General features: G+C 42.9%; 4 protein-coding genes across 8 annotated transcripts in view; 3 read left to right on the top strand and 1 right to left on the bottom strand.

The window, feature by feature from the left end:
* Positions 1-5,306, top strand: part of FGF19 (fibroblast growth factor 19) — an 8,723-nt gene extending 3,417 nt beyond the window's left edge. The window contains exon 3 of the mRNA XM_083616412.1: positions 4,860-5,306. Coding sequence (XP_083472538.1) covers positions 4,860-5,186 — 327 coding nt within the window. The 3' untranslated portion in view covers positions 5,187-5,306. The remainder of the gene's footprint in view (positions 1-4,859) is intronic.
* A 5,778-nt stretch (positions 5,307-11,084) lies between these two features.
* On the top strand, positions 11,085-18,333 carry LTO1 (LTO1 maturation factor of ABCE1). The gene is made up of 5 exons (XM_083603254.1): positions 11,085-11,236; positions 14,503-14,608; positions 14,929-14,999; positions 17,431-17,548; positions 18,157-18,333. Exons 1-5 carry the CDS (start codon positions 11,178-11,180, stop codon positions 18,223-18,225), a joined length of 423 nt encoding a protein of 140 aa, XP_083459380.1. The 5' UTR covers positions 11,085-11,177; the 3' UTR covers positions 18,226-18,333.
* A 12,507-nt stretch (positions 18,334-30,840) lies between these two features.
* Positions 30,841-53,876, bottom strand: CCND1 (cyclin D1). The gene is made up of 5 exons (XM_083602750.1): positions 53,371-53,876; positions 51,577-51,792; positions 50,462-50,621; positions 44,162-44,310; positions 30,841-34,327 (listed from the first exon to the last, which is right to left on the bottom strand). Exons 1-5 carry the CDS (start codon positions 53,566-53,568, stop codon positions 34,172-34,174), a joined length of 879 nt encoding a protein of 292 aa, XP_083458876.1. The 5' UTR covers positions 53,569-53,876; the 3' UTR covers positions 30,841-34,171.
* A 1,693-nt stretch (positions 53,877-55,569) lies between these two features.
* Positions 55,570-70,316, top strand: LOC310757694 (uncharacterized protein). Of its 5 annotated transcripts, XM_083603177.1 has the most exons (6): positions 57,695-57,825; positions 67,666-67,751; positions 67,991-68,078; positions 68,642-68,786; positions 69,137-69,258; positions 69,833-70,316. In XM_083603177.1, exons 1-5 carry the CDS (start codon positions 57,791-57,793, stop codon positions 69,233-69,235), a joined length of 453 nt encoding a protein of 150 aa, XP_083459303.1. In that variant the 5' UTR covers positions 57,695-57,790; the 3' UTR covers positions 69,236-69,258; positions 69,833-70,316. The 5 variants fall into 5 exon arrangements, 1 of the variants encoding a protein (XP_083459303.1); XR_014545419.1 differs by lacking the exons at positions 57,695-57,825; positions 68,642-68,786; positions 69,137-69,258 and adding an exon at positions 57,257-57,404; XR_014545420.1 differs by lacking the exons at positions 57,695-57,825; positions 69,833-70,316 and adding an exon at positions 55,570-55,663 and having other exon boundaries at positions 67,991-69,768.
* The last annotated feature ends 746 nt before the right edge of the window (positions 70,317-71,062 follow it).

Below are 71,062 nucleotides of genomic sequence, written 5' to 3'. Positions count from 1 at the left end.
ACAGAAGTTGCAGTCCTGCCATGGCCTTCAGTGGAGCACGGACTGCATGCCAAAAGCTACACACATCTAGCCCAAAGTAATTCCCATTGAGTTCAATGAGGCGTACAGGGAAATGGGTGCAGGATTGAAGCCTAGATTTCCAAAAATCAATTACGGTACCTTTAGTTTTAATGTCTCTAACAGTGCAATCCTGGGCATGTTTTCTCAGAAGAAAATCCCCATGGGGCTTACTCCGAGGTGTGTATGTGCCCAGGATAACAGATAACAGAGCAATCCAACCCCCTCTTGCGCTGGGTGGCAGCGGTGGAAATGTTCCTTCTCTGAGCTCTCCTGTCTCAGTCAGCCTTCTACCAGGCGTGTGGGCAGGAGTGCCACTGGGGGAGGAGATTCCTTCAAGCAGGGCTGAGCCACCCCATGATTTATTGAACCCTGAGCCAGTCTCACTGCTGTAGCATGACGGCACTGGGCCATGTTGCTCCATGAGCAACTTCAAGCTGGCACAGTGATCTTCCTGTCCCTGAGCTTCTGCCTCCGCTACTGTGTGCAGCAGGGCTGCGGATAGGGTGACTGCTCAGTGCCGCCACCAGGAGGGGACAGGCTTGAATTGCAGCCTATATCACTAAGGTCCACAGAGCTCTAATCCCCATTCGGTTTCAAAAGTCTACATAACTGAAAGGTAAAGGTAAAGGGAACCCTGACCATTAGGTCCAGTCGTGACCGATTCTGGGGTTGCGCGCTCATCTCGCTCTATAGGCCGAGGGAGCCGGCGTTTGTCCACAGACAGCTTCCGGGTCATGTGGCCAGCATGACTAAGCCGCTTCTGGCGAGCCAGAGCAGCACATAGAAACGCCGTTTACCTTCCCGCCAGAGCGGTCCCTATTTATCTACTTGCACTTTGATGTGCTTTCAAACTGCTAGGTTGGCAGGAGCAGGGACCGAGCAACGAGAGTTCACCCCGTCGCGGTGATTCGAACCGCCGACCTTCCGATCAGCAAGTCCTAGGCTCTGTGGTTTAACCCACAGCGCCACCCGAGTCCTCTGCATAACCTACTTGGAGGATAATGTATTCTTTCCTACCCTTGTATATCTGAGAACTGAGATGCTGCTGAAAGATCGCCCTAGATATCCAGCATCAGGTCTCAAAGTCTGATATGTGTCATTCTTATTTAGTTAACTTCATAAGGAGACTAATTTAAGACTATATAGCACTCTGCTCTGTAGGAAACCAGATTTGTTGTGAGGTGGATTGCTGTGGTTTTATTGATGTTGAGTCAGTTTTAAGTAGGTCAATCAGCCTAATCTAACCAGGATAGTGGGGGGTCTGGACATCAAGTCCCATGAGTAAGGCATGAAAGTGCTGTGTATGTTTAGCCTGGAGAAGAGACTCTTAAGGGGAGATATGAGAGCTCTCTTCAAATATCTGAAGTGGTGTCAGACAATGGAGCAGACTTGTTTTCTGTTGCTCAAGAGGGAAGGATTAAAAATAATGGGTGGAAATTGCAAGGAAGCAGATTTCTGCTACACGTTAGGAGAGACTTCCTAATGGCCCGAGACGTTAAGACAGCAAAACAGGCTGCCTCGGGGAGTGGTGGTCTCTTCTTCACTGGAGGGTATTAAGCAGAGATGAAAGAGTCATTGGTCATGGGTGTCGCCATTGCATCCTGCAGTTACAGATCCTGCACTAAAGAGGGCTGGATTGGATGACCCCAAGGTCCCTTTCCAGCCCAATAATCATATAACTGCTTACCAGCACAACAGCTCAAATCACACTTATAGATGGTTGTGCCCTATTGAAATCAGTGCATTGAAATGTGAATGCATATTGGGCAGTGCTGCTATTTTCACTTGAGCTTAGCTAATCAACAAATTGTAGAGTTGGAAGGGACCACAAGTACTATCTAGTCCAATCATGCTTTCAAAGTGCTGTTTATGTGGTCTTCCAGCAGATGATGATATAAAAATTTAACAGGGACCTTGGGATATACTAGTATCTCCATCCCCATTCATAACTCTCTAACGTGCATATCTTACATGCCCCAATGTTATTTTTCAACAGTAAACACAGATATAAATAACGGGTTTTAAGTTTGGTCTCATTCAAGCTGCTGTCTGTAAATAGTGACAGAACTTGTTGTAAACCGCCTCTTGGTTAAGAACTAACATTACTTTTTAAACTACAGTGGTACCTCAGTTTTCAAATGTAATCCATTCTGGAAGACCGTTTGAGTTCCAAAACATCTGAAAACCAAGGTGCAAAGGGGGGGCTGCAAATTTAATAGAGAAAATTGAGAAAAATACAATGGTACTTCAGCGGAAGCCATTCGACTTCTGAGGTGCATTTGAAAATGGAAGCATTTACATCCAGGTTTATGGCGTTCAAAAATTGAAATGTTCATCAACAGAGATGTTCAAAAACTGAGGTACTACTGTATAGTTTCTGTATAGATCTGTATCATTCACATTACAAAAAGTAAGGCTACACTTGAAAATAAGCCCCTCTGAACACTTTAGAATTCATTTCTTTGTAAACATGCCTGAGGACTGCCTTGCAAGTCAAACTGTTATTGCCATACTGAATTTTGTTCTGCATTGTGACTGTGTGAAAATTAATGAAATAACTCAACAGTTAAAGGCAGTTACCGTAAGTGACTTGCATGGCAGCAGCCTCACATCTCAAGATGTTTCCCTAATCTAGACAAAAACCAAAAACATGTTTTTCCTGATAGCCCAGTCCACATCTGAAGTGCTGCACTTTAAGCCTATTTAGTCATTAAGAGAATTCTGCTCTAGCCTCTTCTACTTCTTAATGATGATTGTCAGCATAATATGTTACACATGTAGGGGGGAAAAGTATGACACAGGGACTTGGCAGGTAAAGAGTTCATGCACGAACACCATTTCTCTTATCATCGAAGCCCCAGACGCAATCAGCGATACTTCTGAGTTGACAGAGAGTTCAGTCACCTCTAATGACCGAACCAGAATAGTACCAGAGTTTTAAGAAAAACAGCAGTGACACAGAGAACCTGGAACAGACTAAAATCACCATCCTGTTTTGTTTTTTGTTTGTTTTTATTTTATTATGTGCTAATCTTTCTGTGTTAGCTAGCACATTTTTTGGTTCCAATACTCAGAATATATGTTAACACTACATAACCAATTCTTACTCTGTGACATTATAAAATACAAATCCTCATTTTGTCAAAGTCAAAGGGATTTTTTTCAATTAAGTTAGCTTACTAAACATGGTTCATGTCTAATTTTTAAATGCTGGCCACATTGCAGGGACTGTGTGCACACTGCTTAAAAATGCTTATCATTTAAATTTTATATTTTAAAATATCAATGCTTCTCTCACATAATACTGGAAGGGGCACCCTGAAAAATGTTGTCTGGATACCGCTGTGCTGATGCAATGGCGATGGAGATGAAAGTGCTCTGCTGTCACCATAATTATGGAGATGGTCTCAAAATAGTGTTTAGTCTGTGTTTGGCGAACCCATGTTAGATCTTTCTCCATTTGTGTTCTAGTTGTCAACTCTATTGCTTCATTGCCCTAGTATATAAAGAGGCAAATCAAGTTCTGGTAAATGGAAGAGGACACCTAGGACTCCAATAAAACACAGAAATCCCCCTAGAGTCTAACACCACAAACTTGATAGGGCATAGTTGGGATAGGTTGACACAACTTAGGTTATCCAGTCAGGACTTGGCAATGGCAGCCTGTTCAGCAACCTCATCAGAATCAAGACATGTATGACAGTTGCTTTAACTATGCAGCAATCTGTTTTACCATGAACCTTTCCCCTATTATTTGCCTTTAGCTTCTGGTAGCCTGTGGTGTCTCATGAACTCCAGTAAACTTTGGTTCAAGTGCACATTGAGCTGCAATGCTTTTGCTATATTTACATAGCGAAAACAAGCCTTCTCAGCTAGGAACTGTGGGTTGCTGTGATGGGCCATTGTGGCTTCAAAACAGTTCTTGCTTTACAAGCAGTTAGCAGAGTAAGAGAAATCAAATTGAATCTTACTGCATAAATCTATAAAAGCAGAACCACACCTATTCATAACTCCACGGAGCACTTCCATTCTCCATGTTTGGGTTATAAATGACTCCTTGTATCTTCCTGCACTAGTCTGTATCAAATTTAGCTCTATGGAAGAATGGTTCCCAATTAATAATAATAATAATAATAATAATAATAATAATATATTATTTGTACCCCGCCCATCTGACTGGGTTTCCCCAGCCACTCTGGGCGGCTTCCAACAAAGATTAAAAATATATTAAAGTGTCGCACATTAAAAACTCCCCTGAACAGGGCTGCCTTCAGTTGTCTTCTAAATGTTAGGCAGTTGTTTATCTCTTTGACATCTGGTGGGAGGGCGTTCCACAGGGCGGGCACCACTACCGAGAAGGCCCTCTGTCTGGTTCCCTGTAACCTCATTTCTCGCAATGAAGGAACCACCAGAAGGCCCTCGGTGCTGGACCTCAGTGTCCGGGCAGAACGATGGAGGTGGAGACGCTCCCTCAGGTATACTGGGCCGAGGCCATTTAGGGCTTTAAAGGTCAACACCAACACTTTGAATTGTGCTCGGAAACATACTAGGAGCCAATGTAGGTCTTTCAAGACCGGTGTTATATGGTCCCGGCGGCCACTCCTGGTCACCAGTGTAGCTGCCGCATTCTGGATTAGTTGTAGTTTCCGGGTCACCTTCAAAGGTAGCCCCACGTAGAGCACACTGAATAGATTATTCCATAAGACAGGTGATTTGGCTAAACACTGTTGCATCATATGCCATTTAAGAGTGCACAAAATGTATAAAGCCAATGTGTAATATTTTTCACTTCCTCTCAGCTCAGTTATTCTACAGAGGATTGCTCCTTTGAAGAGGAGATGCGCCCAGATGGCTACAACATCTACAAGTCCAAGAAATATGGAGTCTTGGTGTCCTTAAGTACTGCCAGGCAAAGGCAACAAAATAAAGGGAAAGACTTTCCACTGTCTCATTTCTTGCCAGTGATCAACACTGTGCCAGTGGAGTCAACCGATTTTGGAGATTACGGCGACACTGGGCAGCATTTGCAATCCGGAGTTTTCAGTCCCCCTCTTGAAACTGACAGCATGGATCCCTTCGGCATCACCTCAGATGTATCCGTGAAAAGCCTTAGTTTTGGGAAATGAGAACAAGTGCTCCTTACGTGAGTTGTGCTCCATAAAAAAAGCACTGCCAGCAGGATATTATTTCTAGCAGTGATATTTCACACATGGCTACATTCAGATGCGGCACTACCCTTTCTTGTCAAACCGGCAATACGAATACCATGAAGACTACAGACACACAGGCACGGTATTTAGAAAGCTTTCCTCGAAAATATGCCATTTAATTCAGGAATGACAAAAATGCATAGCGTGCAGGTATTTCTTCTGCCTTGGAGGATGCTTGGAGGGATAAGATCGTGAATATTTTGCTTTACTGCTTCCTTCCTTCCTTCACCTCTGAGGCCTGATGACAGATGTAACAAATGCGATTCAGTCAAAGAGGGATAAGTCCTTCTCTTCAAGACCCTTAAACACATCAGTGTCAGAAATTAAAGAGGAGCAGCCAGTTAAAGGAAGCTAAACAAGTAACCACTGACAACACTTGACACACAATCTTTTCACAAACCTCTGCTACTGGTTTTCAGAAGATTAGCTATTGAAATGCAATTTCTGTCCTTGGATATTTGATCCCTACAGGAGGTCACATGAACCACAGGGAATGGGACAAATGAAACTAACAAGCAGTTGTGTTCTAGCAAGCCTCTTCAGGTTTTCTTCTATGGAGTTGACTAAACATACGGGAACACTATGCACGCTAGCTCTGTCCCCTGACACCATTCCAGTTACCATCCATGAATCTGGTTGGGAGTCTGCTGTGCTCATGGAGGCTCCCCCCCCCATTTTAGAACCATGGTTTTCCAGGGTTCTCAAGCACACAGTGGGTGTTCTCTATCAGTAATTGAGGCTCCCCACTTTGGACATTTGCCCTCTAACTTGTAGAGAGTGACCAGAATGGTAATGGGGTGAAACTAGCAACCTCTTTGCTGTGCTGCCCCTTTGAGTGTTTAGTGAACTGAAGTTCAGAGTACCTGAACGATGGTTGCCAAAAGAGTAGGCCAACCTTCAGGTTACACAGAGTTCTTCATCAGGCAGAACACGTGCACAATTCCAAAACGCTATTTGTTGAAAGAGCAAAAGTATGATAAGATTGCAATCTCTGGAGTGAGTAAAAACAATTGAACAGGTAACCAATTCTATAACCAGAGGCTGATTTTGCCTGGCCCAGAATTTTATGTAACTAAAATACATTCATGCTACTTCAGCAAAAAACCAAACCAAACCTTGATAGGTTACTTTTTTGTATCGTCTATCTGCTGGCTGGCTGAATTTGATTAGAAGGTTAGTACTAAGGATTTGTGATGATCAGGCAGGCAGATATCATCATAGCTCACATTCCAACCAGACAAAAACACTCAGTGGGTGAAGCAAGTTCTGTGAGAGATGTGCCCAAGGGAGAGAAGGCGTGGCCTAAGGCGAGTGGCAAGGGCCAGACTGAGGGGCACAGAGGGCGAAATCGTGAGCCTGAGGTTCCACTCCTTGACCTAATGGATAAATCCCACCTATGACTTGTAAGAGATGCTTTGGGTATAATTCAGTTATTTTAAATCTCTATACACTAACATGATGGAATTAAAAAAAATATATAATTGTGAGTATTATTTCATGGATTATTATTTTTTGTAAATAACAGTTTTTACTACCGTTAGATTTTCCTCTAGTGAATAACTAGCTTACTATGGGAGAACATTCTTTCCCAAAGCGTTTTGTATGTATATAGTAGCATGGCTCTGTAAATAATTATTTTCCTGATGTAGCACTTCCTTGTCAACACAATATTTATGATTAATTTATTAAACACATACATCCATTTATTTTGTTACCATATTTATACTTAAATTTCTATTTATGTACTCCAACAGTGTCTTTTTTAAAAACAAAAAACAGTCTGGGCCAAAGGTAGCAAAGCTTTGTAATTTTTATAAGGGTGAGCAGAAATGAAATGTAAAAATGTTTGTGAGTGTAAAATCCGTAGCTTGAGCATGTAACATTTTTAATAAAAACCAATTAGAACGAAAAGTTCAGTTGTCTGTTGGCTGTACTGGTGTCACTCAGATTGTTTATATGTGGCATCAAAGAAAAAAACAACGCTGGAATTTGTGTCCTGGGTGCATTAATCGAAAGGGCGCATATTTGCTAAGTTTGCTCCTGGCAGTGCTCAGGAGAGGCTAAAGAACTATGCAGCACTCTGAAAACATACCCCTTCATTACTGGGATTCTGTGGTATCTCTCCCCTATCCAGTTTCTCAGATTTCTCTGTCTGATATTGCTATTGTTTCAAGGCTATTGTTGCAGCCTTTGAGATAGAAGCTTGGTTGTTTGCAAATGAAAACAGAGATTCTTACAATGTTCTGTGCATTCCAGTTAGATGAGATAAAAAAAACACCTATATGTTCCTGTGGTAACATATCAGGGAAAGCTTAGTAATAGATTCTATTGACTTCATAGACTAAGCTGCCAAGCAGGTGTGCAGTGTGTGTGTGTGTGTGTGTGTGTGTGTGTGTGTGTGTGTGTGTAGGAATGCAGCTATAGATTAACATCATACCAGATCAGTCTAGTCAGTTTAACTCACTGTCACCTGACTGCATTTTAAAGGTAGCCAGGAGCATCCACAATGGATCAGTCACTTGTGCAATACAACACGGAGAAAATTTCTCCTTACCAGTAAGGAATTTTGCAGCAGAAGAGAAGTTTCTTTCTGTCCTTGAGCAACACTCATCACTTAACTTCCTTTGATGTACTAGAAAAATGCACTAGCTGTGTCTTCCTGAGACCCTAGATATAATATATAGGGAGTCTACATTTCCTTAATCCAGGCATAGGCAAACTCGGCCCTCCAGATGTTTTGGGACTACAATTCCCATCATCTCTAGCTAACAGGATCAGTGGTCAGGGATGATGGGAATTGTAGTCTCAAAACATCTGGAGGGCTGAGTTTACCTATGCCTGCCTTAATCAAATAATTGATTCCTTTAAACAGACAGTCTGACTCTTTTTAGCTACCCCTGTTCTCAGGAAAATAGCTGTCCTTTTTATTCTATACCAAAAGTTAGTATTATTTCTTTACACTTCTATCCCACACTTCTTCCATCATAGAAACCAAGGTGGTATCATTACCAGAAAGTCTCCCATCCACATCCATTGAACACTAGGAGGCTTACCTCTGAGTAGACATGCATAGGATTAAATTTTTTGTTGCTGTTTTGCCCATTTGCACTGCAGCAGCTAAAGCAAGGGCAGGAATAGGCTACATAGCTGCCAACACAACAGCTGCTTTTACAGGCGCCTAAGCTCTGTGGAGGGATGCGGGTGGCACTGTGGGTTAAACCGCAGAGCCTAGGACTTGCCGATCAGAAGGTCGGCAGTTCAAATCCCCGCGACGGGGTGAGCTCCCATTGCTCAGTCCTTGCTCCTGCCAACGTAGCAGTTCGAAAGCACATCAAAGTGCAAGTAGATAAATAGGTACCGCTCCGGCGGGAAGGTAAACAGTGTTTCCGTGTACTGCTCTGGTTCTCCAGAAGCAGCTTAGTCATGCTGGCCGCATGACCCGGAAGCTGTACGCCGGCTCCCTCTGCCAATAAAGCGAGATGAGCGCCGCAACCCCAGAGTCGGTCATGACTGGACCTAAAGGTCAGGGGTCCCTTTACCTTTTAAGCTCTGTGGAAATGAACAAGCCTATCTTGTTGATGCATGTTCGTCATAGTGGGTTCAGCAACAAAGTGTTGCAGTAGTTCCTCACCTACTAACGGGAATCCTCCCCATTGAGCGTTCCAAGCAGCCTGGTCCTTCTTAAGCAGGGAATTCCATTGCCCATCCCTTACATTTTATTCTTCCCCACCCTCCATTGCTACTAAATGTTCTGTGACTACTGAGCAATCTCAGTCCTCAGAGGGCTTTTCTCAGGATTTTTTTTTTTTAAATAATTGTATTTCCGCAAACCTCAAGCATGTTATTATCATATTGTTATCATTTATTAAATTTGTATATTGCCCTTCATCTGCAGATCTCAGGGCACTTCACAACATAAAAGTACAAGATGAAAAAACACAAAATACATGAAAAACAAGAACAAGCCAATAACCCTCTCCACATCTCTCACCTTCCACTTGCCTCCAATCCTGTTGACACTTGATTTAGAGGGAGTGACTGCAAGTATTCAAAGATACAAACAACAAACTGTAATAATGATTGTAAACAGAAACACAGAAATACAATAGATGATAAGTTGGAAATCACCGTAAATCACAACAGATGGAATGTACAGTGGTACCTCGGGTTACAGAAGCTTCAGGTTACAGACGCTTCAGGTTACAGACTCTGCTAACCCAGAAATAGGACCTCGGGTTAATAACTTTGTTTCAGGATGAGAACAGAAATCACGTGGCGGCAGTGGGAGGCCCCATTAGCTAAAGTGGTACCTCAGGTTAAGAACAGTTTCAGGTTAAGAACGGACCTCCAGAACAAATTAAGTTCTTAACCCGAGGTACCACTGAATGTGCCACATCAGCTCATGAGCATGGTTTCCTTGGGGCAACATAGAAAATGGCTTTATACAGAGTTAGGTCCATCTTGCTGTCTACACTGATTGGCAATGGCTTTCTGGAATTTCAGACAGAGAATATTCCCAACTCTACCTGGGGCATTCTGCGTGCAAGACAGATGCTGTAGTACTGACCTATGGCCCTTTCCCAATACTCAATGAATACCAACCATTTCATTTTGATTGTTTTTTCTTATGCAAATATAGTTTGTAAGTTTGTTTGTTTACAAAAAAATTGTTAATTAACACTTTCCCATTCAGGCATCAAAGCCAGTATCTTGTACTTCTTGGTACGTGTTGCTTGCATCTAGGTAGGAGGCTGCAAGAGAATCAACTAAATTGGACCTTGCTCTTTGCTCAGTGTCACCCTGTGAAAGTTACTAGTTCTCCCAGTTTCCCCATAAACAATGTGTTTTAGCAGCTGAAATGACTGTTTACAGAAGGAAATTTTGACTGATAACTTTGGATGGAATTGCTCTGTTGTTTCAGCAGGGAAGATTAGATGGATGTCTCAGCGCTGCACTTGAATGACCATGTCTGGGTCTCTCAGTACTTGAAAAACTGCTCAAAAATTGTCCATAATCTTTGTCAATTTTTAACCAGCCAGGAAAAGAAAAAGAACTCATACATTTCACTATAGAATATTTCTAATCCATCACTCTCATATACTTCCAAAGTATTATACTTTAACCACAGCAACCCTGCCAGGGTAGTAGAACACAATAAAAGACACCAATGCAGTTCAAAATGCCGCAATTTGTTTTCGCATTTTGTGCCATTTTTCAAAGAGCAAATGCATGCATGAATATTGGTAGCACAAAATTTTAACCAACCACAGATGAGAAGAGGCTTGCGGTTTTTCTTGTTTTGTTTAGAAAGGGGAATTTGTGCAAAACTCAATTAAACCAAATGCAATATATGAAATTTCTAAAAATAAAAATGTGTCGGATAGTTCTCAATAAACTCAAGCAGTACGATAATTAAATTGCAATGTCTCATATTATATATCAGAGAAAAAGAACTCCGTAAAGCAGAAAGTTTGCCTCCTTCCTTGCGCGTCACGTGTGAAAACGCTCGACGCGTCACACCGAAAGGGGAAGCCCTTATCCTCGTGATAAACAGCAGTCAAAGGCGGCGCGCTCAGATTCAGCTTCTCTAAAGAGACGAGGCGTTTTCGCAAAGAATACCGGTGCCCTCTAGCGGCTGACCTGGGAAGGAGCAAAGAAACGCGGCGCTTGAGGAAAACGGCCCCAAACTACACAATGAGGGCGACGCTCCATCCAGTCGGCATGTGACGTCACGAGGGAAAGCCCGAGTCCCCCCTCCTCCAATCCATCTCCATCTTCGGAGCATGCGCGACGAGGGCGATCGCGTTTGGCCCCGCCGGCTTGCCGTCCGTTGCCCCCTTACGTCACTGCACGGTGAAAGAACCAGTCGGTGGTTGGGAGCCGGTGAGGCAGGATCCGTCGTAGGCCATGGAGGCTGACGCGGGCGGGTCGGACGCCTTCGATACCATCATCATGGCGGAGACGAGGTAGGGCCGGGTTGTGTTCCCGGGTCTGCCTTGGGCGTTCTTCGCGGGGAGCTTTGCCCGCTTCCTTCGCCTCCGCAGCGGGCAGAGAGGCGCGGCGTCCCTGGGGCCTCCCGCTTCCTGGGGCCCGTTGGACTCCTTGATGAGGCTTGTGGCTCTGAGCCTGGCTTTATAGGCCCCTCGGGGAGCGGGATGAACCCGGTGCTGAGGCTGCTGCTTTCGCCTTGAGAGATCTGGGCCCAAACTCGGCCCCATAAAAAGAGCCCTTCTGGATGAGGCCTTCGGTCCATCTCGCCCAGCATCCTGTTCTCGCAGCGGCCAAGCAGCATCCAAGCTCCCCTGCAGTGTTATATGAGAGAGTATAGAATGTCATAAACTTATATTATGCCCCCTGTGGCTGCTGTCATTTTAACACCTGTGTGTTAGAAATGCAGTTTCTCATCCTCCCAGAGATGCAATACGAGAGGAAAGTTTAACATGCTAGATTTCTGCCTGTTGTGTCACTGTTAAAAATATGAGATTGCACAGAGAATGATGGGGTGGCGGTGGTTCTGTCTCTCTCTCTCTCTCTCTCTCACACACACACACACACACACACACAGAGAGAGAGAGAGAGAGAGAGAGCGCTCCAAGCTCATGGGTAGGCCTGGCCAGTTTTTACTTTTCCTCCATTCTCTAGTCTGTAAAATAAGAGTAAATGTGACCTGCCTTAGAAGGGCAGTTCTGTGTGATTGTATTGTTTCTTTTCACTTTAATGTTGTATTTGCTTCCCCTAGAACCCTAATGAGAATAGTAGCGTTTACAAAGTATGTTCATATTCACTAGCGTTAAGAGCACTAGGCTAGTCAGTCAAGTTTCACTGTATGACCATATATCAATAAAATTGTAATGCATATATTCCGGCTCATCGTCATCACTTTATTTATATGGTGCCATTCTATAGTTAAAACAATGCTCAAGGCGGCTTGCAGCATGAAACCAATTATGTGAATGCAAACATAGCAAAAGTAAGTAAATGATACATATAAAACACATTAAAAAGTACACAACCAGATTGAAACAATTTCCACATAAATCATAAGAGCTAAAAGTAGAGATACTCCCCAAACAAATAGCAGCAACAACAAAGACCCCGCCCCTAAATAATACTCCAGCCCAAGAGTCTGTTCCGCAGCCTCATCTTTTGCAGCTTTTTGCAGAGTCAGGGCCCTGTTCTGTCAGGCCAGATGGGAAAATAACTGGAAGGCTGGTCTTCCAGTACTCACAGGCTCATATCTGCCATACCAGTTTATCTGCCTTACAACTTAGAAAATTTAAATCTATAAAACCATTTACAACCTTGGCAGCTTGAATACTTTTTGTGTGACCTGAATCAGTTTGGGCTAAAAGTGCAACCCTGTCGCCTAAAGAGCATCTAACAGCTTTAGAACATAGCATGGTATAAGTTCAACCACCTCTCTGCCCATGGACAAGTACTTTCAAAGTGTGGGAAATTAGTAAAGTGCCTATGCATTACCGTAGACTCAACGCCACCTGTCAGGGCTACCCTAGGTCCCAGCTCACAAAGGACCAACGCTGCTTCGTTGTTAAGTATAAAAGCCTTTATTGAAGTTCAGTTTCACTTCCAGAGCCGCAGCGCGCAGCCCCACGTCTAAAGTGTCAGACCACTGATGCTCCGTCTGAGTCTCCTCCCCCTTGACACCAATTTAAGAGTCTAGCCTTGCTCCACCTTCTCCGCTGCTCCTTCCTCCTCTGGGTCCGCCTGCCCGCCGGGGTTCCGCCCTTTCTAGCCTCTTCTCCCGCTGATTCCCCTGAGCCTTCTCCCTCCCTCCGGCGGGCTTTAGGAGCTGGTTCCCCATCCGGGTCTCCTGCTGTTCCGCGCGCCTGCACATTTGAACTTGGCGCGCGCGCCCAGCCAGCAACTTTCCTCCTGACCGTTCCACTGCTGCTGTCACTGCTTCCCCCATCGGGGGGGCTAGCTGCAACTGACCTCCCCTCCGTTGGAGGCGTGGTCAGCCCTGACTCCCTCTCTGGAGGAGACACTGCTCCTGACACATGTGACTCCTCCCCCCCACTACGCTCTGGTGGGGAAACTGGTCCTGATCCTCCACTGCTGCTTTGGGGTTCCCCTCTGGCTCCTTGTTTCTGGTGCGCCCCCCCTGGGACCCCCCTTGCCCTGACCATCGGCGCCCCCTTCTGGGAATCTTCTGATTCGCTGGAGAAGCTCATGGAATCTCTCGGGCCACTGTCATACTCCCCTACGCTGCCCTCGGATTCTTCCCCTTCGCTCTCCCAATCCTCTCTCCCCAGTGCTCCTGCTCCTGATTCCCTGACACCACCTAAAATAAATACTTGACTTAAACTAAGGGAATTCAGTTGCAATATAATTTGCTTGCTGGGGGAACTGCTTCAAAGAAGCTTAAGATGACTTTCTAAAAGTATGGCTTGCTGCTGGATCGCCTTGAAGCTCTTTTTCCAGAAGTTCTGTCCTGTCCTTAGGTTTTATGAATACAACAGAATATGAGTTCTTGTTGTTGTTTAGTTGTGTCCGACTCTTCGTGACCCCAAGGACCAGAGCATCCCAGACACTCCTGTCTTCCACTGCCTCCCGCAGCTTGGTCAAACTCACGTTTGTAGCTTCGAGAACACTGTCCAACCATCTTGTCCTCTGTCGTCCCCTTCTCCTAGTGCCCTCAATCTTTCCCAACATCAGGGTCTTTTCCAGGGAGTCTTCTCTTCTCATGAGGTGGCCAAAGTATTGGAGCCTCAGCTTCAAGATCTGTCCTTCCAGTGAGCGTTGCCGTGGCGAAGGGGCTTGAATAACTCAGAGAAGCTATGAGCTATGCAGTGCAGGGCCACCCAAGATGGACAGGTCATAGTGGAGAGTTTTGACCAAATGTGATCCACCTGGAGTAGGAACTGGCAAGCCACTCCAGTATCCCTGCCAAGAAAACTCCATGGACAAAGACAATGAGTTCTTACTTTGGGGGGGGGGACCCATATAGCTAGATGGCTTTATTTAACTGTATAACTTTATTTTCTTATTTGTATGCCACCCAATAAAAAGTATGTAGCACTAAGATGATGTAGCAAAATTTGGTCATACTTGAAGAAATCAACTGCACATAGTTAATCCCATTGAAGCCGGTTGACACTCAGTGGGACTCCTTTTGAAGTTAACATGCATAGGATAGGGCTGTTAGCCTCCAAGGTGCAAGCACTCTTTCGCTGCTTCAGCCTAACGGCTCTTTCAAAATCTTTCATTTCAGATTTCATGGTGAAGGCTATCAGGAAGGATATGCCGAAGGAACACGTGCCGGACTCCTTGAAGGAAGGCAATATGGCATACAACAAGGTGCAAAGATTGGTTTAGAAGTATGTGTTAAAAAATAAAATGAGCATTTTGATCAAAAGAAGCAGCATGACAATCTATGTTTCTTGGGGCCTGAATGTATATTCATCTATAAAGTGAGCATCACTGTTTCTGCTGTTCTGTTACTGGACATATCCAAGTTCCATGCAAAATTCATATTGTAGTAACAATCCTAGATTCAAACAGGTTCGTTTAGGCTTCATTCTTAAGTATGTTTACATGGAAGTAAGTCCCGTTAAATATATATCTGAGATTTTCTTAAATGAAAAAGACATAATTGGCATAACAAGGAAAATTAAATGATCTCTTTCCAAATTTGTAGATTGGATCATATCTTGGTTTTGCAATGACATGGCAGAAATTGCTTCATAAAGGCTCTGATGAGAAAAACAGGTAGGTTTAAAAAAATAAAGCCAGCGTATCATGCATTGGTTCTCTTTGTTTCCTTCAGATTAAAAAGAGAAAGAGAGACAGCGAGAGAGCAGATAATATCACAGTAGAAGGAAGAGAGAGAACGTAACACCATAAGACCATAACACCAACAATAAAATAACTGGGGAGGTAGCAGCGCTGGTCACTAAGAGTGACCAGGATTTAAGCATCAAATATCTATTAATTTTATTTCATGAAATTTTTACACTGCTTGGTTGTGTAAAAAAACACACCCTCAAAACATTTTACAAAAAGGTAGAACCATAAAGTGAGGGGAAAATTACAATATATTAAAACATACGAGAAGTTAAAATACTAAAACGGTTTAAAATTCACATCAGCTTTTCTCAGCAACTGGGTAGGCTTGAGTAAACAAGAACATTTTTAGCTGGCACCAAAAATAATACAGTTCCAAAGTGTAGATGCTGCCACACTAAGTGATTGGGTTTTGACAAATGTAGAGCGAGTATTATGTGACACCTATCATATCATATCATACCAATAACTCTTAGCACAGTATCGTACATCGTACCATTTTATTTGTGTTCAGCAACATTACATCTATATCAGGATTCAGAAAACATGATTCTGGCTTTCCAAATTTAGCAATGCTCAAGCATGGTATTCGGTTGACTTTCACTGGGCAGTACAGATGTTTTTACCTTCTGAAACAAAGGGATGTAAGTTAAACCATGTGTCTCTCCTCTCTCTACCACCTCTTTATAACATGCTTTCATGCTGGTCTGGCTGGATTACCTCTGTATTTTTAAGTGTTTTGGCAATGACCACCACTAAATATCATGTGGATGCAGTTTCCATTCCTCCTTCAGATACAGAGGTGACTGTTAACTGGCAGGAATCCACTGCTAGACATTAAGAGATGAGGTCATGTGTAGGATATCAGGGTTTTTTATATATATAGACAAGCATTTCTGGGCTCGCTGCCTGGCAAATGGATGCCTCTCTGACCCAGCAAGTGCCAGATTGCTAAATAGGGATGTTTATTTAAAAGTTTTGATTGCATTGCTAGTTAGTACTCTGAAAAACAACTGAAATGTAGTATTTTTTGTCCAATGCACGGCATACATGATGTAACCTGTGGCCCTAACCCGTGTCATTTGTTCTCCTGCATTTGTTGCTGAATTGCCCTCACTAAGCATGCTGAAAACCTGTGTTTACATGAATTCTTTAAGATGTATATGAAAAAAATTTCTGAGCTAGTGTTGTTCCGCATACAGGTAGAAGATACGGGTGTGGAACATCTTTGTTCAAATTCCATTTGTTCAAGCATCTTTTTTAGTTACTGAATGTTCCCTTCTGTGGAACAGGAAATAATTTAAGGTTGTCATTTGATTTAAGGAATCGGTTGATTAAGCTTCTCTTGGGGGGCCCATGGGCCCATATGCAAACTGGAGAAAATGAACTCTCTTACCTATTCTGTTGGCTACAGTAGAATGCTTACTTCAAACCTATTTTCAGTGGAGAGGAGACCCTATGAATGCTAGGGAAGGCTGCCGTGTATGCTTGTGCGCTCATGGGCACCATGTTGTGAGCACAAAGCAGGAGGGCTTTTTCTGACTTCAGCCAAGATCCTGTGCAAAAAAGACAAAATGGAAATGCAGACATATTTGCAAAGCATTGCACTGGAGGTGAGGAAGGGTACTCTCTTCACACATTCAATTTGAATGTCCAAAGTGTGCTACTGTCTATATATGTTTCGAAGATATTTCAGAAAAACAGGTTTTCAAACAGGTTTTTTTGTCTTTTTGTTTCTGTACTATCGGTCACTCGATGTTTTAAATCCTCTGTTGCTTCTGTTATCTCTCTCTTTTTTTTTTCCCTCTCCCTTTAAGTATTTGCCCAGGATGATATCTACCTTTACCTCCCCACCCCCATTTTATGTTGTTATTTCTATGTATATCATGCTATGGCCACACGGCTAATGCAATAAAAATTTATATTCTAAACAGGTTTTCAAATGAATTACTACGTATAATTCTAGGGTAGCATGGCTGCATCTCATGCTGGTCTAATATGGGGGGCAAAAATAAATTCTGTGGATTGGTCAAATGGCAATGCTCCTCTGTTGCAATCCCTCAGAAAGAGGCAGTGCTAGTCTGGGTATCACAGTCCTGACTTGCGTGATTTGCCTTTCCAGGTATTATTGATGCCAAGGCATAAGGGGCCATTGTCAAAGTGGGTCCCGCATCTCAGTGGTAGATATTTGTGAACATAGCTTTGCTTTTTTTGAGTTGTCCATCTTGGTGGTATGATGCTGAAATGAATAACAGCAGCAGAATACATTTGAAGGGATTGTGTGACCAAAGTCTGCCTTTCAAAACATCAAATTATTAAATACTGTTTGTAAAATAAAATGGTCTTATTTTTTCAGTAAAAAGATAAAAGCTCTAGAGTCATTAATAGAGATGATTCGGACATTTCCTTGTGAGGATCCAGCCTATGAAAAACTTCAGGAAGTCCTGGAGAAAATCAGAGGACGGTTTAAACAGGTTAGAAACTGATTTTAGTGTTGGAATAAAAGGAGTATTCATTTCAGCTGTATTCAAATTGTATGCTATTCCCATGGAATAATAATGTAATCATCATAGCTGATATCCAGTGTTGCATGAGCAGACCCGCCCCCCTGTTTCCCACCCCCCTCCATACCTTCCCATGTCTCCCAAAATCTGCTTTGGAGAATATGGAACAGATTTTGGAGGTGTGCAGGGTGCTGCAGTTCAGAGGGAAAGAGAGGAAAGTCCCACTGCATGTGCAAAAAGCCAGTCGTGAAGCGTACGGACACAGTAAGATTAGTGCTTTTTGTCAAGGGGCACGCAGTACTGGCACATCTTTTGTTGCTGTTAAAAAATGTGGCCCTTACCGTAACAACATGGTGAGTACCGGCACCTATTTTTCTAGGGGGGAAAAGCACTGAGTAAGATGTCACCCAATGTAACTTAACTAACGGGTAATATCCAACTAAATCATACTAAGTAAGCTTAGGTTCATTGGCTTTAATGGATCTGTTCTGAGTGTAACTAATAATGTATATCACTTGAGGATAATGCATAGTATAACTATAAAAACCATTGCTTACAATTTCTGTTTTTCATTTTAGGTTCGTTCATTGCTGCATATTCCTTCTAGTGTTAGACTTGGTGCTGAAGGATCTGCACTTACATTCTGAAAAGGACCACAAATGGAGAAAAGAACTCCCATCAGGCTACTAAAGAAGTGGTGAAATCTTGAGTGGAGAAAATGAGGCTAGAAATTAATATTGGAAATTGGACTACAACACAGTGGCTTGTTAATATACTGCTGTCATTTTATTGAGTAGGTAATTTTGAAATGACTTCAGATACAATTTCATTTGTAAACCTGACATTCTCCTGGCAATGTGTGTAAAGATATATTGCACTATATTAGTGCAAGCAACCTAATCTGTAAAACAGATGTTATCCGTATATGTAGTTGTATCCCCGTCCCCCACATGCTGTGCAGTCTCAGCTGATATTACTATAGTGATATAGTTCACAGATGAAAGCATACTTTTTAATAGATATCTGACCTGCTGGCCCTCAAAGAATGTTTCATTCCAAAACACCACTTTTCCTTTGAAATATCTCACACACTGAGATAAGAAATATCTTCAGTACTGAGATGTGGAAATGACTTCGCCTGGCTTTAATACATATTCTAGAAAATACAATTAGACTCTCATCAAAATAAGGAAACAGAAGTGGGAGCCTTTGCAGAACATTTCAAGTGCCTTTGTGGGCCAGTACACACACCCCTGCCCTGGCTGCGGTTCTTTAAGCTTTTTAAAGGATCCATTTGGGAAGGGAACAAATTGGCCCCGTGTACCCCTTTTCCTCCTACCTGTGTCCTTAACTGGTTGCAGTTAAGGGTAAGTAAAGTAAGTACCAGTTTAACTCTCAGCTCTGGCTAGGAAAATCTATTTCTTCACTCTGTTCTTTGTTGCCACATTACTTGACAACATGAGACCAGCAGTTAAAGGAAGTTGGATGGTTTGCTTTCAAAAGCCAGTGTTTCCTTGCAGTTTTTGGGATTCCCACTGACAGTGTTGTCTCTTTCTGCCCTACCCATTTTTAATCTCAGCATCTCTGCACTTGGAATATTCACTTTTTAAATGGAGGGGGTGATATTCCTGGTGCCTATGAACATGATTATGTAATAACTAACTCAGTTTAGGTGTGATTCCCCCTCCAAAAAAACAACAACAACAAAACCCATGCATGTTTGCTGGGGACAGGGCAAAGAAGAATCTGACCCATAGCTCTGGTTTCCCCCTGTTATCTTGCTCTATATACATGTGCTGCATCCATGCAAGGATCCTTTCTGTTTAAGCTACCAAATAGATCTCCGTAAGCAAGCCGCTAGTTTAGGGCCACCTAGTGGGAAAAGTAAATATATCATCTAGAAAATAAAGATGTAAAACTGCTTTTGTGTTTCACTGGAAATTCCAAAGGCGGTTGATAATTTTTCAAGAGATCCTTTTTTCATATATAGACATGTAATCCTCAAAACCTAACCTCCAAAATGAATGGAACGTTGTATGCTTAAACTGCTTTGGGAAAATAAAATACTGAAATAAAATATTGTTTGTAATGCTGATCGTGGAACTCAAATGTACTGCATGAGATGGTCACATCCACAGCCTGTTTTGTATTGTGTTCCCTGTCTGGTGTTAGATGTTATTTTGGAATATCCTTTTCTTTGTATTAAAACCTTTTTCTTCATATTCTCTCTTGTGGCAGTCCAGTTCACTATCTAAACTGCAGACTCATGAGAATTTATTAACCCACTTAATTTAGTTGGATTTTTGTGAGGGGACACAAATTAGCTAAAATAAACTAATGTGGGAACACAGTGAAGGGGGAGGAGTCTCTAGCAAGGGGACCAGAAGTAATTTAGCTATATGCCCCATTAAGTAAAATTGAGAAAAACAGTATACATAAGCCCTCTTCAAAAGTTACAATACACTAACGCAACCAGGTCATAGGCTGGTAGCATGTTTGCTTTCTCCCACTCCATCACCAGTCTTAATTTTCCAATTCACAGAGGCTCCCCCATCACTACCTGTTTTAAAATCCTGATTTTCCTAGGGTTCTAAACCACATGGGAATCCTCCACAGGTACAAAAGGTTCACCGCTACAGAGGCTTGCCAGCTCTGAGTAGGAAAGCAATGAAAATGGCAATGGGGGAATGGAGCTAGAGCATTTGCTCATGTGTTTACATTTACCTAATTATAATGGCTGAGGAGGGTGAAATAATATTGCAGATTTGCAGTCAAGGGGATGGATCTAGCCAGTGTTCAGAGTTGATGGGCTTTAGAGCCCACAAACAACATGTTGCCCTTTCCCAACCTAGCTAGATGTGCACCAGTAGAACTGCAACCTCCTATGCCTCACCCTTGCCACTCCGGAGATGCTCCAACCCCACATGAGAATATTTTTGGCTGGTGCAACTGACTGATGTGGGGAGGAAGAGACACACAAGTTCCTTTGTCTGAGTGACTTTCCAGTTGCACATTTCTGAATCCAAGCATGTATGTGTGCAGTAACAGAGACAGGCCATTTGTTGCCCAGAGACTTAATTTTCAGTTTTATAAAATATGCTTGGCTAAAATACCTTGCATTATATATGGCACCTATCTCTTTGTTTTTCTAGAAATGGCCAACTGCAGAGACTTCTCTGCCTCCTTGACAGAAATCTCTATTGCTTCAACAGGTGAGAAGGGACTATAGGTTGGAGCACCAACATGAGAGGGCTTAGAAGGGATCCTTTGGCAGTTCCTTCCCCCACCTAATCAGGACCACTATACCAGAAGAAGATCATCAGTTTATTAAATCTGATGGTTTGATTTATGTTGTAGGACTGATAAATGCACACACCCATTTTGGAAATAACAAGGTACAAATTGACACTTGTTAGAGACACGTTTATTGATTTAAATTTATTAAATTTATATACTGCCCTTCATCCGAGGATCACAGTTTATTTGTAACTTTAAAGTTATTTCCAAAATGATTCGTGTGCAATTTATCCATTAAGAGTTAATTTGCATATGGATTTCTGTCTAGAGACATTTGTTGAGTTCCTCTGCTTCGGAAGTTAGCCACTGAGACTTTTACATTAGATTAATTTTTGTTAAGAGCCAATGACTGTGTCTGTAAAAATCTTTGGTGACCTCCTTATTGTCCAGCTGTATAGTGTGTACCTTTGGAGGAATGGTTGTAAATTAGCAACAAATCCACCTGCCCCCTAATATTACAGACTAGCTTAGGAAAGGTGTTGATTCCTTTATATGGGATCTGGTTTACACAAAGGAGATTAGATTAATCTCGGTTTGCAAGGTTTTTGAAACCTAAGATCCATAAACTCTTTTATGTCTACGCCTATTGTTCTCGGTACTACCAAATTAAATATACACCATGCCAAGTGTGGAATGTCTCTTTCTAGGCGGCAGCTTTTAAGGCGAAGATTTAATTATATCAAAGACTCTACACTTAGGAGTAACACAACCTGGACCATTAAAATATATAAGAAAATGTCTCCCTTGTACAAGATATTACACTCATGTTTGACACAGACAAAAATGACCCTTGTGCTTTGATCCTAAGTAGCATGCTGCCTTTTATGTTTCCTTGTCTGCAACCCATTCTGCCAATTAGTTAATTTGATTATTTAAAAAATGGTTGGAGCAGAATAGCTTGAGGTTTAGAAGACTTTAAACGTTGTTAATGCCACTTGGCTTGATGGTCCTTTTGACTATTAGTTAGAATGCCATGTGAACTTTCCTTGCAGGGATGTATGTCTATACAGTTGGCAAAGCAGTCAAACCAAAGATCACAAAAATATTAGTAAATAAATGCATTAATATGTAAAGGGTGACCCTAGGCAGAAGGGGGGGGGCATTTTCAGCCCAAGGGCTGCATTCCTTCATGGGCAGCCTTCTGGGGATTATGGCTGGATACATCTGTGGCTGGACACACGCCACTCACCATCCATGCAAGCAAGATAATGTTACAGTTCAAGGACCTCGGAAGGGGACACTGTCTGGGAGGATTGTGTTCAGCCCCTAGGCTTGAGGTTTCCCACCCCCGTGTATTTACCATAAACCACTGAGGTCAATGGAGCTTTTCCCCAGGTATATGTTATATGATTGCAGCCTATGGGGGGTGTAATTTTCGGTATTATAAGTTAAATAACTTCAATAGCTTTCATGAGTGCAAATATAATAGGACCTTAAAGCAATTTTGCCCAAGTGCAGCTTCATTGCTCACATTCCTTAAAACGGACCATTAATTAATTCTAATATTTTTTTTACCACTTATATCCTGCCAAAGTAGCTCAGTCCTGCCCTCAAGAGTGTTTATAACATTAAAAACACACAGCCGACATCTATAGAAATAACCATCCATGGTAGCTGCAAAAAACAACAACACCTCACCCCAAAATGAATAAAATCACAATTTTTGGGTGAGTTACACATATTGATTTCAGTGGGACCTAAGGGTGAGCTATTTATTTCATTTAAAAGCCTTCTAACCCACCACTCCTGACAATGAGTCTAGAGCAGAACATTGTGTCCCCTTTTAACATAAACCTCTAGACCAGTGGTTCCCAACCTCTTTTTTTTGGCCATGCCCCACCTCAGCATCTCTAAAATCCTGATGCCCCCCCCCGACTTATAATTCTTATTTTTCAAAAAGTGAACTATTCATGTGGAGGAAGCCTAAAAGGCCATTAGCTGTTTACAACTCATTCTCAAATTGCCCCCCTTAAAAATTGCCCTCCTGTGGGGCATGTGCCCCACGTTGGGAACCATGGCTCTGGACCTTTTGCATATGGATGTATGAGGGGTGGCAATATTCTGCTCACTTGTTCACTAACAGCATAGTCCTATGTATGTTTACTGAGAAGTGAGTCCTCCTATGTCAGGGGTCAGCAGCCTTTTTCAGCCGTGGGCCAGTCCACTGTCCCTCAGATGATGTGGGAGGCCAGACTATATTTTGAAAAATAATATGAAAAAATTCCTATGCCCCACAAATAACCCAGAGATGCATTTTAAATAAAAGGATACATTCTACTCATGTAAAAACACAATGATTCCTGGACTGTCTGCAGGCCGGATTGAGAAGGTGATTGGGCCCCATCCGGCCCCCAGGCCTTAGGTTACCTACCCCTGTCCTATGTTTAGTGGATCTTATTCCTAGGTAAATTGCCCACAGAACTGCAATTTGCAGCCTAATTTAATCCAGTACCGGCTAATTCTTGTAGGGAAGTCAAGCCACTTGACAAAGCACTTCATACTTGAATGAATTATTTGTGGTTTACTTTGGCTTCATTTTAATTAAATTTAACTATCTGCATTTAGGGGTGCTCTGCTTGTCATGTTGCTGCATACAGTCTGCGCTTACCCCAAATAATGAAGAATGGTCAGGGATGATGGCTGCTGTAGTCCAGCACTCTCTGGAGGGCACAAAGAAAATTCCCCCAACCAAGTTTAAATGAATGGAGAACATTCTCCCTCATAGTTTAAAGAATCCAGTAGATCTGGAGGTTGAGTTCAGTGAATTCCTTCCCCAAGAGCATTTGTTCTCTGAGGCCAATTCCTGCCTCCTGAATTCCGGAGTTTAAACTGTGAGGGTACATTCCTTGTAGTTCAAAGGGCTGTGGGGGTAAATCAGATAAGCATAAGAGATCTCTGGGCATCATTTGAATACCAGTAAGAGCAGAGAGCCAATCTTGGAGACGTTCTTCGTATCTGGTTTCTGGGCTTGAATATTAATTTTTCACATAGTAGTCCAGGCAGGAAGCAAACAGCAGGGGAGTGATATGATTGCTGCAGTTTTTATTTCATGATTATTTTTAAACAGCAGCAAATAAAAATATTCAGGATGACCAGAAGAATACAAGATAAACAATTTGTAGAAATTATGAGAAATTATGAGAAATGAGGGAACAGTTTAACTTAGAACAGTTGTGGGCTGCCCCTCGAAGAATTCTGGGAACAGCAGTTTGTTAAGGGTGCTGAGAGTTGATAGGAGACCCCGCGGGTGGCGCTGTGGTCTAAACCACTGAGCCTAGGGCTTGCCGATCGGAAGGTCGCGGTTCGAATCCCCGCGACAGGGTGAGCTCCCATTGCTCGGTCCCTGCTCCTGCCAACCTAGCAGTTCAAAAGCACATCAAAGTGCAAGTAGATAAATAGGTACCGCCCCAGCGGGAAGGTAAACGGCGTTTCCGTGTGCTGCTCTGGTTACGCCAGAAGTGACTTAGTCATGCTGGCCACATGACCTGGAAAAACTGTCTGCGGACGAACGTCGGCTCCTTCAGCCAGAAAAGCAAGATGAGCGCCGCAACCCCAGAATCGTTCGCGACTGGACTTAATTGTCAGGGGTCCTTTACCTTTTTTTATTCCCCTCACAAAGCTACAATTCCCAGATAAGAGGGATTGACTGTTAACATACAGTGGTACCTCGGGTTAAGAACTTAATTCGTTCTGGAGGTCCGTTCTTAACCTGAAGCTTCTTAACCTGAGGTACCACTTTAGCTAATGGGGCCTCCTGCTGCCGCCGCGCCACCACTGCAATTTCTGTTCTCATCCTGAAGTAAAGGTACTATTTCTGGGTTAGTGGAGTCTGTAACCCGAGGCACCACTGTACTCTGGGAAATGCAGGTCTTGGGGGGGGTTGTCTCCTAGCAATTTTCAGCAGATCCCAGCATTTGGGGGGGGGAGCCTTGACTACTTCAAATAGTATGGTGCTGCTTTAAATGTAGTGTGTAGTTTCATAGTTTTAGCTCCCAACACCACCAAAATATTGGCCCAAAGCTGTTATAAGGATTGCTAGTGTGCCCTATACCAAGTGTGCCTGCCATTTGTAATATGCTTATTACCAGTACTACTATTGCTTTCATCCCAATATCTTCTCAGTGTCCTCAATGCATCTTCTACCTATTTGTAGTTCTTCCTATAATGCAGAGTCCCAGGGGCACCTCAGGCAGCAGATATTGGAGGATAAGGAATGGTCTTGAGGCGTTGAAGGACCAAGTTGTGTGTGTCACTAAGTTAACCTGCTGTCCTGTGGTGGAGGGTGCTAAAATTAAATAAACTTGTGAGGTGCCATATTGTCCTTCACTTCAGGCAACAAAATGTCTTGGTATGGTCCTGTAGATACTTGAAGTGAGAGGAAGAAATTATCAACTAGGTAACCCTCTGTGTGTAATTAACATGCTTTTATGCTGTACAATTGTATGGTATGACATAATCAGCTAGAAATTGTCAGCAAATTAACAGTAACTTTCTCAATTTGAAAACATTACAGGTGCTATGTTTGTGTGTCAAATCCATTGGGAATGTTTCTGAAAGAGTTGGATGAGAGAATTTGTATGGCCATGACTATCATTTACAAAACCACACTTCTCATAAAATGATTATGGTTCTCTAACGATAGCTTGGATGTATGAAAACATCTTCACACAGTTTTCTCATGAATGGCAATGTCACCTGCCAATGAAAACAAACTTATCCTACAACTGCCTCTGAAATGAAGCGGGAGAACTCTTGAGAAATGTCAACTTCCTGTTTAGAGAATTCCTATAAACTAAAAATTATAAAGTGACGGTGAGTACAACAAACAGTGTTGCACATGTCAGCTCTGTACTTGGTATTTGTAAGGTAGAAAAAGCCTACTCTGCACTTCAAAGGAAGCTATCAAGTACAAAGTAGCCCTCAGCCTTTTAAATTTTGGGAATACCAATTTTAGATAGACTGTGCTAAAAGCAGAAATGTTACAACAACCATTTCTTATTGTTTTCCCCCGAAGTGTTCATTTTCCTTTCCCCAAATAATGTTCCATCATGCTTCTTAACTATAAATCCTGCTTGAATACATTTTGGGAGCAGCATCTATCATTTGTCTTGCTGAATAGAATTTAGAAGTGTTTCATACTGGGGCTCAATGATTTCATAGCAGACACAACAATTGTATTTTCAAATGGGTCTGCCTATTTTTAGGGCCCTTGTTGAGGAAAAGATTGTGCGATGCCTAGACAGCCTCCTCATCTAGCATTGGTACAAAATGGAGATCGATTGCATATGTTGTTGCTTTTCGTTGGAGCATGAGTGAGTGCTTTCTTCAAATAATCTGAAGGTATAAGGAAAGTTTTAAATCTTTCGGCCCCCTCTGAATCTGGGGACTAATCAATATTGCATGGAATCTTTCTTGAATGTAGGAACTGTGAGTCAGCAGCCCTTTAATTTTTTTAGTTGGTGCTATTGTTCCAACAGCAAGCTTTACTGCTATTGTCCAGTGTTTGTCCAGCTCACGTTTACTGGACTGTGGGAACGGATTAGGGTTTCATGGCTCCCCCCTTCTTGCATAAACTCTTGATCAAAGACATTCCTTGGATGACAAAACACTGTATACTGTGTCACACAGTCCTGACCAGACTGCACGAACAGTAGTTTAAAAACACATGCCTACATTGTTCTCTAACTGGCTTTTAAATTTTTTTTTCCAAAAACCCAACACAAATTTCTGTATAGGCACACTTTTTTTAAGGCCCAATTTACTATTTTTATAAGCAAATGCAGCCACATATACAATTTGGTCATGGTGAACAGCTACCAGAGAGGTAGCCCACCCCCTGAAAGTAATGCAAGACTGCATCTTTCTATGGTTGTTGCAGTCGAGATTTGGCAATAATAGAGTAACGTGCCACCCTAATCCCTGAGCAGTGCCAAAATTGCAGGGGTTCCAGGCACTTACCAAGGGTTCATGTTTCCATTTGGCACAACAGAGACTGTGGTGTCTTTATGATATAAGGTTTATTTACACATATATACCACCTGAGTGTACGATGGAGGTATTCACAACATCAACACCACAAAAAGGGTCTTCTTTCTCCCATAGCCTTGAATTCAAACAGAAATCAAATGTTGCTCTGCTTCTGTCTCCAGCCTGCAGTTTTTTCTTCTATCCACCATCACTGCAACTCAACTATGGCTTTTCCTGCTAACTAACCACGAGCTGGTGGAGGGGCACCTCCCATTTGCCATCTCACACAGAGCCCCTTTCCTTGGGTTCCCTTAATGGCCCATCACCCAGGCGATCACCTCATCAGGGAGCTAACCTGACCTCTATTTTAACACTTGCTGGATCCAGGGCTCAGGAAGGTATCTGCATACAGCCTACTCCTCTTGCCCCCAACTCATAAACTAGAAAATAGCAACAATGGCATAACTGGTTTGTTGACATTGCCTCTCCCGCGTATCTTTTGCCCGCAAGAGCTATGCCATGTGATGCAATCTGTAAAATGTAAACACGGACCACACTTATTTTTTAAAAAAAGTTTCCGTCAGTTTATATACTCTGTTTTAAATAGGATAATATTTTATATGGTTGCATGTTCTAGAAATGCATTTTCTCCTTCATAAAAGCAAGATACTGTTATATAAAAACTGAGCCAATTCATTATGCACTTATTCCGTTTTAAGGTACGTATGGACCCTGCATTTTAGTCTGGTGATTCCCTAATGCACCTTGCAACAGATTGTGACAAAGCAAATTAACTCCTCTTTTGATGGCAGGGGCAGCAAAAGATATGCTGGAATGGGACTGGGAAGAGAATGCCTCTGGTTCTCTGGAGTTTGTTTGTTTGTTGCTACTGCTGTCCATGTAGGGTCCGTGGTGGCAAGCCTATGCAGGGGAAACAAGCTTCTCTCACTGCCCAGGAAGGATACTAGGAAGCACTGGAATTAACTGGCACCAGTTGGGAAGCATCTCCTCAGTCAGGCTGGATGGAATGATCTTCCAGGATTATCTCTGAGAATCCAAAGAGAGGCTGCCTCTAGACTTGTGTCGCTATTTTGAAGCAGGGATTCGAGCACATGGGTTTGCACAAATAAAGTGAATTACAGGGCAATGTCTGAAGGGACATGGGTGGCGCTGTGGGTTAAATCACAGAGCCTAGGACTTGCTAATCAGAAGGTCAGCGGTTCGAATCCCGTGACGGGGTGAGCTCCCGTTGTTCAGTCCCTGCTCCTGCCAACCTAGCAGTTCGAAAGCATATCAAAGTGCAAGTAGATAAATAGGTACCGCTCCGGCGCGAAGGTAAATGGTGTTTCCGTGCGCTGCTCTGGTTCACCAGAAGCGGCTTAGTCATGCTGGCCACATGACCTGGAAGCTGTATGCCAGCTCCCTCGGCCAATAAAGTGAGATGAGCGCCGCAACCCCAGTCGGTCACAACACTGGACCTAATGGTCAGGGGTACCTTTACCTATAGGGCATGTCCCAGAGCAATAAATCTACTTAAAAAATAAAAACCACACACAACAGTCTTTTAACAATTTGGAAAGTGATTAAAAATGCATTGGATGCATCAAAAAGTGTGGGATGAATGAATTATTGACAGGAAGGTGTGTAAACACCCTGTAAGCAAATCAGGATGAATGCTCATTGCTATAGCGTGACAACAAAAAATATGGGGAGAGTTGTGAACTTTTTAATATGCTTTTACACATGCAAGACCTTAAGAGACACGTAAAAAGATTAAGTGCGTCCTTCTTCTTCTGGACTTTGAAGACACTCAAACCTAGAACGCAAGGGAGAAATGTGCTAAGAGGAAGGCACACTTGGCAAATCCACACCATGATCAACTCCCGCCCAGAAACCAATGTCCCCACTGTGGAAGGACGTTTGGATCCAGAATTGGCGTCCACAGTCACTTACGGACACATTGTTAAAACCGTGTTTATGGAAGACAATCTTACTTGGCTACGATTGATTGCCGAAGATCTATCCAAATCATCCATATTCTGAAAGTTACAGTTGAATCCATATCACCAGACATATACAAATGAAAAATAAAATCAAGTACATAACAAAAACTATATTCAATCTATAAAAACTCAAGTCCAACAGAGAGCTTTCTTAACCCAATCATCTTAATCTCTTGATCTATTAAAAGGTTTAACACTTCATTTCAAACATTCATTAACCTTTCTTATAATAAACCCAAAATGTTAACATCTGATTTGCATTAATTCAGCTACCCAGATATATTAATATATTGTAAGCCCAGAAGACTTATGTGGTCCCAAACGGTGTCTTTTTGTATTGTAAGTAAATTTCTACCAATTTGGCAAAAGCTTATTTTGTTTATTTTCTGCTACTATATAGGAAATTCTTTGTCTTCTGATCTCACTGTTTGACACTCTTTTTATAATTGGGCATAACAGGATTTCATAGGTAACATATTTGTGATTTATTATCTTCCAATATTTATTCACCATCTTGCACTTCCACCACATGTGAACAACCCATCGCTTCTTGACATTTTCAACATAAGGGAGTGTGGCTCTTACTAATTTTATGTACCTTGGCTGGAGTACTATACCATCTTGTCATTACTATAAAATAGTTTCCTCCTTATGCCTATGTTCAAAGAAAATTTGTGAGCCGCTTCCCGTACGTTTCTACCAAGATCTAGGTGAATACGCTCTCCTATCATTTGTGCTCACTTAATCTTGCACTTTTCAATTTGTTCTGGTTCTGTTTGATATTTGGATAAAAGTTGATATCTTTTTGCTGGCCTGTGTGTATCAGCAACAGGAGTCCAGTTGTGCTAGCAGGGCTTGTTGCATTGGCTTCTGCTAGTGTTAGTTTCTGTATGTGCAATTTCTAATGCCTTATCATTCAGATACTGAACAGGAGGAAAGTCCAAATTGTTTCTAATTTTCAAGTCCAGCTGCAAGTAGTACATGCTCCACTTTCTCACACTGAAATAACGAAGACTTTTAAAAGTGCTTACCTTTGAATGGATCCCCCCTTAAGCCTACGCATCTTGCATGGCCTTGGAGGATTAAATTTGCAACTAATTTTGTTGGGTTTGGACAAGGGAAATCAAAGTTCAAAACCTTGATCAACCATTATGTTCACCTTGCAAAGTTGTCTTGAGGGTAAACGCAGGACCAGCGCCAGGGGTTGGCATTGTTTGGCATCTTCCAAGATGGCACCAGGGCTGGGTCCCCACTGCCATACCTCCTGGAGCCCCCTGGCTTTTGCTGCTGTCAAGATAGATCAGTACCTTCCAATGGGCAATTGTGTGGACTCTGCAAACGAAATGTCTGGGCAGTGGTAACTGTGGCAAGGAGGGCCCATTCAGAGAGGGAGCTCCATTGAGAGACTCTTGCCCACCAGCATAGGGCGATCATAGTATCAGGACATGTTGTAACTCACAGAATCAGGCACACAAGAGAAGCGCAAGGACCTAGACATCAGAAGACTGCATTGTAAAGGTATGGGATGTGGTCCACATGTTAAAACTAATATAATTAGTCAGAGCAGGTAGAGAATCTAGTGTTACACTTAAGAGAAAAGTGAAAGCTTTTTTTGGTCATGTTTAACAAACTGAAAGAAAATGCTGGCCCATATATTTCATTAGGAACTTTGCAAAACACTGTCAAGGACTGAGACAACCTTTTTACATGGGTCTGTAAATGCATCGTATTTGTGAAATAAAGGCTTCTTTAAAAAATGTGATCCATTATATAGAAACTTTGCATTGTGTTAGTGAGTGTGGGAAGGCTTGTGCCAAGAATATATTCTGATCATTGCTTTATTCTGGCAATGTGTGAAAACATTACTCAACATCTCAATCTTTATAGATTCAGTATACTGAATCATGAACGCTTCTAAAAATAAAGGATAATTGAGTGCAGCAGATTTGTGGTTCACAAACCGTTCCTACTGAATAAAAGCACAGGACACAAGCATTGGGTTTTACAAATTTATTTCTAGACTTTTAGGGGAGGTCTTTATTCTTCTTTCTTTTGCTGGAAACTTATCTGTTACAGGTCTGTTGGTGAACATGTGCATTTCAGACCAGTGATGCCAATAAGTACAATATTATTATTTTTTTAAAGATACAAATCTGATTTGTTTTGCTTTCTATAGATCGTTATAACAATGTGACAAATAAAGCATCTCTGTTGGCACGTGAACCCACTTAACAGCATTTGGCCTTTTAGTACATACAATACTTAAAATTTTGCAGTACACGCTGCCGCTTCTCAGTGAGCAACACATAATATAACCAACAACCACTAACTCAATAATCTTGTTTGGTTCAGAGACACAGAGATGCCACAAACAGAAATGTCTATGAGGTAAGCAGTAAGAAATGTTCCTGAAATTTGGACAGAATGAATCCAGTCCTCGTGGGTCCTGCGGATGCTAGAAGCCTTAAAAGCCTGCTGTCCATTTCCATTTGAATAAGCTTAGGTAGGATCTTAACTGCGTTTGCCCTCAAAAATGAAGTTCTAATTCTGTTTTGGTTTAGCAGCATACAGGCAACTAGATTATTCTTCACCATACAACTCTGTTAGCTGGCTTACTTAATGAGATTTACAGGTTGTTGTTTGTATTTTTTTTTTAAATTAGCATTATGCTATAATTAACATCAACAAAAACCCTAATATATCATAACAGATTAAACACACACAATACTTAAATTCCAGAAGATAACCTATCATACCGCATGATGATTCCCCAGTGATGGAAAGCATCGGGCATATAAGAGTTATATTATAATGCACCTTTCATATATCAAATGTGGCTAATAACACAGCTTAAAAACTACTATGATAATAAACCCCAGATCAGAAAAAAAGAATCCACTTTATAAAAAAACAAAAACAAAAAAACACATAACCAAAAGAACCTGACATTACTCAATCTTCTGAAATGTCTGCTGTTTTAACATTAGCACAAACTAGTTGCAAATCGCGAGACCCATTCAGAATAATGTCCAATGCATTTCAGCTTGCAGTAGAACTATGAGGCATTGTGAACGAACATTAAAACCTGATCTAAACACGGTTAACTGAAGTATGAGGTATTGTGAAGCAGGAACCTTTTTTGGAATAGAGCAGTAAATCACATTAAGTAAAAATTGATCACATAAAAAAAAAAAATCTACCAAAAAATGTCAATAATATAATTTTCTATGAGAAAATTTAAAACCTATAACATGGCAGTATATGACATTGTATAACCAAAAAAAAAAAAAAAGACCACAAAATAGCAGCAAAACACAATGACAAAGATACAGAAAAGCAATGTTAATTTTTCTTTTCAATTCATGCTGGGAATTTATCCATAGCAGCTCAATAAAAAAAATGGGAGCGTCCGCTCCTTTTTTTTTCCTTTTTAAAACTTTTTTTTTGTTTTTTACAATCAACACCTTAGCGGCAGTTTCTCACATACATTTTGCCATCACATTCTCCTCAAGCATCAACTTCAACAGCTATGTCCACGTCCCTTCAGCTACTTTCTACAATAATAATAAAAAAGATACATAGCCAAGATGTGCAAATTTTCTATTTGTAGCTAAATTAAAAAAAAAAGGAGGGGAATTACACTGGATTAAGAACTTTACTTTTCTTTTCAAGTACACCAATTCTACACTTTTAACTATGGTGCTTTCTCGTGGTTATTTTGGAAACAACTGGGCCGAATGTGGTACTATCTTGACATGTCCTCATTTCTTAGTAAGATGAGTTAAAACTGCAACATCAAGGGCAGAAAGATCTTTTTGTTTTCTCAGAATCAAGGGGGTGATTTATTTTACAAATTATACTGGCCTTCTGAACATCCTCTGCAATAAATATTCTTTTTAGCCTTAACTATAAATTATATATTTTAGTGTTTAATAGCCTTCAGTTGTACAACATCTAGAGACAATTCTCAAAATATGTGTCCTATAGGTAAACCTTTCAGGCCCCTAAATTTATATTTTTTTAAAAAAATGAATTGGCACCAAAAGATTTCTAAACATCTCTTCTATTGAAAAGGTTAGGAAGATATCCTGGCAATTTTGTGAATGCAATTTCTCTGACTGGAACACAACCCTTCAGAAAAAAACAACAACCCCACCTTTCCTCACACCATAGTTAAATGCACTTGCTTTGCAATTCTGAGTTTGCACACAAGCACTTTATATATATATTTATATATTTATATATATAATTTCCAAACCATTCCATTTGAAGAAAAAAAAATTCCCACACACAAAAAAAGAAAGTATTTCCTATACCTAATGAACTGAAAGTGCTTTGAAATGGAATGGTTTTAAAACAATAATAATAATAAAAAAGAAGATAAAACTGTGGATTCAACCTGGATAGAATTAGGCTGTGTATCGTTTGGGTGAAAACCAGCACGTTTTTGTACACTACAAAAATAGGAAGGTTACAAAAATATATTATATAGCTATTGGAACTTCTCTTTAATGTTGGAACAGAATGTCGGATCTTTTCCTGGCCATGCTAAGCTGGAACCCCTAGAAGCCTTACACACAGGTAATCCACAGGCACAGAAGATTAACATATAATAATGCTGATTGCTAACATATACTAACGTAAAGGTTACATTAAAACCATTTATAAGGTGAAGAGGATAAAAACCTAAGGGGATAAAATAAACATTTACAGATGAATTATAAAGTGACTAAATGCATAAGCAAGCAAGATACAGAAAAGCCTAGAACTGCATTAAAGCTATGCTTTTTAAAGGAAAAAAACACACACCCAAAACACATATAACCTATCTAAAAAAACACACCCTCTTCTACTTTAAAAATGGTTGGCTTTTTAATATGCAAGAATCAAATCTAATACCTCCCCTGGAGAGACTGTGTGTGTGTGTGTGTGTGTGTGTGTGTGTGTGTGTGTTAATGCCTATTTTTACAACATAAAGACAAAAACACTTTAATATATAAAAAACTAATTGATTATTATTGTATAAAATCTTCTATTTTTGTAGCACAAACCCCTGGAGATCATGCAAATACTATTTTTTTTTCTTTTTAAGACGGTTGAGAGTGAAGGGGGGGTTGTCTGTTAAGAGTCACAAAGGGTAGGAAGGAATAGCGAAGAAAAGAATGAATGACATTTTCCCTTCTGGTATAAAAAGTCCTGGAGAAAAGGTTTTCCTGGGTGGGGGGAGGGAGGGGCGGGGGGAGAAGATCCTGATTCCACTTCCTTCTCAGATGCCCTTTCGTTGTTTGCTGGTACTGCCAAGCAAACCCAACTGCAGAAGTCCTCCTTAAATATTCACATCTCTAACATCAGTGGGTGTGCAGGAAAGATCAGCTTCATCTTCAACAGTCTTTGTTTCTGAAGATATGTTGTGTTGCTGCGCCTGGCGTAGACTAGATTCAAGGAGGGATTCAATCTGTTCTTGGCAGGCTCGTAAACAATCCTGCGAAAGAGAAGGGGAAAACTCTTTAGCAAAACAGAGAGAAGTGTGCACAGCCAAATAGCTTATCCCTAGAAAGCAAATAAACAAATGGAAAAGAGTAAGTCATAAATAAGCCATAATAATACAGAAGTGGCCACCACTGTGTTCTCCAACTCAAAAGCCCAATGCACGTGATGTAGATATGAAATTGGAGGTGGGAAGAAAAATCAGGAGAATGCCTGGTGACCCTGGCCCCTGATGTTCACACTTTGTTATTATTTCCTTTATTCCTTGTATCCTGCTTTTCTTCCCCAGGTAAAGGTAAAGGGACCCCTGACCATTAGGTCCAGTCATGGCAGACTCTGGGGTTGTGGCGCTCATCTTCCGGGTCATGTGGCCAGCATGACTAAGCCGCTTCTGGCGAACCAGAACAGCACACGGAAACGCCGTTTACCTTCCCGCTGGGGCGGTACCTATTTATCTACTTGCACTTCGTGCTTTTGAACTGCTAGGTTGGCAGGAGCAGGGACCGAGCAATGGGAGCTCAACCCGTCATGGGGATTTGAACCGCCGACCCTTTGATCGGCGAGTCCTAGGCTCTGTGGTTTAACCCACAGCGCCACCCGCGTCCCCAAAACAGCCAACAACTCAATTCACACAAAATATTGAAATAATGAATACAGGTAGCAACTGTTTTGGGCGTGCCTGATACGTGTGCTGCTTTTGGTGTGGCGCAAGCCAGGTGATTCGCAGGGCCCTGCAACACCAAAAGCCATGCATTTTTAAGCTCTGTGCTGCCCCACATAACAGCTGACTGGTGCCGCATTGCAGCCGTGCCAGCCAGTTAAGAGATGTTAGGTGCCAAACTTGGCACCCAGATGTCTCCAATTCCTCGCAAAAGGCTGGTTGCCCGTTGCGGAATGCAATTTCTGCTTCTGCACATATAACTTCCAAGTCACCCAAGGCGGAAGACGCAAGTATCACCCAAGGCAGAGGGTGCAAGTGTTCATTTCAATAGAAGGTCACCACTAATTAATCTAAATGGTCCACAGCTATTATTCTCAACAGAAAAGCCAGTAAGCAAGCAGACCACTGGAGCATCTTCTCTAGGTCTCCTTACAGGACAGAAGTATCATCAACAGCTATGAAGTAATCACTGGAAGATTCACCAGCTAGGTTTTGAGGCTTTGTCGTTCTTTCCGAGGGCGCTCTGATCTGGGCTTCTCCAGTCAGTTCAAAGGAAGTAGCTCCTTTGCGCTTATAACTGAATGAGTAAAGAAGCCTTCCTGTGGAGTAGGAGGCGGAAATTCGTAGCCCTCCAGGCCACAGGGAACTGTTGGGACTCCAGTTCCCATCAGCCTCACCAGCATTGCTCATGGCTAGAGATGATGGGAATTATAGTCCAGCAATGTTTGAAGGACCACTCTCTCCCCCCCCTTCCCTCCTGTAGTGCACAACCCAGTCAATAAACAAATCTGAGAGCCTGAACTTTGAATCACTGTCCATATTTGCTGTGTGAGCCTTCAATGCTCATTGCAGATATAGGCTTTTTCGGGCAAATGTATTCTGAAGTGAAAACTTAATGTGACGCTAGGCATATTAAATAATTCTGCATGAAGCCCACAGCCATCTTTAGTTTCCCATTCAATGGCTATTATAATATATACCATTGGTTTTCAACTGATGGGTCGGGACAGAGTACCAGAGTATGGCCTGATCTAAAGTAGCAGAAGCAAACAGATAGTAAAAAATTAAGAAATCCATGTTTGAATTATAGGTGGGTTTCTGGTCTGAAATGGCTGAAGACTATGGATTTCATATATACAACATGAACTAGGCCATTTCATGTATGCAACAGAGGTCAGAATGTATAGAAAGCTATTAACATATAGGGCTGTGTGGGGGTTTTTCGCCAGTAGTAAAATGGTAAGCATCTATTGATGTCTAACTACAGGAAGGGCTTTAAAGAGTACATCATAGCTGATGAACCAAGCTTTTTTCTTGAATGCCGGCAGTGTAAACACAGCTCAACGAACTTAATATACTCTGACAATATGGCATACTTTTCTATTTTGAAAATACTACCCAGAGCCCCTTTATTGTATTTTATATGGCGACCACTTAGTACTCATCCACACTGTCTGCAGGGAAAATGCATTGAGATAGGATATTTTAGGAGATTTGGAAACATTTAAACAGCATAAGAACAGCAAAAAGGAGAGTTTTGACATCTTAAGAAAAGTAACAAATTGATTGCGGCATGAACTTTGGGTGCCAAAGGTCTCTTCCTTGTTGTTTCTGCAACAAACTAACATGGCTACTTTTCTGGAATTGGTCCCAAAAGGATCAGCCATGCCAACTAGGAATTAAGACTGGAATGAGACCTGGTTGATCACCAGTACATGCATCCCTGTGTGTTGGTGGGATACCTTCTTCAGTGCCAAGTGCTTTAAATAGGCAAAACAAACAATCCCACAGCAGTCTGCCGAAATTCCTTTGGCTCACTGTTTACTCCTGTCTTTCTAACAAACATCGCAGAAGCTTTTTTCAATATGTTTAACTCTGTGTATTAAGAACTTTGAAGTTTCCTTTTGGGATTGCCTTTTCTGATTTAACCTATGACATGTGCTAGCCCTTGCGGTGAACCCAGTCTTCCATGATAAATTGCCGTCAAAAGTGTTAGGATGTGCATGACTGAGAATGAATGTTGTTTTCCTGAGATGGTGACCTGCCTGCTGTTTTCTTTATTTTCCTGTTTCAATTCTGCCTTCATTCAGAAGCTTCTTGTGTGACCTACCAGCTTTTCACTGATTCCGCTGCCACAAGAACCTTCTCTACCACATGGCATTTGGGGGGTAAAATAAGATTAAAAACCCAAGCAAACAATTCTCTGCAAGCCTCTTCTGAGAGAGAGGGAGGTTAATCCTACCTCTAAGCAGATCAGACCATCAGTTACAGCTCACTGAAAACAAATAACCTTTGACCTTTACTGGTTTAAACTCTAGTGTAATATTTCCTCTTGACAGAGAGACAGTATTTTAAATTGCAAAAAGAAACACCCTATATCCTAAAGCAATTATGCCATAGGCACCCTACACAGCGCTGGCTTTTCTTAATAGATACGAATATGGTGTTTCCATGGTATGAAGTACCTACTCTGATCTGACACATTCTTATTTAACCCAAATAAGAAATATAAAAAGAAATATATAGGCTTTTCCACAAGAGTTTTAAAAACATATTCTATCACTTTCAGAAAGTTTGGGGAAAGTTGTGAGTTTGATTCAACCATAACTGAACAGTATAGTCAACAACTCCATATTGAACGAAAGCATATTATATTTTTTCTCATATTCAAATACTGGCCACCCACCTGTGATACACTCATCACTTGAAGGTCCCCTGTTGGGACTCTGTTAAGCTGAGTGGCCAGACCAATTCCACCTATCGGGAGTCGTTCCCAACCTGGTGAGATCCAGGTGTTTTGAACACCAACTCGCATCAGCCCCAGTCTGTAGGGCTGTGCTGGATGGAATTGGTGGAAGCTGTGGTCCAAAACACCTGCAGGGTGCAAGGTTGGGGAAGGCTTACCTATAACACTTAAGAGGAACTCATATTCACACACACACACACACACACACACACACACACACACACACACAAACACGTACACACAAATTAACAACTGAGAAAGCATTATCAAACCTATAGACGTGGTCGGAGTTCTAAACAAAGCAAGACCTCTGGCGTCCACAAATTCCAGCTGCTCCAAGGGGGCACGGGTCTTACCCCTAAATTCATGCTGTAGTTTCCAAAACTCAGCATGACATCAGGGACAATCCTCAGCCCCATCCCATCTCCATGCACAGTAAGCATGCAGTTCATTTCTGTCACACACTTCCAATATGGCAGTCGCATCTTACAACTACGGTGTTGACAGAGACTAGCCCCAAACTCTTCTTCTAAGCTTGGAGTTAAGGAACACAATGCTCTCGGCAGTCATCACCACCACTACTATCATTTATTTATCCTTTGCCCTTTTTCCTGACGGGGACTCATGCTGTGAAGATACTTGAAAACACAGTGTGATGTAGCCCCCAGTTCTGCTCTTGGATTTGGAAATCACCACACACACAAACACATGCCCACCAGAAGATGCCTTTGAAGCAAAGTGAAATGTTGGAAGGATCTCCTGGATTAGGCCAGTGGCCCACCTTGCCTAGCATCCTGTTTTCAAAGTGGCCAACTAGAAGCCTGTGGGAAACAAGCAGATACCTGAGCACAGCAACATCCCCCCGTCCTAAAAGCATACTGCCTCAGTCAGTGGTTGTAGAACACAGCCATCAGGGATAGTCGCTGCTGATAGCTTTCTCCTCCATAAATGTCTTCTAAAGCCATCCAAGTTGATGGCCACCCCTGCTTCTTGTGGGAGCAAATTCCATAGTGGGATCCCATAGTGGGATCCCTACTCCCTTCTCCAAGTGCAGTCCAATTGTGGAGCTGATACCCCAACATCTTCCCAGGATTTGGGCTGGAGGAATGCTGAAGCTCATCAAGCTTGCTAGAGGGTGACTGGACACTCACAAGATTTGTAAAAACAAACAAAACTGGGTGCATAGCACATATGGTTTTAGGGATTGTGACCAAAAGATTCGTTGTCACTGGAGGGGACCTGCAAATTTTAGCTCCACGCTGCTTTTTCTCCCCAGTGATTACTAGCAAGTCTTTCAGCAGATGCAGGGAACTCAAGAGTTGGTATTGATGTCTGAAACTCAATTTTGAGCTTTGGAACCAACTAGAACCTTGCTGTTTCTGACTTTCCCTTCTCAATGCTTGACATGAATGTCAAGGGAGTTACCATGGGCCAGACACTGTGGAATCTCAAAAGTAGCAAGCAAAACTCATGCAGCATCCCATCTTCTCCAAAGCCTCGTGAGAAGTGTAGGGCTGCCATACGTCCATAATTTCCCGGGCATAGCCGGAATACGGCAGTCGGAAACTGTCTGGGTGGAAATCACTGGAATGTATGGCAAGCTCAACAACTTTGCCAAAAGCTCTCACTTTGCACTAGGCATCCAGGGAAGAAATACAGGTGGTAGTATTAAAGTTATGTCTGGCAGTGCTGACTCTGTGATTATGTTTTTGGAATCCTGTTCCTTAGAAACTAATATATATTTGATTGCATTGGGCTACAACTGCCTAGTATTGAATTATTGGAACCATCAATCGATAATGACATTAAAACAGGGAACCTGTGGATTATGAGAATTGTAGTCCAACAACCTTTAGAGGGCATCAGATTAGGGAAAGTTTACTTAGAGCTTGTTCAGACCAGGCCTGAGAGTTGCGAGCAAATGAGTGTGCTCTACTAACATAAAGACATAACTTTTTACTATAACTAAGCTGTGATCAGGCTGTATGTCAGTCAATTTGGGATTTGGAGATCAAAGAAAAGTAACAGAGACAACTTAAGAATCCTGCAATATTTATTGCCTGGTCCACTGTGGTTACAGACAAGATGCTCCCAGTGTGAAGCCACACAAATTCCAATGTATTTAACAGATAGCATCGAAAACAAATTGAATGTAGCAATTTTCTGGCCTTGAAATGAATGTCAGGAACAGAGCCGATGGAAGACAGCCCAAGAGTCTAATGGTGGCTATCTGACTTCTAATTACCACTGATCAAAAGCAAAATGGGAAATTGGACTCCTACCAAAATGAACCATAAAGGAATTTCAGTCAGGTGCTATTAATTTTAGCTTTTACTTTCTCGTGGTTAAAAGTAAAAAATTAACTGTAAATTATTATTTTTTAAATCCTCTAGGTCATCTATTCCAGCCAAGAATTTTAAGTATATTTTATGATGTTCAAATGAAATGAAATGTTGATCTCTGTGGTTTTTAAACTTTAAAGTTGACGAGTGTGTGACACATTATGAAAACCCATGCACTTGTAGAAGATAAAGTGCAAATTCTATGTTAAGCAACCCAGAAAAACTTTTTTGTGCCCTCCTGATTTTTGGACTGCAACTCCCATCCATCTGATGATTATGGACCATCAGCCTCAGCCAGGAATGGTGGCAGCTGTGGAAGGCCACAAGTTAGCTGGTCCCCTGTGCAGACAATGCAGACTTGGTTAAAGGCAGGTTGCCATGTTCCTACAGTTCAGAAGCTGCTATTAGATAAAAACTGAGCTTGAAAGGGGGAGGCATCACTGACATTCAGCCTCTACTGCCAAAGGGTGGTAAGCTTCAAAAGCTGATAAAAATGTTTTATTTACAGAATAACCCCATTTTTCTTTTGTCCACTGCATTTTTAGTGCACCATACTCCTTCTTGGAGACACCTAAAAACAATTCAAAAGTATGACAACATAAAATTTAGCAAACTGGAATTATGTACAGACACATCAAGCCTTTTTTTTTTTTTTACAAAAGAATATCCATGGAACCTCAGAGATTTTTAAGAATGTGTTTCTACATAACGTTCATGTGCCAAATTTTATAATAGAATTGCTTGAATCACACTCTTGTCTGTAGCTGTGTCTAATGATGAACATAGTAACTAAAAATGCATGAGGCAAGAAATTGAGTGCTTCTGTAAATAAACAAACCACAAACCATTTTCTCTAGCACCTTTTGAGGTTCACCTCCTTTCTGTGGTCAGGAAAATTTAGTCCCAATGCATACTGAACAGAGTTCTCTGGATCATAGCTCTTTTGAAAGACACTGGTGGGTTGAATCCAAAGAACAGAAAATCTTTGGAAAGCAGCTGTGAATGCTATTCCCAAGGGCTTGGACAAGTGCTAACAGAAAGAATTGCACCGTGATTCCGTTTGTGCAAGAGTTTCAGCAAGTAACCAAACATCTTAGGTTTTATATTTCCTGTGTAAGGTAAAAAGGTAAAGGACCCCTGGATGGTTAAATCCAGTCAAAGGTGACTCTGGGGTGCAGTGCCCATCTCGCTTCAGGTTGAGGGAGCTGGGCTGGCGTTTGTTCACAGACAGCTTTCCGGGTCATGTGGCCAGCATTAATAAACCGCTTCTGGCACAACACAACACCGTGACAGAAGCCAGAGAGTGCACAGAAATGCCGTTTACCTTCCCACTGCAGTGGTACCTATTTATCTACTTGCACTGGTGTGCTTTCAAACTGCTAGGTTGGCAGAAGCTGGGACAGAGCAATGGGAGCTCACCCTGTCGTCCAGATTTGCACCACCAACCTTCCAATTGGCAAGCCCAAGAGGCTCAGTGGTTTAGACCACAGCGCCACCCGCTCCCCTATTTCCTGTGTAACACTCCAGTGTGATGTGTAAAATGTTCCTTCAGAAGAGGACCTTTGGATCCAAACCATTGTTTTTAATTATAAAAATCCCTCTTTCCGAGAAAAGCTCAGATATTGACCAAACCATGTAAGAATGCATTGTTTCACATGATTCAGAAGACCACAATGCAATAGACTCCAGTTCCATCTTATGCATGAAAATATGCTTAAATATAATTTCCTTATCACGATCAGTGCAGGATAGCAGGTCATTTAACTGCTGCGGAACCCCTAAGTCAAATGTATTGCACTGGACAGAGGCAAAGTACAGTGGAGAACCTACTTGGTTCATAGGCAGACAAGACTGCAATTCAGATATTAAAGCCAACTTAAGTTTACCACCCTGCTCCTGCCAACCTAGCAGTTCAAAAGCATGTCAAAGTGAAAGTAGATAAATAGGTACCGCTCCGACGGGAAGGTAAACGGCGTTTCCATGCACTGCTCTGGTTTGCCAGAAGTGGCTTAGTCATGCTGGCCACATGACCCGGAAGCTGTACGCCGGCTCCCTCGGCCAATAAAGCGAGATGAGCGCCGCAACCCCAGAGTCGGTCACGACTGGACCTAATGGTGAGGGGTCCCTTTACCTTTAAGTTTATCACACAAGTTGAGAGACAGCAGAGGCAAGGGCACTAACTCTAACCCCCATTGGGCTTCAAGAGTTTGAGGTCAACAGGCTGCAGTAGAGACCCTGCTCTTCCTAGGCACACTCCCTAAGCAATGTATATCCTAGAAAATCGAGCTTCTACAATGCTTCTACAATGCTCCATGTCTTGACAGCCACCCTCAAAACTTGTAGAGAGCAACTGGGAAAGGGTAGAGCAAGTGTGCACATCCCTGCTCTCCTCGTTCACATGTTCTACTTATTTGTAAGTTCAACATCTGTATAAGGCTGACCCCACTTTGTTTCAACATCTGAAATGAAGCCAAGACTTAAGGAGTGAATTTAGACCTGGTGCCACTGAAGCACTTCAGGTACAGTCTTCAAGCTGAAGTTGTGCCACTGAAATCAACCAGTTTTGAGCATGACAAGGTGACTCAATCCACCTAGCACTACCACTACCACCTAGCAAAACACATCCTTCATTCAAGACAACAGGGGGATCATTTGTGAGCTCTGCAAAGGCTTCATGAAAAATGAGGAGAGTAGATCAGGCTCAGGTAAACTGCATCCTGCAACCCTGACACTAAATGTAAGTTAGCACTGCTTTCAATGAAGCGTTCTTTCTACAAAACAAGACACAGCTCTGTGGTGCTTTCTTTAGCTCCTAATCTGGCCTCAAATCAAAAGTAGGCAGGATGTGATTTAAAAGAACCTAGTGCCAATATTGCTTCTGCAGGCTGCTTTTCTCAAAGTGTCTTCACTATTCTCTCTCTTTTGCTATGCAGGCAGATGATGGATCAGCGCAGGCATCTATGTTGCTTGCACTGACTGAGCACATCCAATCCTGAAAAAAGACTGCCTATAGCCAAAACTTTGGCAGCTTGAAAGACAAATAAAAAATAACATCATGAACCCATGTATAATTCAGTAGTGAAGCAAGCATTTGCAATCAAAGTACCACAATATTCCATTCATTATGAAGTCTCAGGACGTTAAGGAACCTCATTGTAATTGCGACAGCTCTCGTTTCTGCGCTCTTATATTTTCTATATATTTATGGACGTATGAAACAAGGAATGTTTTAGCCGTGCCTCCAAGATTTGGTTGCAAGCCTCAGGGCTGACTTTATTTGACTCATTGTTGGTGCTTGGAGACCTCACAAGAACCTTTTTCCAAGCATCTTTTTATTGGGCTTTCACATTGTTCCAGCACAAAGCTAAACTCTGCCCCAACTTCACACACCATTAGGGCATGGATCATTGACTTTAGGTCTTCCTTGTAGGCTCCCTTCCTGCCCATTCATTCATGAAAGGTTTATTGCTCACTAGTTACTGATGAGCATCTCCAGGAAGCTGCGGGGCAAAAAGAAGAGTCCTATGAGGACCATCTACCTTTTCATGAAATAATGGGGCACTTAAAAAACAAAACAAAAAACAGCTGGGATGGGGAGGGCTTGGAATTCAGTATGATCTACTGTGCAGGTCTACCTTGTTGTAAACCATTAAAATTCTGTTAACATTTCCCCCACACATCATTTAGCAATATAAAGAATCTCAGGCGTGGTTAAAAAAGAGAGAGAAAGCTCTGTTCACTGCAATCACTAGTTCCTTGCCTTACTTTTAAGAGCACTTGTCCACACAATTTAATTATCTATAGATCAATACAGCCTCTGAACTTGTCCTCTTAAATTAAGAGTTTCTCTTTTCCTTTCTTGGTATTTCTTCATTGAACGGCTTGGAACTAGTGGTAGCATTCAGCCCACACAATACATAAAGGAGACATTTGGGTACTAATGTAGACAATAAATAAGTGAAGATGAAGAAGGTGTCAGATGTGAAGCAACTTTTGAGCCTTGCTTTGATTTCAGGCCCACAAACAGAATTGATGCCCCCATCCAGGAGGCACCAGGACTACGGATCAAGCATCACTTACCGGGTCACATTTGATGACTTTCGAGAGGAAATGTGTGAGGCATTGGTAAGAGAGGAAAGCGTTGGTGTTTCCAAGGTGAAGGCCTTGCACAGCAGCTACCACACTACCAGCTGCAATCATGGAAGGTGGATTTGAAATAAACTTAACATCTGTTGGGGGGAAAAACAAAGAAATAGAAGTGAGCTTGCATATACATACCACCCTACGCTCATGGGTGCAAATAAAGGCGGCTGACCCAGTGCACAAAGGTTTCCAATGGGCAGGCGCGAAGGTGGCTTAACAGAGCGTGTCCATGTGAACATATGCATCTAGGCTTACTGCTTTTCTTACAGCATCTCTTGGAACATTTTTTGGCCCAGCTCTGTGAACAGTCCCATGAAAACCAACCTGCATATAAATTCACCCATGCAATCGTTTCCTTCAGTGAGATGTGTTGGTATTAGCATCCATGTTCTGCTTGCAAGCCTCCCATAGACATATGGTCAGCCACTGTGAGAACATGCTGATGGACTAAATTGGCCTTTGGCCTAATCCATCAGAGCTCCTTTTCAAATCCCATGTAGCTGCATAGATTTAGGGCTTTGTGGTACTTTATTGCACCAAAGGCTGTAGCAACTCCTTTGAAACTGGACCACCATCTTGCATTCTATTGTTTTTCAGGATGGTTCAGTCTCCAGCAGCTAAAAGAACGCATTCATCATCAGACCATGAGTTTGCAAGCAAAGCCAGTATAGAATCCCCCCCCCCCCATAATTTTTAAAGCTAGTATAGAATCCTGGTTTCAACACTGTTCAGAGAGAGCACATTTAGAGGGTTTTCTAATTTTCTGTCCAAATGGTTTCATATAATCAATCTATGCAGAACAGCCCAAATGTATAGTACTTTTTAAAAGCACTGCTGAGTCCAATGAGATTAACTCTGAAGTGAGTGGGACTGCAGTTCAAGGTTCCAATCCTCCATTAAACATACTTCTGACCACATATGCTGACCAAAAATTTCACTCTTTCTAATAAATAAAGGTGGAAACTTGAACCCCACATATACAAGGACTTCACCACTACAGTGAAACAGAGAAATCAGATGTAAATGGGCACTTCCTCCGGTAAATGTTTTGCTTCAACCTTTCCCTTATCTGTGACTGCCCCGGGCAATGGGGACTTAGTGTAAGGGGGTCCCAAGAACTGGCAGACAATAAGCTACATTCTGATATGACACCACGCTGACAAGAGCCTGGGCCCACTTCCAAATTGCATTGCTGTAGGTCTTGCGGCAAAGCCACTCCCATGATTGCTTGGCCTATAGCTGCCATAGAGAATGTTACAGCAACAAAAAAGCAATCATTTACATTTTGAGGCTAAGGCTCCTAAGCAGGCATGTTTGATTCATGCCTTCATTTGACCATGACCAGAAATTAAGAGAGTGGGAACATGTTTCAATATCTGATTGTCAGGATGAAAGCAGAAAATGCCAACCTATGTACATCAACTTAATAAACGCTCCCAGCAGCTTGGAGGCAATCCATCCGCTCACCTACAAACCCCAATCTAAAGAATTGCAATTTCCCTTCCAATAGCCCACTATGCTAAACGCTTTCTTAAAATCGTAAATATTTTAAATTGTGATTTGCAGCTGCTCTTCAGGAAAACCAGTGTGAGAATATTTTATCAGCAAAATCACCTCCAGGACTATGCAAAAATCATTTCGTTCGCATTCCTTGTTAAATGTAATGGCTTGCATTCAATTAGGTCTTACTAAGAGTAGATCCATTGAAAATACCTTAGTCTGTCATGTCCCTTAAGTTCAATAGGTCTACTGGGAGTATCCCTACCCAATATTGGCACCTTATTCCAATTTAAAATGTTGACAGTAGGGCAATATGCCCTTTTAAAATATTGGGAGATTAGAGATAGCTCAGTTGGTAGATCATGAGACTCAATCTCAGGTTTGTTGTTGAGGGAAATCACAATTCAGGAGCATTTGCACACTGCGGTGCAGAGCAACACACATTTAAATGCTCAAAGCCTCAACTCTTAAATGATCCCCTAAGACGTGGACTATATGTATTGCTATTTAAACACTATGCCATGTTGCCTGAGATTACCTTCCTACTTTTCCTTTTACAAAGGCCCGTGCCTAGGCATCAATAAATTTTCAACATCAGCCCCACTGGATGAATACACATCAAACCAATTAACTGCTGTACAGCTTCTAAAGGGTTTTGAAGAAGCACAGAAATGACCACCCTGATCTGGCATTCTGACTTCTACATCACCCAGATTCAATTCTTTTTCCAATCTTGGAAACTCTGCTTTTTTTCAATTTGGAATGAAGGCCCCACCTTTAAAACCAAACCAAACCAAAACCCCGACTCCAAAATGGGCAAAGTGATCATGAGATCATTCAAAGAGTAGCAAGTTTGGGAATGCACAAAGTACTTCCTTTTAAAGTGGCGAGAGAAAAAGGAAGAGGAATTCCTAGTCACACCCTCTTTCTTCCCAAGGTGGAAAAGCAATAATGAAGTTTAAATGACTGGTTTGTGCCTGTCCCTATAACCACTCTAGACAAGCGGCATGGACAGACTTTTTGTTGCGACACAACAAGGAATTATTTGTGGCAGAGACCACTAATTTCAGCATATTAATCAGGGGGCCCCTCTCGGCTGTAATTGGATGCTCCCAAGGGAAGAGTGTGGCATCATTGTCAGCCTCCATTGCCTCATCTTGCGCTATTGAGCGCTCAGGAACAAGGGGGCTTCGGTGAGATGAATTAGACCTGACACAGCTACAATGGGGAAGGGGGCCCCTCAATTGAAGCACACATCCCCAGTAGCCTATCTGAGACTTCATCCAAAAAGAATAAACAACTTCAGTGTTGTTAAAAGGAGAGGAGGGGGGGAGGAAAGAGGAGAGAGAAGAATGCCAGCCACCCTGAAGGGAGGACAAAGCAGGCATCTAGGCGCTGTAGCGCTTTAAAAAAAAAAAAAATTCCTAACAAGGCAAGTCACCCCCTTTTCCTTTTTAAATGGAGCAGCAATTCCATCCGTCTGGAGAGCTGGGGGCTATGAATGAAAATCTTTTCATTGAGGCAAATCAAAACTCCGAACATAAATCACTGGCTGCGAGATGCAACAGGTTTCAACTGGTCGCATACCTTGAGACTTCCAATTTTAGAAAGGCTCGCAGAATAGGCGAATTGTGGCAAACGCATTTCAAAGGGAGGGCTTTTCTCCAGCAAAATCACATTAAATAATGATAATAATCCTCCGCGGAAGAAAAGTGATGGGGGGGGGGGCGGAGCAGCAGTGGCAGACCCAATTATGTTTAGACAGCCGGAGGAACAGAATGAAACCCCGAATCTCCCAATATTTGTCCCAATTAATCGTTCTGCTTGTTTAGAGCAGGGCCTTTTCCCTAAGCAGTGGTCTCAGCTTGGATCAATGAAGCTCACTTCATTTGTGTGATCTGTGCCTTCCTTGGCCATGCCAGGGCCCTATTCATTAGGCTAAACAACTCGTGGTAATTTTTTCCCCTTCTTCTTCTTCCGTCCCAAGCCTCCCACCACACAAAAGGAGTCTTTGGAGAAAACATATTCAAAACAAAACAAAACAACACAACACACACACACATGTGAAAGAGAAGAGAGAGAGAGAAATTACAAGGCAAATCCAGTCTGGTTAGACAGAGAGCTGAAGGAGGAACATAAAAGGGAATTCCTTTTAGCATCACCTTTGCTTGTAATCTTCTTTATATCTAGAACAAAACCACACTTCTAGAAATCCTCAAACATTTGTTTTACCCTGCCTTCACCTCATTTAAACTTTTTCGCCCACTGTTTAAAAGTAAGTAGTTCTATTGCAAAGTCCTCTAGGAACCTTCCCCCTTTATTCCGCATGAAGTGGAAGTTGTGCTCTAATGGCCAAACGGACCTTTAATTCAATGGGGTTTTGGATGAAGCCTCAGCAGTAGTCAATAAAACAGGGTTTGTAACTCATCCAGATGGGAGCTTGGCAAATTAGAATAGCAGAATGAGGAAACAGTAAAAAACAATCCTATCTGTAGAAAGGCCATGCATCCATTTCCTGATCTCTGTCTCAGCAGCCCTCAATTAATTTTCTTTCTTTCTTTCTAAAATGTGGCTGTTAAGGATAAATTCACCAACATAAAACCCTATTAAACACTGTTTACTTAGGCAAAATTCCCACTGACTTCATTAAGATTGGGGGTTCCCTTGTTGACCTCCACACACTTCTTTTAAAAGCCTGCATAGAACATTTTTCTGGACAAGGTTTGCATTCACCAATTCATTTTCCGGTTCTACGTATGGCGTTTAGAACAATGTTTAAGATAGGCCTCTAGACGTGCCTTCTAAACCAGAAACGTAACAACACTGACAGCAGATCAAAGAACTTGGCTCTTTGCAAGCCTCCGACCTTTGAACTATTCTTGTTTTCATCACTGCGGAACTGCTGCTGCCAGCGCAATAACCCAGGTTAAACATCCCCATATCCAAAAGAGGACGCTGTTTGGGGGTAAGAAGCAAACAAACAAACAGGCTCGAAAACCCACTCTGTGGTTACAAGGCTTGTCTCACCATTGGGACTTGCTAGCTTGCTCTAAACAAATCTATTTTATATCCCAAAACTTGATTCTTTTTACAGAGCACTCCTGTTCATGTCTACTCAGCGGCAAGTCTCAGTGGATTCAGTGGTGCTTACTCCCAGGTAACTGTGCTTAAGACTAAAAACTATTTTTAAAAAGCAAATAAATGCCCTAATGTTTTTAAAGAGCATGGTGAGGAATGCATTTTCTAGAAAACCCTGAGCTGCATACAGTCCTACAGTTAGGCTCAGGATGAAAGGCGAGATTGAAAAATATTTACAATATTTACATATTTCTCTTTGGAGAGTCTGCGGCTACCTCTCTAAACCAAACCCTGCAGTAGGACGGCCTGTTTAAAACCAACAAGGGGAGGTGGGTGGGTGGGTGGGTGTGAGGGGGAAATCTGCTTGTTGTTTTTCTTGGATCTTTCCATCAAATACATCTCAGGTGTGACATCACAAACTGCTGGGCTTTAACTTCAAGCATCAACTTGGATTTTAAATGCAATTCAAGTTTCCAAGCTCAGAGAAGTCTATTCAAGCTCAATTGTCCCGTGCCTACCTGGGAAAATGACAAATCGCATTTCACCAATAGAAACACTCCCAGAATGTATGCAAAAAACACCAGTTTGATCCTCAAGAGTCAACACTGCAGGCTTCCGTTCAAAGGAACGTGAGCATTGGTGACCTTTGCTTCGTTGTCCTTTAGCTATTTCCAAATCATTCTTGCCACACTGGAGGAAAACTAATTTTTCTCCCCCCTTTTTTAATATTCACACCCCCCCTTCCCCACTTGGCCTGCTGCAAAGAAGCACCAGCTGTGCTACCTGAACATCAGGAATGCAACAACACATTTCCAGTCTCAGACTCCTGCTTGTCATTTAGGGGGTGAAAGGAGTAAGGAATAGGAATAGGGTGGTTGGAATAAGGAATCAAGGAAATGAAACGGCAACAAGGGAAGTGGCAGGGCGGGGGAAGAGTGCTTAAAAGTGCTGGCATGCGCACGCACACAAGATTGCCCTTGAAACAAAAAACCAGTCCCCTCTCTATGAAATCCTGGAGCTTTGTCATAGTCTCTGGCTCCTCCCGCGGTTTTGAGCGCACATGGCTTCAGCACAGCACGTGGTCAGCAGGGTGTGGACAGTAGAGACTCAGCTCTTGGCCAGAGAACTTCTACATTGGGCCCACTTCAACTTCTTTGCTCCTGCCCTCTGCCAGCAGCACTTAAGGATTGGGAATGGGCGGGAAGAGGTTCAATTCTAAATGTTCCAGAGAAAGCGGACACAAACCCTGCACCCCAATGACTTTAAAATGGCAAGAACAGCAACAACAAGAGAGGGAAAAAACAGGTTTCCAAGGCCATCCAGCCCTGAAGCTCTTGGGCAGACCTCTGAGAGCATGACGCTCTGCAACGGACAACTAATCTAACCACTTTCCCCCAGGCTGAACCACACTCCGCAAAGCGATTTTCAGCCTCGAAACAGAGAGGAAATGCCTCTTTCTGGCAAACTCACCTTTGGCAAAAGTAATCCGGGTTCTGGAAAAGGAGACACCTGCTTAGTGCATGAGCTAAGCTGAAAATTTAGTGCCCAGTTTTAAAGGGTGCGCCTATGGGATTCTGGGCAGCGGGTAAAGGGAGGAGGGTGTGCTTGCTGGGGTACACAGACACACAACACGCCTTCTGGAGAGTGCAAGGCTCATACCTGTAGCACATAGAGCCACAAAAGTCTGGGCGTGTTTACGGATGATCTGCTTGCTGTCCTCAGCCACAGGCATTTTACTTAGAAAATGTTCAATAAAGTCATGAGGGGTCATGGCAGCCAGATTCCATTTCAGCTTATTCACCAGAAGCAGTTCCATTTGCTACAAGGGGGGGGGGGAGGAAGAAAGGAGAGAAAGAGAGAAAAATGTGATTACAAAGTTCCCTTTATAAGCACCTGGAAATGCAGCGTTTGTTGGCAGAGTAGCTATCCTAACACTGTATCCTGAAGTCTGCTTCACTTTAGGTGCCTTGCTTTGTGCAGGAGGGTGAGCCTCGCCAGCAAAAAATGGGCTGTTGCCAAACATGGCAGCAGCCATAATGCCACCGGAGGAGAACAGAAGCAGGCGGGAAAGGTGCCTTTCCACAGGAAAATTACATAATTCTGTTCCCTCCCTCCCCCCCCCACTCCAGCCCCCCCACCACCCAGCTGCTCTGAACCAGCGCTCCATTAACCAGGCATGCGGCCGGACGGATGGGTTTCTACCGCAAGAGGGCGCCAGCCACCCATTTTTCCGCCTCTCCCCCATCTTGTTACTGTATTTCTCCTCGTTGTGAGTTAATAATAAGGCTTTAACATATTAGGGAATTTTCATTCAGTTAATCTACTGCACAATATGGGCTGCAGCCGTCCAGAGGTTGACTTTATACACTGTTGCTAAAAATATTTGTTTACTCCCCGCCACAAAAAAAGAAAGAAAAGTGTGCTTAGGATTGCAGCTCAGCAAGTCTGTCTCCTTGGCGCATGTTTACTTGGAAATAAATCCTAAGGAGTTCAATAGGGCTCACGCCCCACAAGGAATGTGGAAGGGATATTATGCACCCCTGGCTTTGTCATTCAGAAATCTCAAGAACCATATTGGCCATATCTGTTATTTCCATTCAGGTAGTCTAGAAGCTTGTCTGGATAACACGGGAAGAGCGCAAGCCGGGGAAAGCCAAACACAGTTCTCAAACCTCAAATGAGAGGTGTGGGTTATGATGAGGATATAAATCTATTTCTTTTCCTTGCTGAGGTTTATAGCTTTGTTTCCCTGATGAAATTAAATAGGAAATTACCAGTAATTCGTTGGGTCTAATGGAGTTATCAGTGTAAATACACAGTTTCTCTGCAGTTAGAGGAATGGTTTCCTTCATTTTCGAAGCCACAAACATGCAGGTAGCTCCCAGCAGTTGCAGGCGAGTTTTCTTGAGGGGTTCGAAGGAGAGATATCGGTCCAAATAGTTCATAGCCAAGGGGAAAACCTCCTCTTCACATTTCTGCTCCTCACAAACCTGGAGGGGAAAGAAAGCCTGTTGAAACTAGCACTTTAAAAAGTAAAATAAAAAACCTCAAGGAGTTCCCCATGCCTTCTGGCAACCAACTTGCTTTCAGTGGCTATGAGGTGGTGAAGGGGAAAAAACAGAACAAATTAAGTGAATTTCCTTGAATAAAAACAAATAAACCGACGAAACAGTGCAAGAGAAGAAATGAAAGAGAAAGTCGCAAGTTGAGCAAAATGTGGCTTTCAAAAACGTGGTCGGCGTTCGGGCAAGAAAAAAAATTGGAGCTTTTGAGGGGGGCCCTATTGAACGGCAAGCGCCCCCCCAAAAAAAATTGGGGAAGGGGGTTTCAACCCGTTGGGGGCCACGGCCTAGATGCCCCCTATTGGCTCCCCCTGACTTGGGAGCTGCCGACCCCCGCTTTCGTCGAGACACAAAGGTGGCGTCCAGTGAGGCAGCTGCAAGCCTTTTTCCCCAGACGTCATCTTTTCAAAAAATATTTAAAAATATTTAAAAAATCTGCAGAGCCCCCAAAAGAGTCTGAAAACACCGCCGCGGGGGTCCTTTACCGATCCCCCTTGGGATGAGACCCGGGGGACTCTCCAGGGGGACACCCCGAAGTCAAACTCCAGGGCTCCCCAGTCCTCTTCTCTCTCTCTCCCTCAGGAAGCAACGTGCGACATTTGCCAGCGCCCCGGCTTTCAAAAATTAATTAAAAATAGACCGCAAGACCGCAGGTCTTCGCAAAAGGGCTGAAAATGTAGCCCAGACGCCCCTGGTCCTGATGGGAACCCCCACAAACACGTGTCGCCGACGGAAGGCGAAATCCACACCGGTTTTTGCCGGGCGACCTTGCCGACAAGTTCGTGCAGCAGAAGCATGTCTTCCAAGGGGGAAGCCCAGAGGCTCGCTTCTGCTCTCTGAACAAAGAAAAGTTTCCAGCAGCAACTCCCCAAGATCTGCAAGCCAGGAGCCCGATCCCCTCTGCCCGGGGTCCCCCCGGGAACCCCACTTTCCTCTCTCCCCCTTCCGCGGGCTCCTGCCTTTCTAATTATTAATAAACACTTGGCCTTTGCAATAAAAGAACAAAGATGGCGCATAATACTGGCACGGGGAGCACTTGCATACGTGTCCATGGATATTAATTTAAAATAAAATCCTAGTCCGATTCATGGCAAGGTTGAAGGGCTGCCGAAGAATCCGGAGGGGGGCATGCTCCAGGGATCTGCCGATCCCACCTTTAGGATCCCGCAGAGGCACGAGGAAGGGGGGCGTCTTTCTGAAACTTCCAAAACTTGTTTCCCCCCTCTCTTTTTTTGCACGAATTGACTCTATATACTAACTCGACAAGCCCCCCGTTATTGGTGACAGCGTAAAGGCTGCATTCTATCTTATCTACCCCAAGTCTATAGGAAAGAGGGGAAAGGCGTGGAGGGTGGGGGTGGCGGGGGGTAGAAATCAATGCTTCACAGTATGTTTTAGGGTGCAGGAAATTGGAGGGGGGTAAAGAAAGACAGAAAAGAGAGGAAGAGACTCCGGAATGGTTTTATTGCGAGAAAGCGCAAGCTTTTGCAAAGCGCGTTTACCAACCTCCAACATCCAAGTGGCCACTATTTTCCTCATATATGGTAAGATCTCCTTCTGCACGCACTTGAAGTAGGAGACCGAGGGCGAGCAGGTCTCCTCTGCTTTCAGCATCGTCTGCAAGACCCTGTCATTGAGCAGGTTGGTGTCTTGGTAGGCTCTCCTGATGGTCTCCACTTCACAGCAGAGCAGCTGATGTTCCATGTCTGCCGCCTCCGCCTCCTCCTTGCTCCTTCTCCTGCAGACGCAGCTTTGCTCCAAAGGACTGAGTCAGATTCTCTGGCTCTTCCCCTTCCAGGAGTCCCTCAGATGCTGCTTGCTGCTGCTGCTGCTGCTGCTACTGCTGCTACAGCCCTCTGGAGGCTGCAAAACTTTCTAACTTCCAACAAAACTCTCCTGTATGAGTCCCCCCGTGACGTGACTGTTGTTAAGCAGAGATCAAAGCGCGGGGAGAATGCGAAAGAGAAGGGAGAGGGAGAGAAGCCAAAAGCAGGGGGCAGAGCCCTAAAGCCATCCCATAGGCTGCAAGTCCTTCCCCCTTTGCTTAGCGGAGACAGAAGCAGGGCTTTTAATGCAAATGCAAATGAGGACAAGGGCTCGCTTTCTTTCTTTTTCTTTTTTTTCCCCTTTTCGGGGGAAGGAAGGAGGGAGAGACAGAGACAGAGAGAGGTGGTGGGGGAAGCCCAAATTGTCTTTCCACTGGATCAGGCAGAATTTTTTAAAAATGGAGAGGGCTCCGGCAGCCGAATGATGAATGAGACTAGGCCACACACAGACACGGACAGGCAGTAGGGGCTTCGGGCTCCTTTTCCAAGGAAGGGACCCCACCGCCACTACGGTGGTTTGGAAGATATCATCTGCGTCGTGGGCCATCCATCTAGGAAACCAGCATTCTTAGCCGTGTTTATTTTTATTTTATTTTTTAAGTTATTATTTTAGAAGGCAAGCTCATTTTCTGGATAAGTTAGGAAAAGAACCCGGGGCAGCTGTTCTAAATACACTTTCTAGAGAGTAAGCACATTGGGCTTCTTTGTGTGAGCATGTACGTACTTAAGATTGCACAGAAGGCCGAAGTTATTGCCACTGACTAGAGAAGATATAATAAGGAAAAGACGATCCAAATTATTTGTGGCGTTTAATTTTGAAGTCCAAGCAGCCTGAGTCTAAACTCATTACGCGCGACAAAGGCTCCTCGACTTCCGTACATTACGTCTACTTAGACGTAAGTCTCATTATTGTCAATGGAGTTTAGTCCCAGGTAAGGGCTGCTGCATATAGAATTGCAGTCTCCAACTTCCCTTGACCATTCTGTAAAAAATAAAATAAAATACAGCCTTGCATCTGCATGCATTTGCTTGGAAGTAAACTTGCAGCCAATGGGGTTTCCAATTTAATGTATTTTGGAGCGGGGCAAGCCCTTCGCCCGGAAGATGTGGCAGATCTTTTGGTAGCCTGCCGTAGAAATGCCATAAACATGGCATAAGCAAAATGGTGGCCATTATTTCCTCCAACGTGCTTAGCCGGAACCCAAAGAAGGGACGGGAAGTGCACTTTTCTATCCGCCCCCCCCCCTTTTCAGAGTGAATTTAGATTTCATTGCTGTAGTCGAGGGAAAGATACTTTGAACTGTTAATTTAAATGCATCTAATCCCTTGCGCCTTCATCATAAAACACGTGGTAAGTAGGCGTGGGATTCCAACCCATTTGAAATATTCCACGCCACCCAAAACTTAATATAACGTATCATCATCATCTAGGGAAAACTAAAAACCCTTCCAGACTGGAGAGGGAAAAGTAGGACCTTATCAACCACTTTTGGGGAGATATTGTCTCATTGAACTCAGTTGGAGGTTCCTTCTGAGCAGACACATAGGATTGCAGTACGCAGCCACAATTATTGAGCAATACTGCTGAATATGACGCTTATCAAAACCGCCTTTAAAAACTGGCTCCCTGGCTTTCACTTCAACATCCAAATGTGGTATGCGTTTAGGGATGGGGATGTGCTGCTGTTTGCTTTGCATAAGGCATTATCACCGCATTTTAGGTAATCTTACTTAGAATTAAGTCCCAATGACTTCAATGGGGCTCATCCAAAGTAAGAAAGATAGAGCCGTCGGACACGGTTCTATAAGACTGGAGGATATAATGGAGAAACACTAGGGAGGAGGTCTGACAGCCCAGTCCTGTTTACTCGGAAGTAAGGTCATTGGAGCTTCCTCCCGCGTAAATGCGCAGAATTTGCAACCCCAGCTTTCTGCGCATGCCCAAAGTTCGAGTACATCGCTGTTTGACATACGTGAGTGTATATACGGATATGAATGTATATATATATTTCCTGTGCAGCTTCTCTGTCTCCAGGGTGCCTTCTAATTGAAGCGCAGCCTGGCATTGTGAAACGTTAAGTAAACTCCCCGCAAATTCCAGGCACGCCTTGATATGCAAACTTAAAGGATGTGTTTTTTTGCATAACCTTCCCAAGTCTTTTGGAATACACCCCCCCGGTCTCTTCGCTTTCCCTATTTCTAAAGCACACTAACGTTAGATGGTCAAGAGTGTCTCCGTCCTCGTTTTAAAAGCTCTTCGTCCGCTTATCTGCGACTCACATTTTTATTTCTTAATTTGCGTTTAGTAAATATAACTCGGGTCAGTGGCCAGCTGCGCGCACTCCCTTTCTACCGAACAATATTTGCTTTGTAAAGTCGGTTCCCCTTTCCAGTCCTTTAAAGAGGAGGGGGGGAAGTGGCGGGGGGGGGGATCCACGACGAGAGCAATGTTGTTGTTTTTTTCATTCATAAAAATCTGCGTCGGTGTGGCAGGAGCCCTTGATTTATGAGACGGAGCAGTATCAGCTACAGCTTTTCCGGAGCCCCCCTTGTACCACCACCCTCCAGCTGAGACGGCTGCACTGAAAGACCGGCTTCTGCTGCGTGTGGCAATATTGCAGGAGCGAGATCGCCCACTTAAAACAAAATTGGCTCTAATTCCTGGAGGGAACTCCCCCCCCCCCTTTCCCCAACTGGGCTCCAATACAAGAGGAAACTGGAATTAGCATAAGCCAATGGGGGAATAGATCTGTTACCAGGCGGATCAGGCAGATCTGAACTAGGAACTTGTTTGATTTCTCTCTGACAAGACAAAAGGGGTTGAGGCAAAAGTGCGAGAGCCGAAGAAAAACGTGAACGCTGGACTTGCAACGGGAGGGAACAGGAAACTTTTGATGGAAGCTTTTTTTCTCACGTTCACAGTTGCACTTCCCCGCTTGGTCAACGATCAAAAGGAAGAACGGAGAGAGCCGACATGCTCTTTATTTAATGGCGAATAATAATTGGGAAAGCGTTGGCAGCCTTGCAGACGCTGAAGCCAGGAAGGGGGCTTTCGTAGTGCACGTGTCTGGTTTAAGAGATCCCGTAAAAGGGAAAGTGTAGGGCAACCGCAGTTTGGGGTGCGCGCGCGTGGGGTAGGTGGTTATGTATGAGATATGAAACACAGATTCGCATTTGGACATTCGCCCTTTGCCCATTCCCTGCATAGATTTGGGATGACTCAAATCAACGATTACCTTGCTGTCTTCCACGGTAGGGGGGCCGATTGCCCTTTCAACTGGAAAAGGGACCATCCGATATACCAGCTTCGCATATGCGCTCCGGCATTTCTGCCCCTTCAGATGTGCGCACTTTCCCCTCGATCCCCAGCGCCGGGAACCAGCCTTCTTTTGTTTGTAAGAATGCCATAAATTAAACAAACCACTTCCCACATGTGTAGGTGGAATCTCACCTTGAGCGAGATACCTGATCGGCAACTTTAAAGGAGTTCGTTGCCCCCTCCGCTCCACCCCCTCCTCTCCGCGCTTTCTCCGCTCGGTCAATGTTTTCCATTGTTAAATCTTTCCAAGGCTCTCATTAAAAAATGCAGCTCCTTTTAGGTCTCACGTTCCGTTTTCACATGGTGTTGGCTAAAGTGCACCCCTCTTTCATTTTTCACTCACGATTTTGATGGGGGGGGGGAATAATAATAAAGAGCTCGAATATAAACGGCACGTAAGTATTAGGTTTGTTCTGACAGCTTTACCGAAGTTTTTAGAAAAAACACACCTCGTAGTTGCAACTCGGGAGGTGGCGGCGAGGTCTTTCGGTTTGTCAACCCCCCCCCAAAAAATCCCTTTTTATTAAATATTGGTTGCAATCAGTGGGTCTCTTTTAGAATAAAACTTATGAAGAAGAGTGGGGGTATCACTCCTGAGGGACTCGGAAGGAGAGGTGGAGTGGGGGCGCCGAGTCAAAGAGAGCTGTGGGGCTGTTAGGGGGCTGCGGCAGGCGATCTCGCCTCCTCCCTCCAGCCTGCATTGGCTTCGGGGTTGGTTCCTGCTCCGCTCGTCTTCTCCTCCGAGGAGGCGCGTATGAGGAAGAGGCGCCCTTAAGGGCACATGTGCTGCGCGCTCCTATGCACGTTTACTCGGAAGTAAGCTTCCCCCCAGCGCCCTTGTGTTCAGTGCGACTTGCTCCTAGGTAAGGGGGCAAAGGACTGCCGTCTGTGCAGATGACATTAATAACCAGTCGAGCGGCGGAAAATGTTGCAATTACGCACACTGGCTCTCTCTAACCACCCCCCTCCCCCGTGTGGATTCTGGCAAGCGTCTTCTGAGTCCCTTAAAAAACCCACCCTCTTATATGTGAAAAGGTCTTTGGCATTCTAAATGAAACAAAACCGGCCACATATTTGGGAAGGGCCCGTGGTTAGATCTGTGTCTGTCGGCGCACAGCGCCGCATGGGTTGTTGTACCTTGGCCGGGCTGCGCGGGGGCGCATACTCTTCCTGAGGTTTACCTACCACACCGCGGCGCGCACGTTTGCCAGAGGCTTGCTGCGTCTTGCTTGCCTCTGCAATTGTTTGCAAGCATCGTGTATCTTGGCCAGCCGCGCTTCTCGCAAGGCATTGCCTCCCAAACCGACCCCAGCGACGTGCTTAATGCGTGAAATCCTCAACCCACCCAGCCACCCCCTTCCCGCCGCCGTCTGATAGTGCTTTTCTCCCGCTCTCGCTGTGAGAAATTCTGCCTGATCTTGCTTGGATTGGATATAGCAGCAACATCAGGAAGTTGAAACGTGTGTGTGTGTGTGTGTGTGCGCGCGCGCAGAAGAGGAATCTTGCAGGCACTTTCTCATGATGTAATGAACATTTTTCCTCTTGTGTCTCTCCCCCCCCCCACTCCGCCTCGCTTTCCAAAAAATAAAAAAGGAGAAAAGTATATGCAACCTTCTTCCAATCAGGGGGATGCAAGCAAGAAAGCAGAAGTTATCTGTTGCTGCGCTGGAGAGTTGCGGTTAAGACGAGTTTCCTCTCTCAGCTTTCTCGTCTGGCGAGCGAAGCTACATAATCTTGGGCTTTCTTGTGCGCATTCCTACTTAAAAAAGCAAAATAGCAAAGGGTCCCCCTTACGTAAGGGCCACTGCCTACATTGTACTTGAATAAAAGCGATGGATCAAAATGCAACCGGATAATGCATATGATGATTGCGGCGGAGTTGGGGGGGGGCGGGGGAAAATCTGGGCTCTTTCGATAATTTCCGAAACTGTGAGAGTGGGGAGGGGAGGGGGAGGGGAAGCTACCGGTTTCAAAGTGCTTTTGGAGATGTTTAATATACGATACGTCTGTAGTCTGCTCCCTTTGTGTGTGTTTTAAGAGCGGGGGGGGGGCGCCGCTGAACAGCATCTGTATTTTTATAAAAAAAGACACTGCTCATTTAATGCTCCGGTTCTCCTTATTTTCCCACGCTAAACCGGGAGGGATCCTAAGCGCGTTATAAGTTAACGCCGAGGCTCGTAGGTTAGGCAAGGTTTGTGGGCTTTGTATCGAACCCGAAGCTGGGAGAAATATTGGGCGATATCGCTTTAATTGAGGCTTCTGTGCTCTGATCATTAAATGGAAGCGCTGCGAATTCCTATCATTCCTGCCTGTGCCTAAGTTAACAAGCCCACATGGTTTCTCTTATCACCACCGCGCACCGTAATGTCTCTAAGACGAGGACCCGTCGGAACTGTGAAAGGGATTCACGTCAGCTCGCTGTTTTCATCGCAGGAACTGCTGTTTTGAGTGCCTTGGAAAACTTTCCAACAATAGTTTTTTGTTTTTTAAGACTAAAGGGAAGGTCAGTTTTTTTGTTGCTAATGCTGTAATAGAGCCCGGTGCTTTGCTTATGAGCAGTAAGCTTTATTATTTTTAAAATACAAGTTTTCGGATTTGGACTGGGAAGTAAACTGAACAACACAATTGTAGGGACGTAGAAGAAGAGAATGTAATAATCTTCCCTGATACAGAAGGAGTCACTAAGAGTCTTCCTGACGCTCTCATTGGCAAAGGAGCCCTATGCACATATTGTGCTGTACTCTCCCTGACCAGTTTGTTAAGCGCTATTATACTTAATTGTGCTTGCGAATCGGAAAGGGAGTACAGTAAATGCCAAGCAGTATACAGTCATACCTCGGGTTACAGGTGCTTCGGGTTGCGTTTTTTTGGGTTACGGACCGCTGGAACCTGGAAGTACTGGAATGGGTTACTTCCGGGTTTCGGCGGTCGTGCATGCGCAAAAGTACTAAATTGCGCTTTGCGCATGTGCAGAAGCGCCGAATCACAACCCGTGTGTGCACAGACGTGCCACTGCGTGTTGCAAATGTGCATCCCACACGGATCACTTTCGCAACCCGAGCATCCACTATACAAATCTCGTAGGCATACAATTGCATACAATATAGTGGGTTGTGTTTTTGCCATACATGAATAGGGAGTCTGGTGCCCTTGAATCCAGATGTTGTTGGACTCCGATTCCCATCATTCCCTGACCCTTGGCCATTATGGGAGTTGGCATCCAGCAACATGCTGAGGGCCGCAGGGTCCCTCACCGCTGTAACCCCAAAACATGGGTTGGAGCAGCTTCAGTGCTCGGAGGCTCCCATTATGATCATTCTAGAGCATACTTAGGATCTACTGCTGGGGAATACCTAGTCATAGAACTGGACTCAGATAAATATATTTGGTAATACTATTTGTTACGGTTCCAAAATTATATTTTCGCTAACATAGATATATTGTAAGCTACTTTGCCAAGCCCTTTTTTTTGCATTGAAAAGAAGGCAGAAATATCTAAGTAACAAATAGGTTTCCTTCCCCCACCAGAAGAAGATGGCAATCCAGGGACAATTTCAGGTGCTGCAATGGGAGTAGTCATAGTTCAGCAAGAGAGCACATGCTTTGCATGCCAAAGGTCTCGGGTGGAATCCTTGGCCTCTCCAGTTAGAAAAGCAGGAGGTAAAGTATGTGAAAGACCTCTGCCAAAGATGCTGGAGAGCTGTTGCCAGCCAGTAGAGTAGCAATACTTGGCCAGGGGTCCAAATAGTCTGATATTCATGTGTTCCCCTTACCATGCTTTTACAGTGCCCCTGAACAGACCCCTGTACTTTTTGCCCAACTAAGTGAATTGCTGCCATTTTCTCCTTTACTGCCAGCGTTCTCCCAGGTGGGCAGGAATCATAATGTTGTATCTTCCTTACCCAGGTACTGATTTCCTTAACAGCCATGATGGATTGAATTCAACCAGCTCACCTACACCCACAGCCCCAAAGTGACACTTCACATGGACATGCAGCTCAACATGGTTCTCTTCCCTCATATTCCAAGAAAATTACTGTCATTAACACACACATTTTTCTAGAGTTAGACCTCTGAGACAATCACAGTGCAATCCTAAGCATGTTTCCTCAGAACTAAGTCCCATTGAGTTCAGTAGGACTTACTTCCTACAAGGTTTGCATTTGATTGCAGCCTCAATGCATTCAGAATCCTATCCGGCACGGACCATGAAAACTCCATAGTTGTCCCCTGTTCCTTTTTCTGTCCTCTAAATGAAAGAGAGAATATTTAGAAAGTCCCTTTATTTTAATTTCATTAATTTTTCAAGAAAAATATGAGCATGAACATAAACAACAACAATACAATTGATTTCCCCCTTCCTATCCCCACCCCCCAAACAGAAGACTAATGCATCAAATTTCCCCATAAATGCGTAGTTGACGATTGCCAATCATCAGGTTTTTCATTTGAATATTGTATAAAAGAGTGCCATAATCCAACAGGATGGTCCATATTGGATATGTCATTGAGGGCGTTGTCCGTGACTGGACCTTACATTCAGGGGTACCTTTACCTTTTTACTCTATTAGTTAGTGTCTCAGATAAAGCAACTGTCCATATCTTCTGTTTCCATTGTGTGATGTGCAAGCGATCAAGTCCTTTCTGGTTCTTTGCTATAAGTACCGTAATTGTGCCGCTACCAGAAGAAAAAATGGTGAGTTCCTTGCTGAATATCTTTGAAGATTGTTCATAAACCTAGGCATGGATTGCATTGCACGTCCTGGTTTGTGATTTTGCTTTGTTCTGTTTTGTAAATATCCCTTCCCAAAATGGTTCCGCCCATTCACATGCCCACCATATATGAAAAGCCTTGTACCTTCTGCTGAAGAAAGTCCCTTTATTGATCCATGTCACACTCAGGTAGGAAACCTGAACTCACCAGTAAAACACGCCAGTAGAGAGGAATAACAAGAATTCACTAAGTAACTGGCATTTAGAGGGAAAGACCAAAACCATCTTGATGACGCATTGTAAATACTTCAGATAGCTGAGAAGAGTTGATCAGTCAAGCACCAGGTTGTGACTCAGCTGTTCCAGGACTTGATAACATCAGTATTTCTGAAAGGTTGGTGATTATTTCTTTCCCCTCCCCCCTAGTTTGCAGTGTCAAGATAAAATGTGTGGATGCATATATGCAAATGTGCAAGCCTGCTAACGTGTCCCTGGGAGATGCCAGCTTTACTTTACTATTACTTGCAATTTATATATAGCATCTAATGACTGTTCATCAGTGTGCCAGGTGAGTTGTGGAGTTCAAACCTTCACTCATTGCTTGGAACTGGGGGAGAGGAGGGCACACCCTCAGTGCTGTCACAAGCACAAATAACCCCTGGAACTCTCAGCAAAACATGTTTAAAACATCTCACATTGCTACCTTGGTGCAACCTTCATCACAGGGTGGTTGGGAACAGAAAGTGGGAAAGCTGCTTGTGTTTCATCCTGAGCGACTTGTAGGAAGCATGCTGCAGACATTTTTATTTTACTAATGTATTGCATTTATGGACTGCTTTTCACCATAATGCCTTAAATACAGCTAATTCACACACTTATTTAGTATAAACAAAATAAAAAAATTCCTTCCAGTAGCAGCTTAGAGACCAACTAAGTTTTTAATGTATGACATATTAGTGTATTTTTGGTATTTGTGGAAGCCGCCCAGAGTGGCTGGGGAAACCCAGCCAGATGGGCGGGGTACAAATAATAAATTATTATTATTATTATTATTATTATTATTATTATTATTGTTATTGTTATTATTATTATTAATATTATATGAGCTTTGTGTGCATGCACACTTCTTCAGATACACTGAAACAGAAGTCACCAGACCCATATATAGGGAGAGGGTGGGGAGGGGTATTACTCAGAAGGGTGGTGGGAATGGGTGATTGGCTGATAGGTGTGGTAAACCTGTTAACGACTGTTAACGACTGCAATTGGTTTTACAGGAAAAAGCAAGGGGTGAGATGGTTTATTTAGTATAAACAGTAAAGGTAAAGGTACCCCTGCCCGAACGGGCCAGTCTTGCCAGACTCTAGGGTTGTGCGCTCATCTCACTCTATAGGCCGGGAGCCAGCGCTGTCCGCAGACACTTCCGGGTCACGTGGCCAGCGTGACAAGCTGCATCTGGCGAGCCAGCGCAGCACAAGGAACGCCGTTTACCTTCCCGCTAGTATAAACATTAGAATGTAAGAAAAGCCTGCTGGATCAGGCCCACTAACTAGTTCAGCATCCTGTCCCCACAGTAGCTACAGAGCGCAAGTACATTTCCCCCTCCTGCAGTTTCCAGCAACTGGTATTCAAAAGCATTACTGCCTCTGACCATATTTGAATTGTGTGATTCGATTGCTCCATTTGCGTGTGGGGCTAAATCAAACCATGACACAGTGCAAACATGCTGGCTCCTAGACATTGCATCCCCTTTGCTCCTCCCCTGGTCCTATTAGCTTAGCATAGCATGGCAGCTTAGCCCAGGTTTGGCATAGCATGTTGTCCAAACACAGGATCGTGGTTAAGCCCTCTTCTCCCCAGCCACAATTTGTAGCCAAGACTTGTTCTTGATTGTATCTGAGGAGCGTGCTTAATTATGATCCTGTTCAGACCAACGCTAAGCCAAATCCTGCATGATGAAATCCTGCTACACAGAGCTAAAATGCCTGAGGAGGAGCCAAGTGGGTACAAAGTCCTCATGGGGAGTCAATACATTTGCTTGGTCCCTGCATAAATCATATTGTGATGGGCAACGAACAGGCAAGTAGCTTGCGGGTATTTCTGAATCTATTACTCAAGGTTCAAGTGGCTGTGGTGGCATGAAGTATCTCCTTTCAGCTTTGTCTATGCTTTGGTAACCTCTAGGTTACCACGCATTGCAGTGTTATACATGGCTGCCTTTGCAGACTGCTCAGAAACTTCAGCTAGTGCAGAATTCAGAGGCCAGGTTGCTCACTGGGGCAAGATGGGTATGAGTACATAACACCAGTCCAGGCCTGACTGCATTGGTTACCAATCCTACACACACACACACACACACACACACACACACACCCTAATTTCTTACAATGTATTTAATGTAGGCTTGTTCTCTCAATCACTGGCAAGGATGAGGAAGGACTGTATTTTGCCTTTTTTAAAAAGGTAGCATTTTAAAGGCTTTTCAAATAATCCTAACAACTCTGTGTGAACAAAAGAGCAATAAGGGGTCATTAATCAGTGTTAGGGATGCGGGTGGCGCTGTGGGTTAAACCACAGAGCCTAGGGCTTGCTGATCAGAAGGTCGGCGATTCGAATCCCCGCAACGGGGTGAGCTCCCGTTGCTCGGTCCCAGCTCCTGCCAACCTAGCAGTTTGAAAGCACGTCAAAGTGCAAGTAGATAAATAGGCACCACTCCGACGGGAAGGTAAACTGTGTTTCCGTGCGCTGCTCTGGTTTGACAGAAGCAGCTTAGTCATGCTGGCCACATAACCTGGAAGCTGTATGCCGGCTCCCTCGGCCAGTAAAGTGAGATGAGCGCCACAACCCCAGAGTCGACCCCGACTAGATCTAATGGTCCCTTTACCTTTAATCAGTGTTAAGTGAATTTGTGAATGCTTCCCAAAGTGAGATGCATCTCAAAGCAGCTAAGGAATGGAGAGGTTGCTTTGGATAAATTCTATGCATAACAAATGTGCAACCAAATATTTGGTCTGAATTACAGAGTTGTCCTACCCCTGCTGTCCCCCAGTGAAATAAAATCTGCAGCAGAATATGGGGCAAGTAAAAATTCCCCTTCTCCCTCACCGCATCAGTATATGCGATTGAAAATGAAAACTTTAAATATGTATATGGTTGAAATACTACTGAATGGCCTATTTCACAGACTCATAGCAATGGAAAGGAGATAATCTGACCATAGTTCAATGCAGAAAATCAGACACAATATAACTTAGAGGTGGCCATTCACGCTCTGCATAAAAACCTCTAGCAATGAGTTTCCACCAGTTTCTGAGGCAGTCTGCTTTTAACATTTAGCCAAAATCCTCTTGTTCATTGAACCCGTTCTTTTGGGTCCTAACCTCTGGAGCATCAGAAAGCAAATTTGCTCCACCATTTATGTGACACTGTGGTTTGTTATTGGAATATCCTTTTGAGGTTCACTAAACGGTACCTCAGACTGAGAACTCCATGGGTGATTGGGGATTTGAACCTAAAACTACCCAATATCCTCAAACTTGATACTCAGAACAGTTGACCTACTACAGTACACTGCTCTCAAGTACTTAAAAGAGAATAGCTGAAATGTGGCAGCTGTTTAATTGATTTTCTTTTTTAAAAAAATACAAAATCACTTTCGTGCTTGGTTTAGATCCTATTTTTGCTTGTGGTAACAGACGTTTTGCCACCAATATAAACCCAAGCAGAACTGGAGCCTCTTAAGAGGCACAACCTGTTACAGTATGATGTAGGGTCTTTTTCAAACTGAAATAAGGCTAGCCCAATTATTAATATAATTTAGCAAAGTACTGATCTGGGGGAAAGATCAGTGCCGACCAAGTCTTTGGGAAGCACTTTTCAACTTAAAAGCCAGTGTGAGTTCCATTGATTTCAATAGGATTTAGTCCCCCCCCCCCAACATTCTCCAGATTGCCCCCAAGACCTTAACTGAGTTTGTTCCATAGTGCCTCCTTTATTGATTCACTCCCGCCTTCCCCATAATCTCATTTTTATGACGGGGTGGCATTTTTTTTATCCCCCTATTCTTTGTGAAGAAGTGATGCAAAAGTATAACACCGGAAGATTATGAACATTTGCAAGTCTAATCGAAATGTCTTTCTTTTCTTTTCTCGCACCTCCGTAGTCTTGGCTGCATATTGGTTTTCAAATTTTCCCTCTTAATTTTCATCTGGCATTTAGCCAGCTGCAATTTACTCTGCTTTTTTATTGCTTTTACTAGACTTGGATTTCCTTTATTTTCTTTTTTTTAAAAAGGCACTTGGGTGGCTTGGTTAACCTTTTGAATGTTGTCATTTAAATAGACTAGCCTGAGTGGAGATGAAGGAAGGCCAAAGAGGAACAATAGTCACTTTCTGTGAAGGGCTTTAGCATATGAATGCTTCAAAAGACAGACATGCAGTTATAGGAGAAGGGCACTTGGACATCACTGCAGAGTCATTAATTGCATTGTGATTCCAGAATGTAAATAACAACAAATGTAGGCCAGGATGTTAATAGTTAAAGTGACTCAGCACAAGGACACCGGACTGGAGAGTACCTTGGGTTTTGTTATCTTCTGAAGAACACTTAAAGCTCACTTTTCTTTGAATGAAGAAAGGGAACTTTTGGCTTCATCTGTGTTGATAAGATCTTCTTAGGCTATGACAAGAGACACGAAGAAAAAATTGACCCAAATAGTTTAAACAAAAATGAGCTTTTGAATTTGATTGATTGACTGTATGCAAAACAAGACACTGCCAATTTTTAATTTGAGTGGCGTTTCCTAGAATGTGCCAGTTTCCTTTGAACGCATGCATGTTTTTCCTGTGCATTTGAACACTCTTTGACGAGCGGCGCAATTCTACTCAAGCTTAGTGGGACTTGTAAATGTATATAAGATCGCAGCTTTCAAGATATACAGACCTGGTCAGCAATCACCATTTAACTTTGTCATAAGCAGAATTGTACAGTGGGAAGGAACCCTAAAGGGTCATGTTGTCTAAGCCCCTGCTAATGCAGGGAATTAACTACTACATCATCCCTGACTGGTGGACGGCCAGCCACTGCTTTGAAATCTCTAACCGCCTTTGTCAGTCAGCCTGATCTCCTGAGAAAATGGTCTGGAGCTAACTGGTTTGGGGGACTTTCTGGGAGGTGAGAATGATAGCTACCTATTTATTGCGGCTGAGCCATAGATTGAGGAGCTCCCCTACATTATCAACAACTTTGTTTCTAAGTACACTTTCCCATAACTTTAGCACTATGCTTTTCTCTGCTTTGTTTAGACGTCCTGCACTGCGAATCTGTTAGGATCACCACCAGAGAACAAGCCACCGAAACCTTAGACCAGATCCAACCCAATGTGTCTCATGAGTTCAAAGGCCCACTCAGCCATGAAACGTACTGGGTGGCTATAGGCTATAGGCCAGTCACTATCTTTCATGGGGCATTTGTATGAATAAAATGGCAGAGGCACAACCATGTATGTTGCCCTGAGTTGCTTGGAGGAAGGGCAGGATAAAAATGTAATATAGTAATTATGTGTAAACAGCTGTAATAAAGTATCTGGAGTGGTGGGGAGGAGTTTAAAAGTTTGTTTATATAAACTTAACAATCAATACATAGCTAATTTCCAGATCTGTAAGTCTTGCATTGGGTTGAGAAAACATTTCCTCCCAAAATAAAATACATTGGGAAGAAAGTGGCGCAGTCTCTCTTTTTCTGAACTGTAGCTTGTTTTCTCCTGGGTGCTTTTACACGCTGGTATTACTGTTGTCTATTGCATATTTTCAATTGCTGACCGTGCCTAATTTGAAGGCAGTTAAGAGACAGAGTTTGTTGTGATGTGGCTTGGACTCCATCATTGCTGCAGTCTGGGCCAGAGGTTTCTCATAACTCCTGTTTACCGGAATTGTTTTGGGTTAGTTTCAGGTTTTGTTGCTTGAGAGGATGCAGACAGGATCCTTGGACAAGTGTGTCTGATAACCTGCCAAGTTACAGCCCCTGCAGAGGTATTCACCTACTTTTATAGCATGGATCATCAACACTGTGTGTTTACAGGATCCACCCTATTCCCAGGACCGTAATATGCTTTAACCATTTCTAATGCTGTATTTTAAATTGTTGTAACATGTGGACTTTGTGGGGCTATTCTTGAGGATTCTAAACTTACTGTATTTCTTAATGCTACTGATTTGATTGTTATCAAGCGATGGATATCACTGATATGCTTTGGCACTTTGGTTTCCAGGCAAAATCCAAGATGCTAGTTTTTCTAGGGATAGCCTGAACCAGCCATGCATCTTCCCATTTGACACCCTTCACCAACCCCCTGCATGGTAAGGTATTTCAATGAAGCATTGCTCTTAGCCTTTTCTGTTCCGCTCTTGCAATTGTGAAACTTGCTTCCTGGGTTTACTTGCTAGTGCATGCCGCCTTTAGCTGTTAGAATGGAAAGTTAAACATGGTTTTGCAAAGTATTTCCTTCACTTCTCTTAGTCTGTCTATTAGCTGCTCTATATACCACCTTTTAAAGTGTGGTTGCTCCTTCAAAGTGGGGTACCAGATTTCGTAAGATACAGTAATGAGAAAACATAATGAGATTAGAAGCAATTACTAAAGTTACCAACGTTAGCAGCAATGACTTACGGCAACACCTTTTACCATTAGAAGCTATTCTGGTTAGTGTTGTACAGATGTTTGTTGAAATATTTAAATATTTTATTATATTATTTTAATGATTGTTCCACTAACCTACTATGAGCTTCAGTTGCTATGGAAAAGCAAGACATACATTTTAAATAGATACGTTTTTTAACAAAAGAAGAAACAGTGGCCATATCTGTGGAAGAAACTTTGAATGTGCCAGTAGACAAACACCGTTCCCCTCCCTCCATCCCAGGTACAAACAAAATCCCATGTATGCTATAGGCATAGAACATCATCTAGGTTCACAATCATCAGATCTGTGTCTCAGTGCCTGGCTGGGAGACCTCCTGGGAAGCATGGATGGTGACTTTGCACTAGCAGAAAGTGCTTTGACTCATGTAAGGCAAGGCATCCCATTTTTGCCGAGCTCTCCTACCTATTTTTGTGTACCCAATTGGTGTGTGCTGGTGAACCCTCTGGAAGGTGGCACAGAGTACTGCAGTTGGTGGTGGGCACCGGTGCTTTGGGAATTCAGTGCTTTGACTAGGACGAGAGGAAGTGCATTCTGCAGGTGCAAAGCCAACATTGGGTACATCAACCTGCATATGCCGCCTTGAATTCTGCTGATGAAGGTGGGATATTAATGCAATAATTTGAAAGACCTTCCCAATAAAACAGGTAAAGATAAAATACAGTCCTTGTGAAGGTTAGAACCATTTACATCTAAACTGTCCCTAATACATTCCAGGTTGCTGTTTACTTTGAGGTTTTCAATAGAGTCCTCGAAGATGTGCCTTGTTCCCCAATCCGGGGAGTTTTACCTGTTCATTTGCCCATGGAAATATAGTTTGTGACAGCAGGGAATGCAAGGTATGATAATGGCCTCCTATTTAGCCCAAATGAATTTCTTTTGTTGGGTAATCTTCACTTGGGAAGGTGGGGCCTTTTTTTTTTTTTTTTTTGCTTGCTTGCTTAGTACTTACAAGTGAATTAAATGAACAAAAGATTAGGGATACAAAGGAAAGGAAAGGCAGGAATATTTATGTTAATTGGGGGGGTGGGATGAGAGTACCAGTTTTCAATAGCATCTACATTACATCATATTTTGGTTAACAAGGTTTATATGGGAAACTCACATACGGACCATTTATATGTCACCTTTTGTTTATTTGATCAACAAAACAGGGTACCAAATTATACATATTCTTCTTCTTCATAATTGAAAAAAATAGAGTTTCCTTGGTATTTGATCCTTGCTAAATTAGCAGAAATGTAAAGAATGAGCACAAAAACTTGCTGGAAATGTAAAGAAAAGGATGGCACCTTATATCATATGTGGTGGATATGTAAAGTAATTTAAAAAATTTTGGGGGGTGATATATAATGAAATGAAAAAAATGTTTAAAATAACTTTTGCTAAAAAAACCAGAAGCTTTCTTATTAGGAATTATAGGTGCTGAGATTCCAAAGGACCAGAAAAGATTGTTCATGTATGTGACAGCAGCTACACGGATACTACTAGCCCAGAGATGGAAGGAAGAAACAGCCCCGACCAGAGAAGAATGGCAAACCAAGATGATGGACTATGCCGAAATGGCAAAATTAACTGGGAAGCTCAGAAATCAAGAAGACATGAACTTTAAAAGAAAATGGGAAAAGTTTGTGATTTACTTACGAGACCACTGCAAGCAGGTTAAAACATTGGCAGGATTTTAACCACACTTGTAAAGTAACAGAAAGTATGGATAATTTAGAAGGATAAGAATTTGGATAAATATTGATATGCAGTTGTAAATATTATCATCAGGACCCATGGAAGGTATGGGGGGAAGTCAGGAGATTCAGAATAATCTTGATATTTGGATTTTGAATTGTTGTTTGTAATGTGCTTATACTATTTAAAATCATATATCTTCCTTCCTTCCTTCCTTCCTACTGTTACCTTTCTGGGCAAGCAAGCAGTGGCAAGAGTGAGAAGCTGGAACAGCATCCTTCACCTTCCTCCTGATGTTCTTTCTGGGAACACTGGACCCAGAGGGAGTGTGTCACTGAATGGGCAATGGTGACTATGGTGAAGAGGTGGGCCAACTCAGAGAGGTCTGATACAAAGTATGGATTGAGCAATGTGAGCCACCATATATCGGGGGGACCTTCCCTTCTGTGTTGTTGAATTTTAAGATAATTGTCTCACATTAAGACAACACTGCTTTACTTAATAATTTAATTTGATTCATGGACGTAAATTACCAAGTAAAGCCTAACCTAACAGCAATATTGATTGCCATATTGACAATAGGATTTCACATTTAAGATACCAATAGGATTTCACATTTAAGAGTCGGACACGACTAAATGACTAAACAACAACAACAACAACAACGAGACACTATTGTCGCTGCTCATACCTCTTTCAAGACATGTTAATTTGTTGTTGTAATAACACTATCATTCAAATGTACTTCTATCAGTGAATTTACATATTCAAAAGGAAAAACTGATAACATTCTAATGTTCGAGCTGTATTTGCCATGCAGAGTGTGGGCTACTTGCCCACCTCCAGCAGTAGGGTTCATCCATTGTCCATGGCTACAATACAAGTTGGCTGAGCTAGCCACTCATTGTAATAAGGAGCCTTTTGAAGCCATCTGACTGTCTAGCCCAGAGATGGGGAAAG

This window comes from Podarcis filfolensis (genome assembly GCF_964270895.1).
Source record: "Podarcis filfolensis genome assembly, chromosome: 1".
In the NCBI taxonomy this organism is placed as follows: Eukaryota; Metazoa; Chordata; class Lepidosauria; order Squamata; family Lacertidae; genus Podarcis; species Podarcis filfolensis.
This window is presented reverse-complemented; position numbering and strand designations above follow the sequence as displayed.

Bases quoted from the DNA above. Each gene is read 5' to 3' on its own strand.
- LTO1 (XM_083603254.1), top strand. From the start codon at position 11,178: ATGGAGGCTGACGCGGGCGGGTCGGACGCCTTCGATACCATCATCATG. The intron at 11,237-14,502 runs GTAGGGCCGGGT...CTTTCATTTCAG, and splicing joins ATCATCATGGCGGAGACGAG to ATTTCATGGTGAAGGCTATC. The intron at 17,549-18,156 runs GTTAGAAACTGA...TTTTCATTTTAG, and splicing joins TCAGAGGACGGTTTAAACAG to GTTCGTTCATTGCTGCATAT.
- CCND1 (XM_083602750.1), bottom strand. From the start codon at position 53,568: ATGGAACATCAGCTGCTCTGCTGTGAAGTGGAGACCATCAGGAGAGCC. The intron at 51,793-53,370 runs GTTGGTAAACGC...TTTCCCCTCCAG, and splicing joins TGGCCACTTGGATGTTGGAG to GTTTGTGAGGAGCAGAAATG. The intron at 34,328-44,161 runs GTAAGTGATGCT...TCTCTTTCGCAG, and splicing joins AAGTCATCAAATGTGACCCG to GATTGTTTACGAGCCTGCCA.
- LOC310757694 (XM_083603177.1), top strand. From the start codon at position 57,791: ATGTGCTGCGCGCTCCTATGCACGTTTACTCGGAA. The intron at 57,826-67,665 runs GTAAGCTTCCCC...GTTTTGGGTTAG, and splicing joins CTATGCACGTTTACTCGGAA to TTTCAGGTTTTGTTGCTTGA. The intron at 67,752-67,990 runs GTATTCACCTAC...TTTGGTTTCCAG, and splicing joins AAGTTACAGCCCCTGCAGAG to GCAAAATCCAAGATGCTAGT.